General features: G+C 39.4%; 1 protein-coding gene across 2 annotated transcripts; it reads right to left on the bottom strand.

Moving 5' to 3' along the window:
- Positions 1–14,853: 14,853 nt before the first annotated feature.
- On the bottom strand, positions 14,854–30,857 carry SC5D (sterol-C5-desaturase). Of its 2 annotated transcripts, none has more exons than XM_001167285.6 (5): positions 30,667–30,857; positions 19,904–20,123; positions 18,995–19,127; positions 17,000–17,100; positions 14,854–16,430 (listed from the first exon to the last, which is right to left on the bottom strand). In XM_001167285.6, the coding sequence occupies exons 2-5, from the start codon at positions 20,111–20,113 to the stop codon at positions 15,975–15,977; spliced, it is 900 nt and encodes a 299-aa protein (XP_001167285.1). In that variant the 5' UTR covers positions 20,114–20,123; positions 30,667–30,857; the 3' UTR covers positions 14,854–15,974. The 2 variants fall into 2 exon arrangements, with proteins under 2 accessions (XP_001167285.1, XP_508825.1); XM_508825.7 differs by having other exon boundaries at positions 30,405–30,668.
- Positions 30,858–72,089: the final 41,232 nt, after the last annotated feature.

The raw sequence follows: 72,089 nt of genomic DNA, 5'->3' as shown, positions 1-72,089 counted from the left end.
TTCTGTAGAATCCTAGGCAGCACATTCCCATTTTTCTCTCTCTGCTGGAAAGAGAGAAAATTGCAGCTTGAGTTATAACAAAGAGAACATTGGTTCCCGCTGCCGAGGAGCCTTCCTAACGCTCTACGGGTCCTTTTCTAGAGGACAAGGGCTCCCTCCTGTCAAAAACACTACAAAAAAGATGGCTTCAGTGAGGAGGATTAACTCTTTGTAGTTCGAAACATTGGCTTCCGCATAATGACTCTGAGACAAGGAAATGACAAGCTTTCCTGTGCCCACCCCACCGCCAGGGTGGCATGAATATGAGTATGATTTATTTACTCTGTCTCATTTCTTCAAACATCATTAACTCTATTTGTGTCTATTTTTACTGGACCATGCTGTGATATTTAGTATGCACTTAAAGTGGACATCAAAGACAGCACTTGCTTATTGCCAGCATTTAATATGAGCATCTAATTAAATTCAGGTTATTGTGTTAATTATTGTTCAGATCCATAGAGTTTATTAAACTACCTGATTTTCATATAATTCTACTGCAATTAGTGGTTGTGTATTCATTCAACTGCTCAGATGAAAAACATTAAATCTGGATATGGAAGGTGAATTGTTGTCATTCACCTAACCATTAGACTTGATCATAAATGTTTATTAGAGTAAGATACACAGTTTTTGTTTGAATTCATATATTTAGTGCACTCACCATCGATTGCTGTAGGCAGAATTTGCATGGTGAGTGTCTACTTTCATAAGTGTCTTGGCCATCAATTACTTTTGCCTAAATTTGTTTTTTTGAAACACATTTCAGGAATTCTCTATCCTTCTCCCAATTTCATGAATACTTTTTTAAAACTTTCTCTTTGGGCCGGGTGCGGTGGCTCATGCCTGTAATCCCAGCACTTTGGGAGGCCGAGGTGTGTGGATCACCTGAGGTCAGAAGTTTGAGACCAGTCTGGCCAATATGGCGAAACCCCATCTCTATTAAAAATACAAAATATTAGCCAGGCATGGTGGCGGGCACCTATAATCCCAGCTACTCAGGAGACTGAGGCAGGAGAATCACTTGAACCTGGGACGCAAAGGTTGCAGTGAGCCAAGATCTTGCCACTGCACTCCAGCCTGGGCAACAAGAGCGAAACTCCACCTCAAAAAAACAAACAACAATAACAACAACAAAAAACAAAAACAAAAAACAAAACAACCTTCTCTTTGAGAAGGATTTTAAACTTTTGCAATGGGTATGTAGAAAAATGTAGTCCGTAGTACCTTTTATCCTCACAGAGAGAATGAGAGTTGCCAGACAGGAACACTCTCAAACCATTGCCACTGAACCCAGAAATGCACAGAAATGCAGAAGCCCATCCCTCTTCCCAGCCAAAGCCACTGCTCTGTGTGCTCTGAATCACAGCCTCTCCAGCCTTCTTGATAACCTTCATCTGAGACTTCCTCCATTCTCCCACTCAACTTGCCACTTCCTTCAGTACTTAAATATCCCCCAAATTTCTCGTATTTATATAACACCTCCCACCTTGACCCAATCCCCTTTTATCGACTATTGGCTCTATCTGTCCCCACATTTGGAACTGTACTTCCAGAAGAGCCATCTCCATCCCTCCCCAACCAGTCATCGTTATTTCTTCACTGTAGTCTGGCCTCTGCTGCCACCACTCTACCGAAGCTGGTTTTATCAAGCTTACCCATCGCCTCCCTGTGTTAAATGCATGAGATGCTCCTCAGTCCTTAGTTTCCTTGACTTCTCGGTGACATTTGTCACCACTGACAGTTTCCTTCTTTTGGAAACAGTCTCCCCCTTGGTTCCTGCAAAGCAACCTTCTCCTGGTTAGTCTCATTTCTCTGGCTCCTTCTCAGTTTATTACTTGCTCTTCTTCTTCTTGACTTTTCCATATTCCTTAGGATTCCATCTTTGTCCCTTTTCTCACTCGGCACACACTCTCTGGGCCATGTCTTCTGGCTTTTATTCACATCTATACCGGCTAATTCCCAAATCTATATCCCCCTGGCACCCATCCATTCACACGGCAGTCAGTGTGATACTTCTCATATACAAACCTGATTCCATCACCTCACAGAATATCCTTTTCAGTGTCTTCCCATTGCGTTTATGATAAAACCAACTCTCTTTGCAGGAACAACAAAGCCTTCCAGGATCTGGCTCATCTTGCTGTCCAGCCTCTATCTCTTTCCAGTCTTCTAGAATTCTACATTCCAGTCATGCTGGACCTCCTTCAGTGTCTTGAATGGTCCATGCTCTTCCCACTCTTAACCTTCCTTCAACCAATTATTTCTACCCAGAACCCTCTTCTACTGGCCTTCCTGCCTGTCACCTTCAGACCTCTGGTTAAGCGTTGCATCCTTTTGGGAGAATTTTCCCTAGGGTATGTTACCTCCTGCTAACTTACTATCTCGTAGCACGTCCATAGATTTCCTATCCAAATTTCCACTATACTTTATTGATATTCCTTCTTAACTATTTACTGCTTTATCCTACCTTCTAGCACAACACCTGATACACACCAGGTAATCAAAATTATTTGTTGAAAGAATGTACCTAAATGATAATAACATTATCTGAGGATTCATGTTTTGAGAATTTTCACATCCCTTCAGGAGGGTCGCCCTTGGGTAGTCTCCCATTTGCTTATCAACTGCTGCTTCCAAACCAGCCTGCTCATTCATAGCAACTGGGTTCTTCCATAAAGTTGTGGAGGAAAAGGCTGCAACATCCAGGCAGCTGTGTTGATCTCCAGGTGTAGGATGCAGTGTGAGTTTCATTGAAAAGGTGTCTAACATCCGATTCAAACAACTCCTGGCTGTTTTGTCTTCAGACCGGCTGAGTAGTTTGTACATATACTCTGAAACCTGCTTTGAATATTATGATTAATAGATGATCACAAACATTGTCCTTTTTTTTCTTTTTTCTTTTTCTTTTTTTTTTTTTTTTTTTGAGATGGAGTTTCACTCTGTCCTCCAGGCTGGAGTACAATGGCATGATCTCGACTCACTACAACCTCCACCTCCCAAGTAGCTGGGATTACAGGCATGCGCCACCACACCCAGCTAATTTTTGTATTTTTAGTAGAGAGACGGGGTTTCACCATGTTGGCCAGGCTGGTCTCAAACTTCTGACCTCAAGTGATCCACCCACCTGGGCCTCCCAAAGTGCTGGGATTATAGGCGTGAGCCACCATGCCTGGCCAACATTGTCCTTTAAACCTCTAAAACATATTTATTAAACCCTAAACGTGGGCTCATTAGCTCCTATATCTAGGTTTTTCCCAAAGGAAAACAAACAAACTGTGATTTTGAATGGGAAAGAAAGGATTAGATATGCAGACAACACCTTCATAGGAAAACTTCCAGGGCAACCAGCTTCACATACTTGAGAAAAATCTTTCCATAATCGTCCTTCTGGGTGAGACATAAGTCATGGGGCATGGGTCTTCCTGGGGCCTATGGAGGTGTTGTATCTAAATCTTGCCCTACTGACTTTCAATCCTGCCTTTTTGTAAAGATATTTACCCGGTGTTTCTCCCCCTCTGTATCAGGGCCTAAAACACAAGGAAATCTTAACCTAAGGTAAACAAAATGTTTGACGAGAATCCATAGATAACATTTACTAAAGCATCAGAATGTAAAGAACTATCCAGACCCTGCAGTACCCAGGGTGATATTTTGTCCCACGGGGAAGGCATGTGTGTGCACACACATACTTGATTATATTTGAAGTCTGTTATTTTGTGTTTTGTTGTTGTTGTTGAGCCTAAAATAAATGTCCAGGAATGGAATGGTGGAGCTTTAAATGCAGTTGAAAGGAACATAGCAGGGAGGATGCATCACCACCAGGCTGGTTTAGGAGCACAGTTTTCTAAAGACAAGGGAGGGAGTAGATGACCTTTCTGGATCCTTCCAGTCTGAAGATTTTATGATTCCATGCACGTCCTCTGTCTAGACATGAAATGCGGATGCTTCTGCTTTTATTGCTGCAGCACGGGTGAAAAGCATAACTGCTCCACCTACAGTCTGATCCTAGGAACTGCTCAGCCTGAGCCGGGAAAAACAACAAAACAAAACCAACAGAACAGGGGAGGAAAAAGCCCACCGAAAAGATGCAGTTTCAGAGTCCACAACAGTGAATATTCCCCAGGAATCTAGACTTACTGTTCATCTAGCCTTTCAAAGTGACTATAATTTTAATAACAGTGTCTTATAGAGTTATCAATAATTATTCATTCAAATATTTAATGTCTAATAGGAAATGCCACTCCATGAGAAAAGGAGGAGACAGAAAATTTGGCCTTTCCTTTGTCACGTGGGGAACAAAGACTGGAAGAGGATGTTAGCTGTGCACAGTTAACACAGTGACCACCAAGATCAGGCGCTCTGACTACCATAAGATATAGATCAGAAGGTTTCTCTACTTCCAGGAATTACCCAACCTTGCAGTGCCGTGCTGTCTTCAACTTTTACACCTCACATTCTTTCTCCCTCACTCACAGCCCCTCTGCTCACTCTTCTGTGTCCCAAGACACCTGAACACACCTTGTCCCTTCTGGCCTCCTGACATTTCTCACCTTTGTCCTCATTATCATCTCCCTCCCATTCCTATAACCTTCCAGTTTCTATGAGGTAGCCCCTTTGTTCCTTCTCAGACATACCAAAAATCTGCCCTGAATGCTCTTCTCTCAGATGCCATGTGGCCTGTTCCTCCTCTTCATTCAAGTCTCTGCTCAGATGTTAGCTTCTGAGAGGGCTTCCTAGACCACCTTATCTGAAACGGCACCCCATGAGTTCTTCCTTCATTATTTCTAAAGATCAGTTAGATCTGTATTTTAGACCTGTACTTATCTTGAAATGTAACATGTATATACTAAACAGTGTGCAAAGCACAAAAGTCCTCCTCAACCTGCTGGGGCTCCTCCACTTGGCCATCACCAATGTGGACGTCTTACTTGCCTGACCCAACCTGATGGCTTTAGGACTGAATGACTGAGAAAGGAAAACAGGAAGATGAAGAGAGAAAACACTTCCATGCCGCTTTAAGTCCCCATTCTTAGTCCTAAGTTCTAAGGTTGGGCCCTTACAGAGGCCTTTCCGTATCTAAAAACACCCAATTTCTTTTTTCTTTCTTTTTTTTTTTTTTTTTTTTTTTTTTTTTTTGAGACGGAGTTTTGCTCTTGTTGCCAAGGCTGGAGTGCAATGATGCGATCTCAGCTCACTGCAACCTCTGCCTCCCGGGTTCAAGCGATTCTTCTGCCTCAGCCTCCCGAGTAGCTGGGATTACAGGCATGTGCCATCAAGCCCAGCTAATTTTGTATTTTTAGTAGAGATGGGGTTTCTCCATGTTGGTCAGGCTAGTCTTGAACTCCTGACCTCAGGTTATCCACTTGCCTCGGCCTCACAAAGTGCTGGGATTATAGGCATGAGCCACTGCGTCTGGCCCCAATTTCTAATTGCTACTCAAGTAGCTGGAAGCCTGGCACCCCTAAGGGAATGGGAACTTCCCATGCTAGCTCCTCACTCAGAAGTCTGATAAACAGATTCCTTAATTTCCTGTAGGATGGGACTTAGAACAATGGAATTTTGTAAGGATTATCCATAACTATCCAGTGAAATCCTTGATGATTTCACACTCATCAAGGGGTTACTTTTTACAACTCCAGCACTGCAACAGAGTTTACAATTGAAGTTGCCCTGGATGATATCATTAGCACAGTTCCTTTAGGGGGAATGGGAACACCTGCTTTAGTGTTTTGTCCTTCTCTTAACCTTCTCAACAGAGTTATTATTCCAGCCTATTCATAGGAGTAATTCAACTTATCTCTTTGAACTTGTTTCTTCCTCTGCAAGTAAAAGGTCAAACTCATGATCCTTGATATCCTAGATAGGTCTAACCTTTTGTGATTCCATAAAATGTTCTTGAAGAGTTAATATGTTAGTTCTTCACCCCTACCTATAAATGAATTATACAGGCTTCAACCTAGGGAAAGAGGTTTAGAGTACTGAGAGTTGAACAGATTTTGAAGATCCTCATCACCTGAGGGAAGTAAAATATGAAATAGGGCTTTAGTTACCAGGGTTAGAATGAATAAAAACAGTGGCAACCACAGCTTTGCAAATATTATTTCAGTTCATCTTTACATTATAGGAGTGTACCCCAGTGCATAATCACAGGCTGTGAAATGAAACACACCTGAGTTTGAGACCCGAGTTCAAATTCTGATTTTGCCAAATTCTAATTTGCTCTGTAATTTGGGGCAAATTACCTTAACCTTTCCAGTCTCAGGTGTATTCATCTGTAATGTAAAGAATTTGCCCATGATTTTTGGGGGAAGATTAAATGAAACAATGCATGTAAACGTCTCTGCAAAATACATTACATGAAACAGGTATTCAATAATGGCAGCTATTTACAATATTGGAAATGCTTAATCCCTAAACATAAGAACCAGTATCTGAACCCATGTTAATTTTATGCCATATTTCTTTCTGCTAAACAGTGCTCCCCCAATACACCTTGCCTACTACGGAATTTTCTCTTGACAAGGAAGGCTCAACAGAATTTATAGGTTCAAGCTCCCCAGTTTCATAGAAATTTACCTTCATATCCCTAGCTCATTTTCTGAGTCTCACTCCTTCCCAATCATTGACATAACTTTAACATGCAAAACTCAGTAAATTTGGGAGGCTCAATTTTCTGCCGGCAGAATTAAACTTTGAGGTGGCTTTCAGAAATCTCGGCATTACAACTATAGGAGTTCAGGGTTTATTATAGGGCAGTAATAGAAGCTTTGGAGTTCCTTAATGGGACCCTAATCTGGGAATTTAGTCATAAGCTCATCATTTTCTTTGTCCAAGCTCCTCAGGACACTTAGAAGCAATCAACGAAACTTACCATACACCTTATTTCCACTAAAACAGTCTATGCAGCAAACACCTGTTCTTCTCAAGCCTTGCCTTCTATTGGCACATGATTACAAGTATCTATAGGTGATAGTTTAAGTAACTGTTTTGCTGTTTTTGTGCACATGGTGGACTTCCAATACCCCCTTTACCATTGCAAACAAGATCATTGACTTAAAATGTAATCATATAAGAAAACCAATTGCAGATAACACAGGACCAACAGAGAACACATTTGTAAGTTTCTAATCACTGGAACCACTTTCAGTGCCAAATTCTTTATCGGTGTTCCATCAGTGAAAGAGATCTGACCACAGGCAACTGTGGAGGCTACTTACATGGTCTACGTGAGATGACTTTTCCTGTGTCTGGTGTTGGAATCAGGAGTCTGAAGAGCAGGATGTCAGGAAGGAAAGATAATGATTGTGAGGTGGGGGAGGCAAGAACAAACCAGAACTTGGAAGGTTGAGCAGGACAACTCAGGATGGTAGACTGGCCCGTTGGTCATTCTTTCACCATCTCCAAGCCTCAACTTTGAGGTGGCGTTGTCCTGTATCAGAGGTTGCAGCCCTTCATCATGAAGTTAAACACATATCAGGCCTGGAATTTGGAGAAGCTGAAGGAGGATCAGAAAGGAGCTGCAGCTGCTGCCTCAGGCCAATGAAGTGACAACACTTGGGTGGATTGCAAGTGTTTTTGTGGACCGCTCCGTCTTCCCAAGCATAGAAAGATGGCTACTGCTCCACTTCCACCTTCTAAATCTTAGTCTCGTGTAGCCTGTATACCCCCATCCCATTGTAGCCATGCTAACCTGTAACTATGCATAAAAGTAATTCTGGGAAACAGAGCTCTGGCTCAGGTAAGGTAACACAATACAAGCCCACCATACCACTAGTCAAAGAAGAAATCCCATCAGAAATAAAAAATGCTTTGAACTAATAATGAAAACATAACAAAATTTGTGGGATACAGCTGCAGCAGTCCTTATAAGAAATGCTGTGGCTTTAAATGTTTACATTTATAAAGAAAAAAATAAATGATCTGAGCTTCCATCTTAAGAAGCTAGGGGAAAAAAGGGCAACTTAAATACACAATAAGTAGAAAGATACAGGAGCAGAAATTAGTGAAATTGAGGCTGGGCGCAGTGGCTCACGCCTGTAATCCCAGCACTTTCAAGGCCGAGGCAAACAGATCGCCTGAAGTCAGGAGTTCGAGACCCGCCTGGCCAATAAATATGGTGAAACCCCGTCTCTACTAAAAATACAAAAATTAGGTGGGCATGGTGGTGCGTCCCTGTAATCCCAGCTATTCAGGAAGCTGAAGTGGGAGAAATCACTTGAACCTGGGAGGCGGAGGTTTCAGTGAGCCAAGATAGTGCCCCTGCACTCCAGCCTGGGCGACAGAGTGAGACTCCATCTCAAAAAAAAAAAAAAATGAAAAAAATATGAAATTGAAGACAAGCAATAGAGAAAAATCAACAGAGCCACAAGTTGGTGTCTTAGTCTGCTTGTACTGCTAAAACAAAACAGCTGAGACTGGGTTATTTATAAACAACAGAAATTTATTCCTCACAGTTCTGAAGGCTGGGTAGTCCAAGATCAAGGCACCAGCTGGTTGGGTGTCTGGCAAGGGCCCAGTACCTACTTCCAAGATGGCACCTTAAATGCTGTATCCCCTGGGGATGGGGTTGAGGGATGAACGCTGTGCCTTCATGTGGCAGAAGGAACAGGAAAACTGGAGTGTCAGCTCTCTATAGCTTCTTTTATAAGGACATTAATCCCATTTACAAGGGCGGAGCTCTCATGATCTAATCACTTCCTAAATGTCACATCTCTTAATACTATCACATTGGCAATTAAGTTTTAACATACTAATTTTGTGGGACACATTCAGCCCATAGCAATTGGTTCTTTAAAAGATTAATATTGGGCTGGGCGCAGTGGCTCACGCCTGTAATCCCAGCACTTTGGGAGGCTGAGGTGGGAGAATTGCTTGAGTCCTGGAGTTCAAGACCAACCCTGGCAACATAGTGAGAACTCATCTCTACAAAAAAAAAAAAAAAAAATAGCTGGGTGTGCTGGCAGGTGCCTGTAGTCCCAGCTATTCGGGAGGCTGAGGAGGGAGGATTGTTTGAGCCCGGGAGGTTGAGGCTGTAATGAGCTGTGGTCAAACCACTGTACTCCAGCCTGGATGACAGAGTGAGACCCTGTCTCAAAAAAAAAAAAAAAAAAAATCAATAAAATTAATTTCATCTCAGACTAATCAAGAAAAAGAGCAAACACAAATCATCAATATCAGGAATTAGATAGGAAATATAACTACTGATCCTATAGGCATTAAAAGGGAAATAGGGAATGTTACAACTTTATGGCAAAAAAATTTTATTACTTAAATGTAGTAAACAATTTCTTGGAAAATAATGTATCAGAATTGACAAAGGAAGAGAGGAAAACATGAAGTCTTTATCTTCTAAGAAATGAACTCATTATCAAAAACCTTGTCACAAAGGAAATTCCAGGCTTGCTTTGGGATTGGCAAAGATTTCCTAGGTTGGACAGAAAATGCAATAGTTATGAAAGATAAAAATTGATAAAGTGGTCTGAATAAAAATTAAACATTTTTTCCTTATCAAAAGATAGTAAGGAAATGAAAAGACAAGCTAAATTGGAGTAAATATTGGTAATACATACATCTAACAAAGAATTTTTGTCAATATATACAAAATCTTATAAGTCAATAACACCAAAACAACCTAATTTTTAAAATGGCCAAAGATTTAAACAGATACTTTACAAAAGATATAAAAAGTTTGAAAAAGAAAAAAAAAAGCAGGAGAAAAGGTGCTTAACATCATTAGTCACAGGAAAATGCAAATTAAGCCACAGTGGGACACTACCTCACACCCACTAGAATGGTTACAAATAAGGACTGACGATACTAAGTGTTAGTGAACATGCGGGAAAAATGGAATTCTCATCATTGGGAGCAGGAGGGTAAAATGGTACAACCACTTTGGAAAATAGTTTCACAGTGTTTTATAAAATTAAACGTATACATATATATCTCTTCCCTATGACCCAGCAAATCTAATAGATATTTACCAACGAGAAATAACAACATATAGCCACACAAAGACTTGTACACAAATGTTTGTAGCAACTTTATTCATAATAATCCCACACTGGAAATAACACAAATATTCATCAGCAAATACGTAAACCAACTGTGGTATATTACAATGAAATACTATTCAGCAATGAAAACAAAAAGCTACAGACACAGGCAACAGCAAGTATCTCTAAACATGTTAAGCTAAAGAAACTAAACACAAGAGTATATACTATCTGATTTAATTTATATGAAATTCTAAATCAGGGAAGAAAACTAACCTTCCAGTAACAGAAGGTGGATCAGTGGTGACCTAGGGCTGGGGAGAATGACTGCAAAGGGAGAGGAAATTTATTCTGGTAGGAAAATGTTCTTTACTTTGATTGGGGGTGGTGGTTACATGGGTGTACACGTTCATCAAAGATCATTGAACTCTACAGTAAAAATGGCTACACTTAATTATAGTAAATTACAATTTCATTAAGTTGATCAGAAAGAAAAAACGTCCCAATGAAGCGACAGACAAAAGTCACCACACCAGTGTCTGTCTTAATATTTGAATATGCACTAAATTTCTAGGTTTCTATTTGTTTCATAGCACATGTCAGGGGGGCAAGTTTCCATCTAAATAAATGGCTTAATGAGTTAAACTATAATAGAGGAAGATATTTTTATATATATATACTTTTTTTATTTTTAGAGATAGGGTCTTGCTCTGTCACCCAGCGTGGAGTGCAGTAGTGCAATTATAGCTCATTGCAGCCTAAAAGAGGAAGACATAACAAAATTATTCAAGAAATGAATAAAAGCCTATGGTATGAATGCTTTCCAACTGAGTGATTAACTTTTGATATGCTATTTTGTCTTTATGTTTGAATCGTGAGTTGTGAAGTGTTTAGAAAAATCTGTCAAGTACACAAGTCTGCTTTTTTGGTAGTTGGATCAAAATATTAAATCTCTTATCAAATGTTTAAGAAAATGTGATTAATAAAATATGTAAATGGTATTAAATGTTCAGGATAATTGGAATTTACAAATTGTTAAAGAAATGGGAATGTAATTTCTCATTTTTATCAAATTTACTGTTCTTATATCTTCAAGTTGAGCTTAGAGATTTAAAAATGCTGTATTTTAAATGTATTTTAATAAAGCAAATATTAAAACAAGTATTTATAAGTATTTTTCTTTCCATATCAAAAGCCTGCTTTGACAGTACAGCTTGTTGACACATGGTTCAAACACTTCCTTCCTGCCTTTAAAAAATTTATTCTGCTTTTCAAGGAAGGTATGTTCCTATTTTATCTACAAACCTTGTAGACTGGCCTTATGGTTTTAGCAATATAAAAACACACAAAGTGATGCATTTTTTAAATGAAATTATTTAACAACACATAATGTATTTTACCACTCTTACAAAGATAACTTACAGTAAATAATGTTAACGATGTTAGTTTTACTTATACGATTTTTCTGTGTACCCTCTATCTCTACTTCACCTCAATGTCTTTCGCCCTCCAATTTTAAGGTGAAAATATCTAGGCTTCTGCCCTCTGCAACTGATTTCTATTGAGGGCCTATCGAGGTAAAATGACAATAATCATTGAATCTAGAAAGAAAAAGCGTCAAGCCCAATTTACATGAACAATAGTTTCAGTTGACATTTAACCGAATGCTTCTAACTTATTTAATCTTATTAGATAGGCAGTGTTTTAATCAATTTACAGATGGAGAAACCAGGATGGTGCAACTTGCAAGTGGCAGAGCCCTGTTTATCTCCAAAGTTCCTGTTCCTCTGAGATGAAGTTATAGATTAACCTAAGTTTGTCCTTTCTTGATGTAACCAACTAATATCTTTGAGGGTCTTTTTTCTTTTACCCAGAGTGCTGTGTTAAGTGCTGAGTATACAGATTCATTCAACCCTCTAACCAGTCCTTGTAGTACTGATTCATCTGTGGTCAAAATCTGGGGTACTGGTGGGTTTTGTTTCCAAAGGGTTATGACTTTGAGTGACTAAAAAAAGATAGTTTATCCTTGATGTAGGGACCATCTTTGATTTCTCATTACTTCCCCTTTTGACCCCTCCAAAGCACTTAGCAAATGTCAGCTAATGAATAAATGATAAAAAAAATGGTTGGCCAAAAAGACAGCATCAGAAGAGAATTTTTACCTAGTGCAGTGCTTAGCACCTATCAGGGATTTATTAAACATATATGGAAGAGAATGACATTTCTGCCATTTTATTAATAAATTCAACAAAGTATTTATTGAACTTTAACCATGGCTTGGGCATTTGTTAAGGATGAGTGGTTTAATACAATGATGATTCAGACACGGTCTCTACTTCCAAGGAATCTGGCATCTCAAATAGGTAAGACACACATAAAAGTAATAGGTGATAGCAGTAGGTGCTGAAATAAGACTGTCATTCAAGTGTTGTGAATTTGAAGAAGTTGGGAAGATCAGGAATGCAAATTTCTTCCCCCTTGTCTTAGTCCATTTGTACTGCCTTAACAAAGTATCTTCAACTGGGTAATCTATAAATAATAGAAATTTATTTTCTTACAGCTCTGGAGGCTGGGAAGTCACGGTTAAGCACCAGTTGGTTTGGTGTCTGCTGAGTCCCCAGTTGCTGCTTTCAAGATGGTACCTTGTTGCTGGGTCCTCACGTTAGAAGGGACAGAAGGGGCTGGGCATGGTGGCTCACACCTATAATCCCAGCACTTTGGGAGGCCGAGGCAGGCAGATCACGAGGTCAGGAGATGAAGACCATCCTGGCTAACACGGTGAAACCCCGTCTCTACTAAAAATACAAAAAATTAGCCGGGCTTGGTGGTGGCGGGCACCTGTAGTCCCAGCTACTCGGGAGGCTGAGGCAGGAGAATGGCGTGAACCCGGGAGGTGGAGCTTGCAGTGAACCAAGATCACGCCACTGCACTCCAGCCTGGGGCGACAGAGCAAGACTCCATCTCAAAAAAAAAAAAAAAAAAAAAAAAGGGACAGGAGACAGAAGGGCTGAACAGCTGCCTCACACCTCTTTTTAAGTCATTAATCCCAGAGCCCTCATGACTTAATCACTTCCTCAAGGCCCCACCTCTACATACTATCTCACTGGCAAATACATTTCCACATTTGAATTTTGGAGGACACATTCAGACCACTGCACCCCTCAAGTTGGTTAGTGTCTTTGAATATCTTTTTTCATGCTGTGACAATCTCATGGTTTCAAACTTTTCTTCTATCTGTGTTAATCCCAAATATCTTTGTTCTCAGTCATCTCCCTAGTTTCCAGCTTTCTCCCAGACCTCCTCTCTACATAAATAACCTGCATGCACTGTAAAATCCATGTATCAAAAAACTGAACTTGTGCAATTCTCTTCCAAATCTGTCCCCAGCTTCTAGAAGATGGGAGGAAAACATGATACAAGGGTATAAGGAAATTCACTCAGTACTGCAGAGACAGCATGGAAGACAAAGACTCAGTCTCTGTGTTTCTGAAAGGTCTTCTCGAACCATATCCACCCACTTCTCAATTTCTACCACAAAAGTAGAAAACATAACCTTGATTTTCACTTTCTGTCCTGTAACTATAAAAGGTTTCAAAGTCATCTGTAGAAGGTAATTTGGGTCCTCACTTCCATATTCTCTGACTTCCTCTAATAGAAAGTAGGAGAATGTGGCAGTACTGTATATTACAATGTTAGGACTACTTAACATAACGCTGCTTTAAAAGACCAGAATTTGAGATGGGTGAAAGGGCAGGGGCAAGTTTGATTATTCCTAACATCTACGAGGAAGCCTCTGTCTTCCCCATAGGAAGCTGTCCTTTCTTCTCTATTAGTTATATAGGAATAAGAATCTAGAGGAAGCTTTAAACATTCATATTGGAGTTAAGAATTAAAGACACTGAGATGATTAGTGTGTGGATAACCTGAAATACTTTATGGCTCATTCACCATTTCAACATCAACAAGAGGAGAACAACACAAATACGGCAAACTGTCTAGCTGCTCAAGAAAATGGTGCCCCCTTCCTCCCAGGCACACAGCTGGACACATTTCCCAAAATCTCTCTAGGTGGGCCATGTGACGGAGTTCTGTCCAAAGGAACATGGGCGGAAGAGATATGCACCACTTCCAGGCCTGACCCAGAAACATTTTCCATGCAGACTTTTCCTTCTTTTCCTATGTGCTCTTTCAACAAAGAGGGCTCTATGGACTGAGAGAAAGGCAGAGCCCCAAGAGGAAGGAGCCTGGGTCGCAGAAAGACTAGGTGGAAAGCTGTCCACTGACCACAAACATCCACATGGGACATTATATGAGAGAGAAATAAACCTGGGAATAGTTACTTAACTTCTTTGGGTCCTAGTCTCTGGGCAAAGAGGAAAAGCTCAATAAATATCAGCTGACATTATATTAGGAAATAAAGTTTACTTCTCCTTAATTTCTTTTTCTTAGGCAAGGCGGAGCACCGGGGGCGAGTGGGATTGGTGAAAAGCACTAAATGACATTTGCCTATTACAAAATGCTAATTGGTACATTTAAATAAGATGACATTGTGACAATAACTCACAGATTAAAGACATTTTCTTCTGGATCCCAGACATTAGATTTTAAGACTGATTTCTTGCTAAAAACACTCAAATCTAGTTAAAATGTGAAATATAAATAAACAGAATGTGGTACCCACTTCTTTCCCCCTGTGACACTGAGTGTCCGGGGATGTTCTAAAACACAATTAACAATCCACATCATTTCTGTGGCTTCAAATTGGCACAAAATCTGTACAAAGAATACTTTGTGCTGCTATAATATTCAACTGATACAGTTTAATTATGATCAACTTTTATTGATTTTACATAAATAGCTTATAGAATGCCTTTACAAACTATGTTTTTGCAATATATTTGTTACAACACACATTTCCTTATGAATGTATTTGTTAAATCTTTTTGCAGAGGAAGTAGGGAAAAGTGAGGGGAGAAGAGGAGGAATAAGATTTTCGAACTAATTGTCAGCAATGGGCCTAGGTATTTGGCAATTATTTCCTTTACAAAAAAATTACAGGTTTGTAACTTCAAACATCAAAAGTGTAGTGCATCAATTTAACTAAAAAATCAGCAGTGCCTAATATATTATCTGGGCATCAAATTTCTTTTTTTAAATATATCCAGATTCACATATTTTTACTCTTATTAAATAATGGTTTTAAATAATAATCATCACAATGTTTAGTTACATAATCCCAGATCTGGATTAAATCATGGTGATATCAATATTTTTAAATTCCAATTTATTTGTTAATCAGTAAAATGTAATAGGTGATAGTGTGTCCAGAGAATGAGCCTCCTATGTGTAGGAAGACGATAGTCTTATTACACCTGCTATCAATTAGGTCATTTACATAGCTGCTAATGTATCAGAATTTTTTTCCACACTGATGTTTTGACTTGAATAAAGTACTACAAGTTATCATTATCATACCAACGTTGAAGAATTAACCATTCCGGAAACAAGAAACAATCTTTACATTAGTATTTCTTGGTTATGGTGCTTAGTCTTGGTATTATTAAGCACAATGATTCTTAATAAACATGGGTGGATGAAGGCAAATGCATATAGCCTAGTCCCCTCAATAATTTATTCTCCATCTTATTTAAAATTGTTGTTGAGGCTATACAAACTACAGATCTGCTGCTAGAAAGATACAAGTTGTCCCCCGAACAACATCTGGCATTTTAAGCATAAGATTAAAGTCCTGGTGTTCACAGCATCTTCTTCTGACCTACCACTAGGATCATTCCTCAGCAGTGCCCACGATGCTGATTTCTAAATGATACCATTTACTATGTATCTTGACTGTACGGAGATTATTTTTTCCTTATTAAAAAAAAGAAATACAATGATATTTCCTTCTTTGTCCTTACTTAAGAATAACTGGGCAATAATCTATTTAGTCTTTGTAAACTCTCCATTGAATAATTTTTCATTCTTACAGCCATTTCCTGAATGGCTGCTGCGCTTTCCCTCTGTCATCTCCTTCACATAACTGAGCGGTCCCTTCCCCTCAAAGGACGAAGGATTTTTGAATGAGCCGCCAATCCTATCCCACAAAGTGAAATATTGTCCATAATTATAGTCAAAGAACATATGGTGGTCTGTATGATGAGCTGAGCCATTAATAAATGGCTGTAAGATTTGGGGGACACGAAAATCACCGTCATGAATGGAAATTGTCCAGATATTAACCAAGATGTACAGACTTAAATAAACCACCTTGTGTAATGGAAAGATAAAAGGGTATATATGGTAAGGTAGACTCTGAAGAAAGCCATCAATAGGGTGAAAAGCATGACTGGCAAATGGAGTAGGAATCTTCCAAACATGGTGAGGTTTATGTAGGCGCTGCAGGAGAAAAGGACACAATTAGCACTGCAAACTTTACCCTGTGCAACATTCAACTTAGCTTCTCAGACTCATGTTGGAAACGACCTAACAAATCCTGTAGAGATCAGCAAAATTATTTATTCTATAAAATGTCCTTCTTCGCCCTAAAACAGTATAATTTTATATGGATTTATGAGTACAAGTGCAGTGGTGTTCCATGGATATACTGCACAGTGGTGAAGTCTGGCTTTTAGTGTACCTAGCACCTGAAGAGTGCACATTGTACCCAATAGGGAGTGTCTCATCCCTCACTCCTCTCCCATCCTCCCACCTTCTGGAGTCTCTAATGTCTATTGTTCCCTCTGTAAGTCCATGTGTACCTGTTACCGGAACAGAAGATTTTAAGACAGCCCCTTAGACCCATAAAGAAGAATATGAACAAAATGCACCCTGTACCTGTTATGATTATGGCTACTTAGACATTTAATATGGGTAGAGGAAATTCTTGGAAATAGAGAACAGAATTTATAATCATACATTGCTGAAATGTGTAACCTTTTCTCTCTTTTCACCACAAATGACTTTACCTTATATACCAGTCTATGATGAAGGCCTCTGTGAATCCAGTAGATGAACATGTCAGTGAAAAAGAGGAAAGATATTACACTAACGACAAGTTCAAACAATCCTAGAAAAGAAAACGGGAAACAGAAGAATCAAAACTCAGCTCCTGGGATTAGAGTTCACTTTTCACATGTCCATCTGAGTGCAAAATGGGATCCTAGACTCAAACATTATAAATGATCTGTTCTGGCTAATTCAATATATTATAAACTAATCTCTCTTGGCTTCTTGGAATCTGGTCATTTCCTCATTTCCCTCGCATAAGTACTTGAAATGTTCTACCTAAAGTACTTCTTAATTAAACTATAAAGATATTTGTGAGACAGGATACTCCGAAGACATCTTTATTATTTAAATCTCTGGGAATCATCACTTCCTTCATATTAATCTTCCTAAAACCCATCTTTACACATTATCTCCCTGCTTAAAATATACTTTCCACTAAATACTTTAAATTTAGCATTTATTCCATACTCCACCCCTTTCGGATCTTTCCAACCTCATCACTCCTGTATTTCTACTCTAACCAGGCAGGTTTACTCAATGTCCTCCCACTGTCTTGGAAGTTTTACCTCTGTATCTTTCATCATAGGGGTTCAAGAACCTAAAATGTCCTCTCTCCCTTTATTTTAACTCATAATCATATCCATTTTTCAAAGCCCAGCCAATTCATTACTCCAGTATATAATTTTTTGTTCCCTCTTCTGAATAACTGACTTTTTTTTTCTTTTTTTTTTTTTTTGAGACAGAGTCTCGCTCTGTCGCCCAGGCTGGAGTGCAGTGGCGCAATCTCTGCCTCCCAGGTTCAAGGGATTCTCCTGCCTCGCCCTCCTGAGTAGCTGGGACTACAGGTGTGCACCACCACACCCCGCTAATTTTTTGTATTTTAGTAGAGATGGGGTTTCACCATGTTGGCCAGGATGGTCTCATACTCCTGACCTCGTGATCCTCCTACCTCGGTCTCCCAAAGTGCTGGGATTACAGGATTGAGCCACCGCGCCCGGCAATAACTAACTTCTTACTTAAAGTGTGGGGGTGCTGGTGCCTGCAAGCCTCAGTCCAAGTCTCAGATCTACCACCAACTCGTTACTGAAACTCTCTGTACACCTCATTGACTCACCTATAAAAGGAGCACAGTGATAGTACCTATCTCATAGAATTGTAGGAAAACAATGGACTGATTCTTGTGAAGAGCTGAGAACTGTCACTGACACATATCAGCCTTCAATAAATACTATGATTCTTGCTTTTTACATACTAGATCCTAGAAATGTATCTTGAAAAAGTTTCAGAATTTCACAAAAGTTTACTCACTACAGGACTGTTTATAATACAAAAAAGAGTAACAATCCGAAGGTCTAACAATTAGGTATCATTTACATAACTTATGAATATCCGCACAGTACTGTGACTAATATATTACATAATCTCAAGATTTTTTTGACATGAAAATACAACCATGTAAGTTGCTAAGAGAAACAAAATTCAGAGCCCAAACCACTATGCACCTCAGGACTTCATTTGTGTAACGTAAACAATGAAGTATACAGGCACAGAAAAGTGGGTGGTTGTATGCCAGAAGAGTTACAGTTTCTAAGAAGCAGAATAATGGATTTTAAAAATCTGTTTTTAACTTTCAGCAATGACATAAGCTACTCAAGTTTTTTTTAGAAGGTTGAATTCAATAATTAATAGAAAACAAATGCAAGGACCCATCTCTGATCACTCCAATCTTCCGCCAGACACAATCTCATCTACAGCAGACTTTCAGATTGATAGAAAAACTAAAGAAATGCACATGTGGCAAGACATGAACACATGAAAATAGAACATTAAAAAACAACTGAATAATTTGTAATTATTTTAAAAGATGAAAAAAAAAGGGCAGACTTGTTTTTTTAAGGAAACTAACCTGTGCTTAGACTACTCTCTTCCTGACACTCGTGTTATTTACTTACCATATGGAAACTCTCCTAGGTCATCATGTAATTTGCTGTAACCTCTTATCTCCAGCAAGAACAGTGCAACAGTAAGAATACTTATCCATGGCAATGCCTGGACAGTAAACTTAATCTCTCGACGGACTTGATTCTGAAAGTGAAATTTCCAATACTTAAAAATCACAAAATCCATGTTAAACAAAACTAGCATAAAACTGTTCTGGACTGGATTTTTAAAATCTCCTTTACATGAAGGGGCTTACCTCCAAACTGTTTCTATTAAAATTTTAAATACATGAAAATAGGTATGTAAGAAAATCATTCCTTTTGTACTGAGAAAATGCAATAAGCATTTCAAATTCTGAAACCTTTTTTCCTTCCTCCAAAATCTGCATTCTAAACTTCTATTTATGGAATAACCATTTCTTTCCTAATTAACTTCCATCCCCAATCCTCTCTATTTTTTCTTTTTGCTGTTCAGTCCTTGGAGTCACTGACAAGTACAAACAACTGAAATTTAAAAATGATTGTAAACAACTTTAAAACTACTGAGTTTGAATCCCCTATCTAGCCAAAAAACAAAACATGGTAAAAAAAACACATTTCAGTTTGTGAAAATCATATATTAAAATAATTACATAAATGTATGCATTTATTTACTCATCAATATCAGCATAAAAATGCTCCAATATGCATCTAGCAAGATACGATACTAGACTTATAGTTTTATTAAAAAGTTAGATTTGCTTAAACTAAGGGAAGGAGAGCGGGGATTAACCCTCATGAAAATATCTAACCCATTTGTGGTTGGTCTCCAAAATTTTATTTAATGGTTACATATAATCAGCTTAATCTAAAAATCTCAGAAATATATCATATTGTTATTTTTACTTTAATTGTTAGAAAATAGGTAAAAAAATTTCTTACCTTTAAAAATTGTGGATGTTTCATTAATGCATGATCGAAGACAAAATAATAGCTCAGTGTTGCACAGAAGAAATAAAGGATGTAAGCACCAACATTTGTTACAATCAGAAGACTAATAGCTTGTCGGAAGATGTCATCTTCTGGCCATGTGGCTGGATACATGTATGGTGTAAAAAAATAGTAATCTGCAACACTGAGTACAAGATCCATCACTTAGCCCCTAAAAGATAAGCATGTGTGACAATTAGTTACCATGTCTATATTCTTCCAGGCAAAAATTTTTCAGAAACACTATATCTCAAGTTCCTGATTTAAGAACAGTCATATGTAGTACATCTGCTGCTATCAGAATCCCCTACATGCCATCTTTAGAGCCAGAAGGGATCTTAGATATCATCTCTAGTCCAATCTCTTCATACTATGTATGGGGATGCTAAAGCTCAGTTAGAGAAACTGAGGCCCAGGAAAGGTCATCAAGCTGCTAAGTGGCACAAGCCCAGATGGAATTCCATTTCAGTGTCGTTCCCTACCGCGTCCTATGGCAGCATGGCAAGTGGTAAAGATGGGAATGCAGGGGACTAGGTACTCAGACAAATAGTTTCCTCTTTCAGCTACAAGTTTCAGCTCATCTCTCTCCTTCAAGGATTCATACTTCAGAGATTTTTGCTTCAGCACTGACACCTAAGATAAATTCCCTAAAAGATATCCATGCTGCCACCACAACCATAGAACTGGGACTATCTGTTCTTCTGACACTCCCATTGACAGAACAAAGGAAGATGTATCCTTGGTGTTAAGAACTGGAATACATTTATTTCTCTACCTCTAATCAATATTCCAGATTGGGAGTTGGTAAATTGCAGCCCATGGGCCAAACTCAGAGCCTGCTTTGTAAAAATCTTTATGGAACACAGCGACACCCAGATGTTTACATACTGTCTGTGGCTGCTTTTCTGCTACAAAGGTGGGCTTATAGTATCACTGCAACAGAGACAGTATGGCCCGTTGAACCGAAGGCATTTACTACCTGGCCATTTACAGATAGTTTGCCAACTCCTGTTTCAGATGCTTAAACTCTAAAAAACATTAGTCAGTTCAGTACATATTTAAGTCCATTCTATACTCATGGTCCTGTTACAATACAGTTCGGTGATATTGTGGTCAGCTTTTGTGATCTGACTATGGAATCTATCATTTATGATCGACTCACTCATCCTTCATTGCATTGTTCGCACAAGAAAACGTGTTCAGCATCTAAAATGTCTCTCACTTGAACTGAAATTTTTGAACAAGAAGCCAATCTGCAAATTGCCTACCCACAATAGATTTCAGGTGTTCAAACGGCCTTTATCTCCTACATATTGGGCCACGTTAATAAACATCAATTCATGAAACAAAATAGCCCACAGGTAAGGAAAATTCTGAAAATACTTATTTACTTCTTTGTAGCCTATTTCCTTCACTAGATTCCCTATGAGATTTCTCCACTAAATTCCCACAGGGATTTAAGAAAATGAGAAACTGACAGGAAAAGACATACAATGCAAAGCCTTGCTTCCATCCATGTCACTGTAAACCACACCGTCATTTCATTTCCACCTCTCTGGGTGACCATATCTATTAGTTTCCTGAGAATCCTTACGGTGTTTGTTAATGTAAGATGGAACGATGACAAATTTTTCTCTCCCTCCTTACAAAACGTGGCATACTATATACACCATGAAGTTCCTTTTTCTTAATTGAATATATATCTTGGAGATCTTTCCATCCCTACGTAAATATCATGCTCCTCCTTTTTTTGTTTTTAAAGAAACAGGTTTATTGAGATATAATTCACATACCACAAAATTCACCAAAGTATATGATTGACTAGTTTTTTAGCATATTCTCAGAGCTGTGCAATCATTACCACTATCAAGTTTCAGAACATTTTCAGCACCCCAAAAATAAACCCCAACCCTATACTGTTGAGCTTCTAGGATGTGTAAAGTTTTTCATCAAATTTGGTGAGTCTGGGGCCACTCTTTCTTAAACTTTCTATGCCTTTCTCTCTTCTCCTTTTAGGACTCTCATTATGCTTATGTGGAAATGCATGACAGTGTCCCCAAGTCTCTGTTTGTATTTCTTCATTTTCTTTCTCTTCCCAGCTGTTTAATCTCAATTGACCTATCTTCCAGTTCTGTGTTCTGTTGGCTCAAATCTGCTGTTAAGCAAGACAGTTTCAGTCACTGTACTTTTCAACACCTGCGTTTCCATTTGGTTCTTTAAAAAAAAAAAAAATTTTTTTTTATCACTTTATTGATATTCTCTACTTGGGAAGAAACTGTTCTAATACTTCCTTTTAGTTAGTTAAACATGGTGTTCCTTAGTTCTTTTATATTTGTAGTAGCTGATTTAGAGTCTTTGCCTTGTAAGTCCAACATCTGGGCTTTCTGAGAGAGAGTTTCTACTGACTGATTGCCTTTTTGTGTGTACAGGCCATACTTTCCTGTTTGTGTTTTTTAATTTTTTATGGAAAATGGGATATTTTAAGTAATATGATGGGGTAACTCTTGAAATCAGATTGTATGCACCACCACCCACCCTGCCCCAGGGCTTTAAGTTGCTTTTGTTGTTGCTGTGCGTTAAGTAATTCTCTGAACTAATTACATACCTGTTTTATTTGTTGTGTGCAGCTACAAGTCTCTTACTAATGACTGGAGCGATTTTCTTAAGTGCTTTGAACCAGTAAGTCCCCCAGCCTTGGCCAAGGTGCTGTGTTGGGCCATGCTTTCAATACTTTAGTTGTCACTCTAAAATTGACTGGCCTGAACTTACTGCTTGCGTAAACCCTCAAGGTCAGCCAAAGGGGAAATTAGGGCCTTCTCCCCTTTCTTGGGTATGTGCAACAGCCCTGCTCATGGGAATCATTCTAGATTCTCAGGAAAATAGAGCTTTTCAAAGCCCCCTAGGGATATCTCATTTCTCAGTATTCCCTTTTAAGTATTTTTGGTCAGGCTTTTGTTAGTGCCAGCTGATAATAGTGCCTCTAAGACCTGTTATGTGTAAATAATGACTCTCCTTGACAAAACACCCTGGGACAGGATGATATTGAGCAAGCTCTAAGACAGGTCATATAAACACAAGCCTTGAGAATTGCCAGAGAGATCAAGTGGTGATGATTTTCTGGGTTGCGGCCTTTGGCGAGGCTGCAAACCTATTCTGTACCTTCCATCCAGGCTGCTGTTTTTCATAGTTACTGTGTTGTAAGGCTTAGTTTTCAAGGCTACCATGAAGTCAGCAAAAGGGAGATGGTAAAGGACGGAAAATGTCCAAAGCTCATTGTTCTTACTGAGATTCAACTACTTTTCTCAAATAAAGGCTGCTAAGATTATTGTAAAGCTTTAACTTATAAAGTTTTAATTCCTAGAGCTCTAAAAAAGCTGATTCTGACAACTTCTGTCAGTGTTTTGTTGCTTTTTATAAAGAAGAGATTTTCAGAGATTCTTACTCTGCTGTTTTGGAAGTCACCATCTCCTTTTTTATAGCACAGGTCTACTACCATTCTTACTTAAAACATTTGGCATCAGATGTTATTTCGGAATTCAAAATTCCTATAAATACATTTTGCAAAGGTCAAAACTTCACCCTGTCATTAAACAAATCAAATATTTGGGGGTTTTGGTTCTTTTTTATTATTTATTTATTCATTTAGAGACAAGGTCTTGCTCTGTCATTCAAGCTGGAGTGCAGTAGTGTAATCTCAGCTCACTGCAACCTCTGCCTCCCGGGCTCAAGTGATCCTTCTGACTCAGCCTCCGGAGGAGCTGGTACTACAGGTGGGCACCACCATGCCCAGTCAATTAAGAAAAATTTTTTTTGTATGGACGAGGGCTCATTATATTGCCCAGGCTGGTCTCAAACTCCTGGACTCAAGCAATCCGCCCACCTCAGCCTCCCAAAGTGCTAGGATTACAGGCATGAGTCACCATGACCAGCTCATATCAAATATTTGTTTAGAAAATGTGAATATTCACATTAAGTGGGATAAGTACATACTGTAAATGGTATATAATTCATTTGTATATTAACAATTTATGTAATTATGTATGGAGTAACAAATGATAAATGGAAAATAGACTGGTACAGACAATAAACAATGTATTCTCTTTTTAAAGGAAAAATTCAGTAAACTTTCAAATACATATAAAATCAAAGTTAAATACTTGTGCATGTATATGTATACATACATGCAATAAATGTTCATTACATCTGATTGCTTGAGAATCTTAAAGAGAAGGGCCTATCAGGTTGGAATTAGACATTGGTGATGAGCCAGGATCAGGATTCTCAAGTGATAAAGCAACAATATCCAAGATAACCTTTTCAAAAGATTTCTACCAATGTCATCTGTCTTATTAATATATTTCTGCTTAAGCAATGATTATTTACGTAATGCCTTCAGTGATCTTCCCATCTGTGTTCACAATATAGTCATCATTTAATCATTCATGTAGTTATTACTATCTTCCCGCTACTGTCAGGCCTCTGAGCCCAAGTCTGCACGTATACATCCAGATGGCCTGAAGCAACTGAAGAATTACAAAAGAAGTGAAAATGGCCGGTTCCTGCCTTAACTGATGACATTACCTTGTAACATTTCTTCTCCTGGCTCAGAAGCTCCCCTACTGAGCACCTTGTGACCCGCAAGAGAACAACCCCCTTTGACTATAATTTTCCACTACCTACTTAAATCCTTCAAAACTGCCCCACCCCTAACTCCTTTTGCTGACTCTCTTTTCGGACTCAGCCTGCCTGCATCCAGGTGATTAAAAAAGCTTTATTGCTCACACAAAGGCTGTTTGGTGGTCTCTTCACATGGACGTGCGTGACAATTATGTGCATTTAGAAACCTTTCAGCAATGTCCCCATCACCCAAAAAGTGCCGAACAGAAGCATCAGGATTAATGTTCAGCATTTCTTCAACATCAGCTTCTGACGTATTTATGGTTTGGGCCATTAAATGTATGGTATAATTAAAGAGATTAGGTATCATCACCTCATTGGTGATAGAAAATCTTCCAAAATATCTACAGGTTCATTTTCAAACCTCATTGTCAGCTAAAATGTTAAACATTTATTATTGCTGATTTATCAACATCATTTCAAGCATTAAGTAATTTTGACAACAGGATCTTTACAACTGAACTCTTAAAGGAAGTTTTGATTCCTAGGCCTCCCTTAACTGTGCAAGCAATATACTTGCTTTTTCCCAGAGTGTAGCACTCCTTGGAGAAAAAGATTGTATTCTGGTCAGGCATGGTGGCTCATGACTGTAATACCAGCGCTTTGGGAGGCAGGCTTATTCCTTGAGCTCAGAGGTTGGAGAACAGCCTGGGCAATATAGTGAAATCCCATCTCTACAAAATATACAAAAATTAGCCGGGCGTGGTAGCACAGCCCTGTGGTCCCAGCTACCCTCAGGAGGCTAAGGTGGGAGGATTGCTTAAGGAGTTCAAGGCTACAGTGAGCCATATTCGTGCCACTGAACTCCAGGCTGGGCAACAGAGCAAGACCCAAAGGAAAAGGCTGTATTCTGGTCACAGTGAAGTAAAAGTAAATGATTAAAAACTATAACCTACAGTTGAGGAGAATGCATAAAAGAGCTGTCTAGAAAGTAAATTTTCAATTAACTCTTGCCATACTTTTAGATATTTTTCACCACACTGCTTCCTAAGTTTCTGAATTCTTCCTTGTTAATACTAAATACATCCTTCAGTAGCAGGTCTTCATATATGCCAGCTTTTTCCATCATCAACAAAGCAATGAGTGGCATCTGTTTACTTCCTATTGTGAAATCCACTTAACCGAAACATGGTTAGAATCTTCATTTTCAGTCCTGTGCAATGTCTCCCTATTTTTCATCAATTCTTAGTCCTTGCTACCACTATAAAACGTCCACGATCTGTTTTTCTATTCTTTAAGTCACATGTGGTGGTAGTTCCCACACTGCCACGTTAAACCCAAATTAACAAAACAATAAAAAACACCAGGAATACCTGGTAGGTGTGCCAAGACACAATGGGCACCTCGGTCAGATGGAGTGAGAATTTGTCATCAAATGAGTTTGAGAGCTGAACTTAAAGCAAAAAGAAAACAACTTTTTGGTTTTACAGGGCTTTCCAGAGTTCCAAATTGTGACTAGGGACTATGGACCTGTGTCCCTTTCTGTGAGTTCAACTGAATTATGTCTAATTCACTGTTATATAGGTGTTTACTTAACACATATCTAGATATTTGGATAGGTTCCAATTTTTTGCTATTACAAATAATGCTACAATGACAGGCCCTCACTAGGCAGATTTCTAAAAGAAGAGCTGAGTGAAAGAGTTATACACTCATAACTTTGGCAGATATTGCTACATCGCTCTCCATAAGAGTTTAACTACTTTGTAGTCCTCAAACGATGTAGGACAGTACCTTACCTATTTCTCTGCAATCTTACTAGCAGGGGATATCATCAAACTTTCACATATTCATCAAGAAAGAAGGGCTATCTCGGGTATACTTAATTTGCATTTACCTTATTATGAGTAAAGTTGAGCATCATTCCATATATTTAGAATAATTTATATTTTTTTCTGTGTTTATCTGTTTTTATCCTTTGCCCGTTTTCCCACTGAGTTTTTAGTATCTTTATAAAAGTCAAATTCTAGAAGCTCCTTATATATTAGGGAGTTTGGCCCTTTGTTTATGATATGAATTATGAACATTTCCTCACTTTGTCAGGAAAAGAAAAATTTAATTAGCACCAAATGCCAGATATTAACATATATTCCTCATCATACATGCCATTGTTAATTCATTCAAATAAGAACTTATTGTTAAGCACCACACTAGGTAATGAGCATACAAACATTAAAAAGACACAGTCTAAATCAGTCTTAAAGGTAGGGCAACTACAAAAACAATTCTAGCAATAGGACACGTGCTGCAATACAGATATATATGCAAATTCTATGAAATCAGAAAAGACAACACAACTACCTCAGCTTATGGTAAAAGGCTTCCTAGTGAATATGATATTAGATTTGGACTTTGAAGGACATCACCAGAAAGAAAAGGTTAGGGATAGCCATTCCAAAGAGAAGTCACAACTGCAAAGCAAGGGAAGAGCATGATGCATTCATGGCTCACTGCGTGTGGTTGGTGGGTGTTAGACAGGGTGATGGGGTGGAGCAGAGGGAAAAACATGTTAGGGGATGGACTTGTAAAGGAGATTTGTTAGACTACGCATGGAGGGATCTGCTGTCTTGCTGAGGAATTTGGACTTTCTCTCACACGCTATGGGGAGACACTAAAGATTTCTAGGTAGGAAAAAGATACAATCAGACCCACATTTCACAAAAACCATTCCATTAGAAATCTGGACTACTAGGCTAGGTGAAGTGGCTAATGCTTATTCCCAGCACTTTGGGAGGCTGAGGTAGGAGGACCGCTTGAAGCCAGGAGGTTGAGACCAGCCTGGGCAACACGGCAAGACTCCGTCACTATAAAAAAGGAAAGAAAAGAAATATGGGTTATCGGTGAGAAGCAGGGAGACTAGTTTGGTTGTTCCTGTGGTAGAATAACCCAGAGAAAATGATAGCCTGACCTCGGGCAGTGGCTGTTAAGACTAGCCAGCAGAGATTTCGCGCAAGTAAAAACACCCACAGGATTTGGATAACCCACGTTTGCTAGGAAGTGAAAGAGAGAGAAATCTAGGATGACTGTGAGGCTTTAGCTGGTCTAAGTAGATGGTGATGTCATTGTAATTGAAATAGGGAATACTGGCAGAGCTAGCAGATTTGGGTAGGGTAGGAATAGGGGGTGGGTAAGGAATGATGGTGTGAACAGAAAATAAATCTTGGGACTCCAAAATCACTAAGCTAAGAGAAAAGTCAGGCTGGGAACTATGTTAGGCAAACCTGCCTCCCGCTTTATTCCTAAATAAGACAGCTACAAGGATGAGAAGCTACATCCCTCCCTCACAATTTGCCCTCAGAAAATTCCTTTGTGGATAAAGGACAGACAGGACTCAAAGTCATCCCTCTGAGGCTCACCTGAGACAAATGGATTTCTGATTGCTTCCTCTGCCCTATTGTTTATGTAAAAATGCAGATTCACTGAGCCAGACTAAATGTGTGCATTCAGTGGAAGGCTAATCAAGGACTCAAAAGAATGCAACCTTTGTCTCTTATCTGCTTCTAACCTGGAAGCCCCCACTGTGAGTTGTCCCGCCTTACCAGACCCAACCAATGTACTTCTTACACATATTGATTGATGTCTCATGTCTCCCTAAAATGTATAAAAGCAAACTGTGTCCCCGACCACCTTGGGCACATGTTGTCAGGGCTTCCTGAGGCTGTGTCACGGGTGAATCCTTAACCTTGGCAAAATAAACTTCCTAAATTGACTGAGACCTGTCTCAGATATCTGGGGTTCAAAACGGGTTCAATGTAGATCTTAAAACCTAATTATCTGTGGCTCATCTTCTATCTTAGATATAAGCAATAGGCCACATGTAAATATAAATGTGAAGTTCAAAAGCGAGCCTGGTTAGTATACAGGTAATAGTTGAAGTTATAGGGGTGAAGACTGCCAAGGGAGGTGGTGTGGCAGGGACAGGGTACTACGTAATATCAGAGAACATAAACATTTAATAATTGAAAAGGATATTGCTATATCACTAAAGGTTGGTAACAGCTGATGAACCAATCTACATGTTCCCCACAGTGCCATGTAGCCCTACTTCAATACGATACCTAGAATAGTATCGTGCAACCAAAAAGAACACAAACATGTTTGATTGCTGTGAGGTTTAGAGACTAAGTAGACTTTTGACATTTGACCCAAGAAAGGTACTCCATAAAATAGCATCTATATGATTATCACTGTTAAGGCCGTCAAAAATGCGTCAAAATTACTTCAATAGAAGATAAAATAGGTGCCACTTGATTTTTGTTTGAAAAATAACTGACAGCAGTTGATAGTAATATTTAATATATACTAGGTAATATAAATATTTTAAATATATTAACTAATTTTCCCCTTCAAGAAGCCTCAAAAGTTAGGTACTAGTATTATTTTATAGATGAAGAAGCTGGGCACAGAAATTTTAAGTAACTTGCATAGGGTCATAAGAGTAAATAAATGCTGGAGCTAGGATTCGAATACACACAATCTAGTTGCAAAGTACGTGAACTTCTGCCAAGTTCTATAGCCTCTTCACCACTACTTCAAGTCGTCAACTCCTGAATTTTTAAAAATTTTCAGTGCCTCTACAAGCTCATTTAATTTTAAGGGGTTATAAGCCCTGAAGTTAGGGGTCCCAAGGACCCTAAATTAAGTACCACTGCTTCAAACAGAAACTTACTTTGTCCTTGCAGGATTAAAGAAACTTCTTCTTAAAACTCAGTTATAATAACAATATTAGGCTTAGAACAACTCAGTCTACCATTAACTTTTTGCCCTACTTAAAAAGTATAGAAAATAATAGCTAATATTTATTGAGAACCAGGTATTATTTTTGTATAACCTCATCTAATCCCTATAGCTCTATGAGATAGGTACTTCTATGCTCCCCACTTTATGGATAGGGAAACTGAGGTCAGAGTAAATAACTTGTTCAGTAGCAAGCAACAATAACAAAAAAACCCAGCTGGGATGTACATTCCACAACCTTTCTCTTTGCCACCACATTATGTTCTCTCTCAAGATGTTTTATATGCAGATGAGGAATTCTGAGTACCACCCCATGCTAATTAATTACATTACATAACGAATGGAAAAGCACTCTGTAAATGATCAAGGATCAGTTATTATTTATTAGGTATCAATCATTAGAAACTTTAAAAAATGATAGTGATATAAAGACAAATAACTTCCAGAGGGTTTCCTCTAGAAGTACCGAGCTGCCACAAACTTTCCAGTTTGGAAACTCTATGTAGTGAGGTCTTGTTTTCTTCACTTACACCACCTCTAAATCTACTCTGCTGTAACACAGGGATGTCAGTATACATTATTTTTCCTTTTATGATGCAAAAGTAACAGAGTATTTCCCTTTTCCTTTCAGTCTCCTCAGCCCCCGATTGCTGTCCCTTCATTCTAATTACGCCGCAGCAACAGAGGCTTGCAATGGTCAGGAGTTCTGATACCGACCAGTTCTTCAGCCTGATTCTTTTGGCCCTTAAAAGAAAAAAAAACCCTCCCAGAACGAAGGGAAAAGTAAAGCATTCGTGTTCAGCAGCCAGACCAGACTTCCCTTGAGTAAGGGATCTGCAACACCCAACATCAAACACTGCATTTTCTTTAAGCCCGTCCACAGTCGGCTCTTTCAAGTCCAGGCCTCCCTATCGGCCCCGCGATCCCTCCCAGCGCGAGCGGAAGGCCCCTCCGCCCGGACTCCCAGGAGGCGCAGCCCTCCACGCCCCGAGGTCCCCCGGCCCAGCCCTCGCCGCCAGTCCTCGGGATGCCAGGCTACCTGCCAGCCTCTCCTCTCACTCGGCGCAGGACTCGGATCCGTATGCTACCGCGATCCTAGCACCCGCCCAACGCCTAGCACCCAGAGGGCACTCGCTAACCAACCGCGGCGCGGAGAGAAGCCGTGCTGCGGCCACACCTTCCGCCTCGCCCACCCGAGTCCCAGGCGCTGAAGTCTCTCCATCTTCTTTTATTCCATCGCCCCCCGGCCCAGCCCGCTCAGGTGTATTCCGCTTCCTTCCCCGCCCACCCACCGTCCCCACCTGGAGGTGGTCCGCCGCCGCTCCGCACGCCACTGCTCTGCAAAATGCCCTAGCAGCTGGGCAGCCAGCAAGCGGGCCGGGAGGCTGGAGCTGCCAGCCAATCAGCGACCGGCGCCATAAGCTGATATGACGGCAGATCGCGCGAAGGGCCTGCGCGCAGCTCTCCGCGGTCACGTGGGCGCCGCGCGCTCGGCCACGCCCCCTTTGTCCTCTGACTAAGGGGAGGGCGGGCGCCCCATCCGAGTACCTTTGCGGTGGAGGATGGGGTTTCGGGTTTTGCGTTTGTTTCTTTGCTTTCTTTTTAAACTAGCTCTTGTGAGTGTCATTCATGGTGGTACCAGGCAGGTTTACGGTGTTTATACAAACATTCCTAGAACCGGTGCCCTACGTTGAGGGAAATAGACGACACTTCCTTTGACGCGAATGTCTGGGGCGTTTTCTCCCTCAAGGGAGGAGGTGCAGATGTTCCCTAACAGGTGCTCAAGGTTTTAAGACGTAGTCCCCCCGATTTTCTAGCGCTGAATGGCTGGAGGCTCCGCGAGCCGGTGTATGTAGGGGTCTAAATGGTGACAAGAAGAGGGTAAACATGGACAGAAACCTTTTCACGATACAAGTTGTTGAAAACCAAGGTTAACGCAGATCTAATTGGCTTTGATTTGCTACACATGAATCGAGCAGCTCCGATTTCCTGAAACAGAGCTGAGCAGAGGAGGGTGGCTTCACAGGCAGAAGAGGACGGAGGAAAGCAGAGATAAGGAACCAAAAGATCTGTCGTTTCAGAGTGACTTTCCTTAAACAGAGGTTAAAACAGAGGGGACTGACTTGTGATACCAGCTCAGCAACTTCAAAGTGGCAAACTGGGCCGCTTTACCTATTACATAAATAATATGGGGAATACATGACAGAAATGAGGGATTTTTAAGGGAAAAAAATAACATGATTCGATCTGCCTTCAAAAGACTTTTCCGGTAGTTAAACTTCAAATGTACATAGGATACTGGACAAAGTTCAAATGAATTTAAAATAGTGTAGGTGGTTTTTTTAAAAAAGACTCATTATATAAATAAAAATAAATTTTAAAAAGTTTTGAGTGTCTACTTCGTTTAACACATCGTACTGAACACCGGGAATGGAAAGAGATGTTACAATAATGACAAAGACATGGTTCCCAACCTTAAAAAGCTTATGTGCTGTGGGAGAAATGGGCATGTAAAAATAACTATGTTGCTTATTACAAGGACAGGAAATAAACAATAATTGGTGGTATAGGCTGAGCACAGAGACAAAATGGCTATTCTGATGAGGGAAATTAGGGAAGGAACATTGTTTTGCCCAATGAAATGATTTGAATGGACACTTTTAAATGTTATTGAGCATAGATGATAAAACATTTATTAAACGAATAAAAGCTCAAAAGTGAAATGTTATAAGCAACCATCAAATATCCTGAATCTCTAGAATTTTATTGTTGAATATGCCTTAGCTGTTACAAGTGGTCTTTGTTCTTGGTGACTTAGGGATTCCCAAGAAATTTGCAATCACTCCTGACAACTCAAAGTAGTAATAAGTTAACCTCAAGAGAACAATCTTGTTTAAAAATAAATTTAAGTGTATTTTTTAATTATTATTTTTTATTTTAAGTTCTGGGATACATGTACAGAACGTGCAGGTTTGTTACATAGGTATACATGTGCCATGGTGGCTTGCTGCACCTTCCAACCCGTCATCTAGGTTTTAAGCCCTGCGTGCATTAGTTATTTGTCCTAATGTTCTCCCTCCCCTTGCCCTCCACCCCCTGACAGGCCCCGGTGTGTGATGTTTCCCTCCCTGTGTCCATGTGTTCTCATTGTTCAACTCCCACAGTTGAACAACTCCCACATACTCAATGAGAATATGTGGTGTTTGGTTTTCTGTTCTGTGTTATTTTGCTGAGAATGATGGCTTCCAGCTTCATCCATGTCCCTGCAAAAGACATGAACTCATTCTTTTTTTTATGGCTGCATAGTATTCCGTGGTGTATAAGTGTATTAATAGCACATCCTGGGGTGCAGCATTCCTACATGTCTTTTCTATCCAGGCACACTGATGGATCAGGGTAATTTATTTATTCATTGTTTGCAAGGGTCTATGGTACCAACCAGCCAGTACCAAGGAATTCAGAGATAAGCCACAATACCTGCCTATGTGTCTGGCTGGAACATGAACATGGAAACAAACCATTTAATCATTAAATTACTCAATTTATTTACTCAATAAATCATTATGTAATGGTGATAAGTGTCAGGCACTGTCGTATGCACAGGAGATATACTGATAATCAAAAGAAAGTCTGCTCTAATGAAGCTTACATACTAGTAAGGAGACAGAAAACTGATAATAAATAAATAGATATATAATACAATGTCGGACAGTGCTATGAAGAAAAAGAAAACGGGGTAAGAGAATCAAAATGAACGGAAGCTGTTAACTTCAGACAGCATGGTCAGTCAGTTTCTCTGAGAGCGCTACATTTGACCTGAACAGAGTTAGAAGTCCTCATTCACTTGGAAGATTCTAAACTGAGATTGAGTTTGAATTTTTTTCGATGAAATGTTGCCTTTCAATGCATCAATAATTTATCAGCCCACATTCATTGTATAACATTATACTTTAATGAGAACACTAAGCACTAAACTGTTTAAAGACCTTTGTCTTTACAAAGGTACTACAAAGGAAACTACAAAGACTGTAGTTTCTGAAGTTAGGAAATGGAGACCCTTTCTTTCTGCATTCGTCCGTTTGCATTGCTATAAAGGAATACCTGACACTGGGTAATTTACAAAGAAAAGAGGTTTATTTTGGCTCACAGTTTTGCAGGCTGTACAGGAAGTGTGGTGCTGGTATCTGGTTCTGGTGAGAGGACCTCAGGAAGCTTACAATCCTGGTGGAAGGCAAAGGGGGAGCAGGCCTATCGCATGAAGAGAGGGAGCAAGAGAGAGGGAGGAGGCTCTCTCTTTTAAACTCAGGCTCTTTTAAACAACCAGATCTCATGTGAACTCATAGAGTGAGAACTCACTCTACTGTGAGGACAGCACCAGGACATTCATGAGGGATCTGCCCCCAACACCCAAACACCTCCCACTCAGTCCACCTCCAACATTGGAGGTCGCATTTCACCACGTGATTTGGAGGGGAGGAAACATCCAAATCATGTCACTTTCTAACTGGTTTTCAGATGTGTAAAACAGAACAGCCTTCTTAATGAAATGTTGTCACTGAATGCATCAGTAATGTATCAACATGTCTTCATTACATCACACTGGACTGTACTAAGAACACTAGGCACCAAGCAATTTAGAGTGAATGTTTCTAATGAACTGGTTGGGCCACTGGCTCACAAGCATCTGTTTGCATGAATTTATTTTTTAGGGAGAAGAGAATCTTCATGAAAAAGGTGGATGCACAAGTGTCCAAAAGTAGATTACAGGAAGAGAACGTGTTTATTCCTTAACCTGGCCCCATGGATTCTATTTTAATTTATAGTATGATACTTTAAACTACAAATAAAATCTTAAACCCCCCCGCAGACTGAAGAGACCACCTCTTGGCCAAAGGGATTCCAGAAAAGCCTTAAAAACTTAGTTCCCAGCCATGATGAGATGAGGTCAGACAGGCCTCATTATACCCCCTCCCTTTTTAGACACGACTGACCGGCATTGATGTTAAAACAGAAATCATAAAACTGGCAGAACAGATTCTTTGTGGCGATACAATACCAAATTATAAATAGGACCTAAGGTTGTGCCAGGCGAGGGTTAAGTCATGTGCCCTACACTTAAAGAATAAACTATGTTCTAACTGTCACAAGATTTTTCTTTTTCTCTAGCAGCTAAACAAACACTGGCCTTCAGATAAGCAATATTAAAACAATTTGCAGCTCCACCAGATGCTAACTGACCCCCTATTCCACAAGCCACAACTACGGCTTTCATTGGATAAAGACTGGTTTTAATAACTTTCTCCTGATAAGAATACCACTGACCCATGGGCTGGTTCTGATCAGTTTACAGAAGTTGCACATCTATATGCCTTCATGTCCTGAAAAAACATTTTGACATATAGGGCCTAATTGTAATATATTTAAATGTTAAATCTCCATCCTAAAGTGAACATGGTCATATGTTACATGCATGTTTGTTCAATATGCATGTCAGGATCAGCTTCATGAATATTCATAGCTCCTCCTGTAAAACATGCATGTTTAGCCAACCTGTTCAGCATAAAGCTCCTACTCCAGCCCCTCCTTCTTCAAAGTGCCTATCTCTGGTCTCGGCTGGAGGCACACTTCCCAGCCTGTGGGTTGGTCACCTTGCAGGCTGCAACACTTTATAAGAAATAAATTCTTCTCTCCTTTCTTAAATTTATAAATTGTATAATTTTTAAGTTAACAGTACTTAACATTTTAGTGATCATAGATCCCTCCAAAAATTAAATGACATCTATGGACTCTGTCCCCAGAAAATACATATGTGCATACAGTAGTTTTTCTAACCATCTACTTAATATTCTTGATTCCCTTTCTGAAATATGCCAACTGATTCTCATAAAATACTGAAGACTCATAGCTAGTAGCCTTCACTTTAGTTTACTCCTCCATATCTGCTTCCACTAGCTGAGTGGAATACTCCCCAAGAGTCAGTTATGTTTGTTCCCAAACTTCATTTCCATTGTATGCCTCATACGTATATAATTTAATTGAATTGCATGAACTGATAAAATTTGAGTCTGCAAAGAAATAATTTTCTATGAAAATCAAGAAAATGAGTGCTAATAAAAATAGCCATTGTCAGACACTTAGGTGGTTTCCATATCTTGGCTACTATGAATATGCTGCAATAAACATGGAAGCACAGAGTATCTTTTCAGCATACTGATTTCATTTCCTGCGGATATAATACCCAGTATTGGGATTGCCGGATCATATTGTAGTTCTATTTTTAATTTTTTTAGGAACCTCCATATTGTTTTCCATAATGGTTGTACTAATTAACATTCCCACCAACAGTATACAAGGGCTTCCTTTTCTCCACACCCTCCCCAACACTTGTCATCTTTCACCTATTCTATCATAGCCATCTAAATAGGTGTGAAGTAATGTCTCACTATGGCTTTGATTTGCATTTCCCTAATGATTAATGATGCTGAGCACCTTTTCATATACCTGTTGGCCATTTGTACCATTTGCATGTCTTCTCTGGGAAAATGTTCACATCCTTTGCCCATTTCTCACCTGGGCTATTTGGCTGCTTTTAGTTTGTTTTGCTATTGAATTGTACGAGTTCTACAATGAACTGAATGTTTATGTCTCCACCAAATTCATATATTGAAATCTAAGCTGCCAAAGTGATGTTACTAGGAGGTGGGCCTTTGGGGAGTGTTGAGGTTATGAAGATGAAGCAGTCATAAGTTGTAGTAGTGCCCTTATAAAAGAGACCCCACAGAGATCCCTTGCCCTGCTGCCATGTGAGTTTACAGTGAGAAGACAGCCATCTGTAAGGATGCAAGCCCTTACCAGACACCAAATCTGGTGGCATCTTAGACACCTTATAGCAGCCCAGAGGGGCTAAGACAGTTCCTTATATATTTTGGATATTAAGCCTTTATCAGACATACAGTTTGCAAATATTTTCTCCCATTCTGTAGGTTGCCATTTCATTTTGTTAACTGCTTCCTTTGATGTGAAGAAGCTTTTTAGTTTGATGTAGTCCCACTTTTTTTTTCATTTTGTTGCCTGTGTTTTTGGTGTCATATCCAAAAATCATTTACAAGACCAATGTCAAACGGCTTTTCCCTATGCTTTCTGCTAGGAGATTTATGATATTAGGTCTTACATCTAAGTCTTTATTCTGTGTTACTTTTTGTGTGGTGGATAAGGGTCCAGTTTCATTCTTTTGCATGTGGATATCCAGTCTTCCCAGCACCATTTATTAAGGAGGCTGTCCTTTCCCCATTGTTTTCTTAGCACCCTTGTCAAAGGTAAGTTGCTGGCAAGGTGCGGTGGCTCACGCCTGTAATCCTAGCACTTTGGGAGGCTGAGGTGGGTGGATCACTTGAGGTCAGGAGTTTGAGACCAGCCTGGTCAACATGGTGAAACCCTGTCTCTACTAAAAATATAAAAAAATTAGCTGGGCTTGGTGGTGCATGCCTGTAGTCCCAGCTACTCAAGAGGCTAAGGTGGGAGAATTGCTTGAGCCTGGGCAGCAGAGGTTGCAGTGAGCCGAGATTGCACCACTGCACTCCAGCCTGGGTGACAGATCAAGACTCTGTCTCCAAAAAAATAAATAAATAAATAAGTCAACTATTTATGTATGTGTTTGTTTATGGGTTCTCTTCTGTTCCATTGGTCTATATGTCTGTTTTTATGCCAGTACCATGCAGTTTTGACTACTATAACTTTGTAATATACAGCCATATGCCCATATGACAGACCACATATATGATTGAAATGGAGCTGAAAAATTCCTATCACCTAGTGATGTTATAGCTGTTATTAACGTCATAGCACAACACGTTACTCATGTGCTTATGATGCTTATATAAACAAACCTACTGTGCTGCCAGTCCTATAATAAAAGTCTAGAGTACATACAATTATGTACAGTAAATAATACTTGATAAATTACTATTAACTGGTTTATGTATTTACTATAGTATACTTTTTACTGCTATTGTAGAATGTACTCCTATTTTTTTTTTTTAAGTTAACTGTAAAAAAGTTTCAGGCAGGTCCTTCAGGAGGCATTCCAGAAGAAGACAATGTTATCATAGATGACAGCTCCATGTATGTTACTGCCTCTGAAGATCTTACAGAGGGACAAAATGTGGAGGTGGAAGACAGTGATATTGATGATCCTGCATGGCTGACTGCCACTGCTACTACTTGAGACTGTCATTACAGCAGTCACTACTGTTACTGCTTGGGATCATCATTACAGCAGTTACTACTGTTACTACTTGAGACTATTATTACGAAGGAAGGGATAAACATAAAAATAGTAACAGAAAGAAAAGAAACTGTTTTAAGGAAAGGGCCAGGGGAACAAGAGAGCGCCCTGCTTCTAGTGAGCAAAGGCAGCCCACGACCTTCTACACCCCTTCGTATTTATTGGGTAACAAGAGCAGGGAGGAGGAGGTAATGATTAGTCAGCTGCTTAATTGATCACAGGTTCATATTGTTACTGACAGGCTTCAATTATGCCTAATCACAAGAAACATTTGTGCCTGGACGGTGACTACCCTCAGCAGTCCCTTCTGGGTGGCATACACAGTTTGTCAGTTTGTCAACATTCTGCATTTATGAAAAACAGTTTGCTGCTCACTCATTTAGCCTCCAGTGGTATACTGAGTTGATCACAACCCTCATTCTTTTGGCCTGCTATATCTCCTGCTTTTTGTTTTTAAATTAATTGAGCAACGCAATTGCAGGCTGTGCAGCCCTCAATTGCAGGTTGGTGATCTGGCTTCATTTTTCTTAGCCCTTATTCAAAATGGAGTTGCTCTGGTTTGAATATTCCTTACATATTTCCCTCTTCCTTTTTACAAGAGGACCTTAATCCTAAGGGTTGCAGAAGGATGAAGGTCCATCTTCTGCAACTTCTTCATGCTTAATAGGGGTGTGCCTAACTATTCCTGCCTAACTATTAGGGTCTCTTGTATTCAGGGTAGAGAGCTCAGTCAGAAAGCATTCGTCCATTAAGCATCAATTGTACCTCTGAGTTCCAGTAAAAGGTGAAATCCTGGCCCTCCAGCAGTTTCTCAGCTTCTTGTGTGGTTTTCTAGATCTGTCCCTATATTATGGGGGTTAATGTAAGCGTGACTCTGGTCGGTCCTCGTTCCATCTTTGCATTCAGATTCAACTGGCTCATGGCTCGTACTGGGGGAACCAGGCCTGTAGTTGGAATCCATGGGTCCCCTCCAGTCTCCCGTTCCATGGTCGCACACACCTTGAGGGCACCCACATGGCTTGTTCATCTCCTGCAGAAACACAAGCATACCCTCGTCCCCATGTTAGTAAATCTACCAAAACAGAAGCCAGAGTTTTTGTGGTTGTAGCTGCGAGGCATGCCACTGCCGAAGCATCTGCTCTACAAGCTGCAACTCAGCCTCTGCCTCTTTGGTTAACTGCTGCAGGGTAAAACTTTCCACTGAAAATGAAAAACAGGCTCTTTCTGATTAACAGAAGGACAGAGAAAGCAAATGGAGGCTTATCCTTCTCGTAAACAATCCTCAAGATCTATTACCACGAGAAACCAGTTTCTTGCTCCCGTTTCCATAAGCCCACAAATCTTCTTTTCTACAATTTACACTGCACAAGTGGGTCTGTGAGATGCTATGGGTCGTGATAGATAAATTTCCCATGTAGTTGTACTCCCAAATCCCTGATTCCTTCATCTCTCCTTTCATAGAGAGAGGTGCAATTTACAGGGAATAAGCAACAGTTGAGGAATACATTCTCCTGTTTCAAAAACCCAAAGATTTTGTGACATTACCACTACCCGAATTTCTCCTTCACAATCAAAATCAACTCCTAGGATTACAGTAATGCCCTCTAAGTTAACACGACTTTTACCCGAAATGAATCCTATGTATCCTGTTGGCAAAGGTCCCCAAATACCAGTGGGAATCTTAGTGAGTTTGTTTCTTTCAATTAATGTAATTTGCTCTCTAGGAGATCTAATCCTGTTTCCAGGTGTTCCTGGGAGAGGGAATCAATGTGCCTCTGTAAACCCACCCCTGAGACAGAGTGGTGGCCTGGATGGGGAATGCCCTCATAGTTTGAGGTGCCCAGGTCCAGGCCCCCTTCTTGTTTCCCGACAGCGAGGTGCCGTTCTGATGAAATTTTGAGCGGCATTCATTAGCCCAATGATTTCCTTTATTACAACGAGGGCAAAGTCCTGGCATTTTTTTCTCTTGAGGGGGAACTGCATTATAAAATCCCTTCTGCCCAGAAGTCTGGCGGTGTTCTTTTCCAAAACGTCCAATTTTTCTACACTTATAACACTTTCCCACTTTAGGGCTTGACCCTTGGCTTCCTTTAGATCTGTCAGCTACCAAATTAGCCATTGCCCGAGCCAACACTGCAGAGCAATGAAGCTCAGTTCCCACATCCTGACAAGCTCCGAGAAAACCTCCTAAGTCCTGGGCACACCTCACAGGTGCCAATGCATGTTTACAACCCACAAAAGCCAAAGCTAAAGTTAGCCTTTCTGTAGCCACAGAAGATGGTACAAGCCAATTTTCATTCTCCCTCTCCTGTTCACCACTTTTGATAGGTGCTGTAGGTGGGGCAAAAATTTTTCTCAAACCCTGAAATAATATGGTACGTACCAAACTCCCAACAAAAAAAAGAGAAAAAACATTACCAAATTCTTCCCCATGTTACCCTGATTCAAAAACTTCCCATTCTTTGTACCTCTAGGGCACTGACCAGTACCTTTTCAGAGTACTGATCTTATGTTGCTTCCAGCAGACTTGTTAACAGGGTTTCTCATTTGTCTGGTTGGTTTTAGTTTCTGTTCCAGCAGACCTTCCTTGTTCAAGTCCCTATAGGACCCCATCTGTCCCTGAAAGTTTTTGCTGGCTTCTGCTAGCTTCTACTTTTGTACCTCTTTAGGGCACCGACCTTATATTGCTAGTCTTTATCTATCCCTATCTGTCCCTATGGTACCTGTTAGTTCCTGCAAGTAACTGTCTTCCCCTACCTATCTCTACTTACTTTTCTCTACTTATCTCTACTTAATTTACTTATCTCTATTTACTTATTTCTACTTATCTCTACTTGTCCCTGCAGGCCTCTTCAGGCCCCTTCAGGTCTCTAGGTCTCTTTTTGTCCCTGATAGTCCCTTCAGTGGCTGACTATCACTGCTACTACTTGAGACCGTCATTATAGCAGTTACTACTGTTACTGCTTGAAACCATCTTTACAGCAGTTACTACTGTTACTACTTGAAACCGTATGAAGGGATGAACGTAGAAATGGTAACAAAAAAAACAAAAGAAACCGTTTTAAGGAAGGGGACAGGGGAAGAAGAAGAGAGCGCCCTGCTTCCAGTGAGCAAAGGCAGCCCGCCAACTTCTATAGCCCTTCGTATTTATAGGGTAACAAGGGCAGGGAGGAGGAGGTAATGATTGGTCAGCTGCTTAACTGATCACAGGTTCATATTGTTACTGACAGGCTTCAGTTATGCCTAATCATAAGAAACATTTGAGCCTGGATCGTGACTGCCCTCAGCAGTCCTTCTGGGTGGCATACAGTTTGTCCGTTTGCAACATTCTGCTTTTATGAAAAACAGTTTGCTGCTCACTCATATGGCCTCCAGTGGTACACTGAGTTGATCACTACCCTCATTACTTCAGCCTCCAACAATCCTGACCCTGCATAGGTCTAGGCTAATGTTTATGTTTGTTTCTTCGTTTTTAACAAAAGTTTTAAAATAAAAAATGAAAAAATAAAAATGGTTTTAGATTGAGAATATAAATAAAGGATTGTTAGACAGTTATACAATGCGTTGATGTTTTAAGCTAAGTGTTATTACAAAAGTCAAAACATAAAAACAAAACAAAAAACAAACAAAAAAACCAGTGCTGTGAGTGCCCAGCAGACTGAGGAAGAGAGAGAGAGAAAGAGGAAAGGAAGAGGAGGATGATTCAGGGAATAGGCGCTGGGGAGCCCTTCTGTGCCACAGCTTTAAATCGACTGCATGAACAAACCAGCAATTCTGAGAGGACCCACAGACCCTCTGAAGGAAGCAGACTGCTCCTGCAGTACCCAGGAGACACCCCAAATACTGAGTGCCCCAACCGTGGAAGTGGGAAAGGGAGACCCTCCTCTCCGGAACACACACCCCTACTGAAGAAGCTGAAGCTGGGAGTCAGAAAGCCTTGGGCAAGCTTTCAAGCCCATCTTGCCCTCTGCCTGCAAACAGACTCAGGGCTGTTTGAAGTGGGAGACCAGCCCTTCAATTTGCATGGGAGCTGGGTGAGGCCTGTGACTGCTGGCTTTCCCCCACTTCCCTGACAACCTGCGTGACTCAGCAGAGACAGCCATAATCCTCCTAGGTACACAACTCCAGTGACATGGGAATCTCACCCCTAGCCCGCACAGCAGCCGTAGCAAGATCCACCCAAGGAGAGTCTGAGCTCAGACACACCTAGACCCACCCGCACCTGTTGGTTCCTCCCTACCCACCCTGGTAGGGGAAGACAAAGGCATACAAACTTGGGAGTTCTAGCACCCCACCTGTTGGGGCGGCCAGACCCAACACCAGGCCGTGGGGGCTACAAAGTCTGGCATAGTCAAAGGAATGAGACAAGACAAGTTAAGAGTACATAAAGTGGCTCCAGGGAGTGAACGCTACTATGGAGGCTGCGAAGTCCCCGAGCTCTGGGAACACACACTATTTATTGGTGATCAAACAAAGAAGCAGGTGGTGAAGATGTGGGGGTTGAAAGGTAGCAGTGCATCAAGCGTATGAGCTATAGCTGTGACGGTTTAGCATTCCCTTTGAAGCATATGGAACATGTTCTGCTACTTGAGATAATGGGGAACTTGTCCTTCTAGTTTGAGATACAATCCATCCATGAGCCTGGGATTGCTAGAAGCAAGGAGCCAGCAAGCCTAGACACATTCCAGAGGCCACGAGGGCTTTCATGCCCTGAGCCCTGGATTCCATCCAAGCTACGAGGGGTTTTATGCCCTGGGCTTAGATTTTGGTACGGCAGGGCAGCCTTCCACCCTTTAGCACAGAGCCTGATGTTCCAAAGGCCACGAGGGGTTTTAGACCCTGGACCCAGGACATGTTCCAAGACTCTTTTACATTATGTCAGACATACAAGCCCTGCCTCAGCTTTTCCCAACACCACCCACTGCCAGTCCCTTGCCACACTACTACAGCTGATGCTTTCTGGGAAGTGCCACCTTCTGGCAGGAGGCCAACCAGCACAAAAACAGAGCATTAAACCACTAAAGCTAAGGACCTCATGGAGTCCATCGCACTCTCCACCACCTCCATTGGAAGAGGCACTGGTATTCATGGCTGAGAGGCCCATAGACACTTCACATCACAGGACTCTGTGCAGACAACATGCAGTACAAGACTGGAGCTGGGTAGACTCACTGAGTGGCTAGACCCAGAAGAGAGATAACAATCACTGCAGTTTGGCTCACAGGAAGCCACATCCACAGGAAAAGGGGGAGAGTACTACATCAAGAGAACACCCTATGGAACAAAAAAAATCTGAACAGCCTTCAGTGCTAGACCTTCCCTCTGACAGAGCCTACCCAAATGAGAAGGAACCAGAAAACAAACCCTGGTAATATGACAGAACAAGGCTCATCAACACCCCACAATAATCACACTAGTTCACCAGCAATGGATCCAAACCAAGAAGAAATCCCTGATTTACCTGAAAAAGAATCCAGGAGGTTAGTTATTAAGCTAATCAGGGACAGACTAGAGAAAAGTGTAGCCCGATCCAAAGAAATACAAAAAATGATACAAGAAGTGAAGGGGGAAATATTCAAGGAAATAGATAGCTTAAAGAAGAAACAATTAGTGGCTTATGCCTGTAATCTCAGCAGTTTGGGAGATTGAGGAGGGCAGATCATCTGAGGACAGGAGTTCAAAACCAGCCTGGCCAACTTGGTGAAACCCCATCTCTACTAAAAATACAAAAATTAGCCAGGCATGGTGATGAATACCTGTAGTCCCAGCTACTCAGAAGGCTGAGGCAAGAGAATTGCTTGAACCCGGGAGGTAGAGTTTGCAATGAGGTGAGATTGCACCATTGCACCCCAGCCTGGGCAACAAAGAGAGACTCCATCAAAACCAAAACAAAACAAAACAAAAAAACAAAAACAAAAAACAGAAAGAAGAAAAATAATAAAAAATTTAGGAAACTTTGGACACACTTTTAGAAATGTGAATGCTCTGGAAAGTCTCAGCAATAGAATTGAGCAAGTAGAAGAAAGAAATTCAGGGCTCAAAGACAAGGTCTTTGACTTAATCCAATCCAACAAAGACAAAGAAAAAAGAATAATAAAAAAAGAACAAAGCCTCCAAGAAGTCTGGGATTATGTTAAATGACCAATCTAAGGGTAGTTGGTGTTACTGAGGAAGAAGACAATTCTAAAAGCTTGGAAAATGTATTTGGAGGAATAATCGAGGAAAACTTCCCCCACCTTGCTAGAGACCTAGACATGCAAATACAAGAAACACAAAGAACAGCTGGGAAATTCATCACAAAAAGATCTTCACCTAAGCATATTGTCATCAGGTTATCCAAAGTTAAAATGAAGGAAAGAATCTTAAGAGCTGTGAGACAGAAGCACCAGGTGACCTATAAAGGAAAACCTATCAGATTAATGCAGATTTATCAGCAGAAACCCTACGAGCTAGAAGGGATTGGGGCCCTATCTTCAGCCTCCTCAATCAAAACAATTATTATCCAAGAAGTTTGTATCCAATGAAACTAAGCATCATATATGAAGGAAAGACACTGTCGTTTTCAGACAAACAAATGCTGAGATCTCACCACTACAAGAACTGCTAAAAGGAGCTCTAAATCTTGAAACAAATCCTGGAAATACATCAAAACAGAACTTCTTTAAAGCATAAATCACACAGGACCTATACAACAAAAATACAAGTTAAAAAGCAAAAACAAAAAACAAAAAAACAAAACAAAGTACACAGGCAACAGAGACCATGATGAATGCAATGGTACCTCACATCTCAACACTAACATTGAATGTAAATGGCCTAAATGCTTCACTTAAAAGTTACAGAACCACAGAATAGATAAGAACTCACCAACCATCTGCTGCCTTCAGGAGACTCACCTAACACATAAGGACCCAGGTAAACTTAAAGTAAAGGGGTGGAAAAAGGCATTTCATGCAAATGGACACCAAAAGTGAGCAGAGATAGCTATTCTTACACCAGACAAAACAAACTTTAAAGCAATAGTGGTTAAAAGAGACAAAGAAGGAGGAAGGAGATTATCTAATGGTAAAAGGCCTTGTCCAACAGGAAAATATCACAATCCTAAACATATATACACCTAACACTGGAGCTCCCAAATTTGTAAAACAGTTACTAATAGACCTAAGAAATGAGATAGATGGCAACACAGTAATAGTAGGGGACTTCAGTACTCCACTGACAGCGTTAGACAAGTCATCAAGACAGAAAGTCAACAAAGAAACAATGGATTTAAACTATACCTTGGAACAAATGGACATAACAGATATACACAGAACATTTCATCCAACAACTGCAAAATACACATTATATTCAACAGCACATGGAACTTTCTCCAAGATATACCATATGATAAACCATAAAATGAGCCTCAATAAATTTAAGAAAATTGAAATTGTATCAAGCACTTTCTGAGACCACAGTGGAATAAAACTGGAAGTCAACTCAAAAAGGAACCTTCAAAACCATGCAAATACATGGAAATTAAATAACCTGCTCCCAAATGAGCATTGGGTCAAAAACAAAATCAGGATGGAAATTTAAAAATTCTTCAAAGTGATTGACAATAATAACACAACCTATCAAAACCTCTGGGATATAGCTAAGGCAGTGCTAAGAGGAAAGTTCATAGCCCTAAATGCCTACATCAAAAAGTCTGAAAGAGCGCAAACAGACAATCTAAGGTCACCCTTCAAGGAACTAGAGAAACAAGAACAAACCAAACCCAAACCCAGCAGAATAAAGGAAATAGCCAAGATCAGAGCAGAACTAAATGAAATTGAAACAAACAAAAAAAAAAAAAACAAAAGGTAAATGAAACAAAAAGCTGGTTCTTTGAAAAGATAAATAAAATTGATAGACCATTAGCAAGATTAACCAAGAAGAGAGAAAATCCAAATAACCTCACCAAGAAACAAAACAGGAGATATTACAACTGACACAACTGAAATACAAAAGACCATTCAAGGCTACTATGAACACATTTGCACACATAAACTGGAAAACCAGAAGAGATGGATAAATTCTTGGAAAAATACGACCCTCCTTGCTTAAATCAGGAAGAATTAGATGCCCTGAACAGACCAATAACAAGCAGTGAGATTGAAATTATACTTTAAAAATTACCAACAAAAAAAGTCCAGAACTGGATGGGTTCACAGCAGAATTCTACCAGACATTAAAAGAAGAATTGGTACCAATCCTTTTGACCCTATTCCACAAGACAGAGAAAGAAGGAACCCTCCCCTAATTCCTTTTATGAAGCCAGCATCACCCTAATACCAGAACCAGGAAAGGACACAACTGAAAAAGAAAACTGCAGACTGATACCCTTGATGAACATAGGTGCTAAAATCCTTAAGAAAATACTAGCTAACTGAATCCAACAACATATCAAAAAGATAATTCACTACAATCAAGTGGGTTTCATACTAGGGATGCAGGGATGGTTTAACATATGCAAGTCAATAAATGTGATACACCACATAAACTGACTTCAAAACAAAAATTACATGGTCATCTCAATAGATGCAGAAAAAGCATCTGACAAAATCCAGCATTGCTTTTGATTAAAACCCTCAACAAAATCGGCATACAAGGGACATAACTTAATGTAATAAAAGCCATCTATGACAAACCCACAGCCAACATAATACTGAATGGGGAAAAGTTGAAAGCATTCCCTCTGAGAACAGGAACAAGACAAGGATGCCCACTCCTCCTCAACATAGTACTGCCAGTCCTAGCCAGAGCAATCAGACAACAGAAAGAAATAAAGGGCATCCAAATCGACAAAGAGGAAGTCAAACTGTCCCTGTTTACTGACGGTATGATCATTTACCTTGAAAACCCTAAGGACTCCTCCAGAAAGCTCCTAGAACTGATAAAAGAATTCAGCAACGTTTCCAGATACAAGATTAATATACATAAATCAGTAGCTCTTCTATACACCAACAGCGACCAAGCAGAGAATCAAATCAAGAACTCAACCCCTTTTACAATAGCTGCAAGAAAATAAAATACTTAGGAATGTACCTAACAAAGGAGTCGAAAGCCCTCTGCAAGGAAAACTACAAAACAATGCTGAAAGAAATCATAGGATGACATAAACAAATTGAAACACATCCCATGCTCATGGATGGGTAGAATCAATATTGAGAAAATGACCGTACTGCCAAAAGCAATCTACAAATTCAATGCAATCTCCATCAAAATACCACCATCATTCTTCACAGAGTTAGAAAAAACAATTCTAAAATTAATATGGAACCAAAAAAGAGCCCGCATAGCCAAAGGAAGACTAAGCAAAAAGAACAAATCTGGAGGCATCACACTACCTGATTTCAAACTATGTTATAAGGCCAGAGTCACCAAAACAGCATGGTACTGGTATAAAAATAGGCACATAGACCAATGGAACAGAATAGAGAAGCCAGAAATAAACCCAAATAGTTACAGCCAACTGATCTTTGACAAAGCAAACAAAAACATAAAGTGGGGAAAGGACACCCTTTTCAACAAATGGTGATGGGATAATTGGCAAGCAATATGTAGAAGAATGAAATTGGATCCTCATCTCTTACCTTATACAAAAATCAACTCAAGATGGATTAAGGACTTAAACCGAAGACCTGAAACTATAAGCATTCTAGAAGAAAACATTGGAAAAACTCTTTTAGACATTGGCTTAGGCAAGGATTTCATGACCAACAACCCAAAAGCAAATGCAATAAAAACAAAGATAACTAGCTGGGACCTAATTAAATTGAAGAGCTTTTGCAAGTCAGAAGGAGCAGTCAGCAGAGTAAACAGACAACCCACAGAGTGGGAGAAAATCTTCACAATCTATACATCTGACAAAGGATTAATATCCAGATTCTACAACAAACTCAAACAAATCAGCAAGAAAAAAAACAAACAATCCCATCAAAAAGTGGGCTAAGGACATGAATAGGCAATTCTCAAAAGAAGATATGCAAATGGCCAACAAACATATGAAAAAATGCTCAACATCACTAATGATCAGGGAAATGCAAATCCAAACCACAATGCGATACCACCTTACTCCTGCAAGAATGGCCATAATAAAAAAAAATCAAAAAATAGTAGATGTTGGCATGGATGCAGTGATCAGGGAACATTTCTACAGTGCTGGTGGGAATGTAAACGAATGCAGCCACTATGGAAAACAGTGTGGAGATTCCTTAAAGAACTAAAAGTAGAACTACCATTTGATTCAGCAATCCCACTACTGGGTATCTACACAGAGGAAAAGAAGTCATTATTCAAAAAAGATACCTGCACACGCATGTTTATAGCAGCACAATTCACAATTGCAAAATCGTGGAACCAACCCAAATGCCCATCAATCAATGAATGGATAAAGAAACTGTGATATACATATATATATATGTATATACACACATACATATATACACACACATATATATCACAGTTTATATATACGTGTGTATATATATGATCATATATATTCATATATATGATGGAATACTACTAAGCCAGAAAAAGGAATGAATTAACAGCATTTGCAGTGACCTGGATGAGATTGGAGACTATTATTTTAAGTGAAGTAACTCAGGAATGGAAAACCAAATATCCTATGTTCTCACTGATATGTGTTAGCTAACCTACGAAGACTCAAAGGCATAAGAATGACACAACAGACTTTGGGGACTTAACAGGTAGGGTGGGAGGGGGCGAGAGGTAAAGGACTATGAATATGGTGCAGTGTATACTGCTCAGGTGATGGATGCACCGAAATCTCACAAATCACCACTAAAGAACTTACTCATGTAACCAAATACCACCTGTACCCCAATAACTTATGGAAAATTTTTTTTAAGTTGACAGGAGCTATTTGAAAAAAAAAGTTAAAAAAATTGAAAGTTTGTGAAGTAAAAATGTTACAATAAGCTAAAGTTAATTTATTATTGGAGAAATAAAATTTTTAAAAATTTAGTGTAGCCTAAGTACACAGTGTTTATAAAGACTACAGTGGTGTACAGTAATATCCTAGGCCTTCACATTCACTCACCACTCACTCACTGACTCACTCAGAGCAACTTCCAGTTTTGCAAATTTCATTCGTGGTAAGTGCCCTAGACAGTGGTAGAGATGTATCTTTTTTTTTTTAATCATTTATACTGTATTTTTACTCTACGTATTCTAGTTTAGATATGTTTAGACACACAAATACCATTGTGTTACAGTTGCCTCCAGTATTCGATACTGTGTATATGGTGTACAGGTTTGTAGCCTTGGAGCAATGGGTTATACCTTATAGCCTAGACAGGATACACCATCTAGGTTTAAGTACATTCTATGATGTTTACACAATGACAAAATCACCTAATGACACATTTCTCAGAACTTATCGCCATTGTTATGGATGCATGACTATAGTTTGAAATCAGAAAGTATAATGCTTCCAGCTTTGTTCTTTGTCAAGATTGCTTTCACTGTTCTGGGTCTTTTGTGGTTCCATACAAATTTTAGGATTTTTTTTCTAATTTTGTTAAAAAAAATCATTGGAATTTTAATAGGGATTACATTAAATCTGTAGATTGTTCTGGGTAATATAAACATTTTAACAATATCTATTCCTCCAATCCACCACACAGGATACTTTCCTTGTATTTGTGTCTTCTTCAGTTTCTTTCATCAATAGCCTATGGTTTCCCATGTACAGATTCTTCATCTTCTTGGTTAGATTTATTCCTCAGTATTTTATTCTTTGTGATGCTATTATATATGGGATTGTTTTCTTAACTTCTTCTTTAAATAGTTCTTTACTGGTGTATAGAAATGCAACTGAGGCCAGGCACAGTGGCTCACTCCTGAAAGCATTTTGTGAGGCCAAGGTGGGCTAATTGCTTGAGCTCGGGAGTTCAAGACCAGCCTGGGCAGCATGGCAAAACCTCATCTCTACAAAAAATACAAAAATTAGCCAGATGTGGTGGTGCATGCCTGTAGTCCCAGCTACTTGGGAGGCTGAGGTGGGAGGATAACTTAAACCCAGGAGGCAGAGGTTGCAGTGAGCTGAGATCATCCCACTGTACTCCAGCCTGGGTAACAGAGCAAGACCCCCTCTCAGAAAGAAAGAGAGAGAGACAGGAAGGAAGGAATGAAGGAATGAAGGAAGGAAGGAAGGAAGAAAGAAAGAAAAAGAAAGAAAGAAAAGGAGGGAGGGAGGGAAGGAAAGAAGGAAGGAAGAGTTCAACTGAATTTTGTGTGTTGATAGTGTGTTCTGCAACTTTACTGAATGTGTTTTATTAGTTCTAACAGTTTTTTGGTGGAGTCTTTAGAGTTTTCTATATATGAGATTATATCATCTGCAAACACAGACAGTTCAATTTCTTCGTTTCTGATGTGGATGTCTTTTATTTCTCTTTCTCACCTGATTGCTCTGGCTAGACTTCTCCAATGTTGAAAAGAAACAAAGCACACTTATCTTGTTCCTGATCTTAGAGGGAAACTTCAGCTTTTCATTGTTGAGTATGATGTTAACTGTAGCGTTGTCATATATGCCTTTTATTATGTTAAGTTACATTCTTTCTATGCCTAATTTGTTGAGGAGTTTTATCATGAAAGGGTGTTGAATTTTGTCCAATTATTTTTCTGCATTTATTGAAATTATCATATGATTTTTATTCTTCATTCTGTTAATGTGGTGTATCACATTTATTGATATGTGTGTGTTGAACCATCCTTGCACCCTAGGGATAAATCCTGCTTAATTATGGTGTATGATCTTTTTAATGTGCTGTTGAATTTGGTTTGCTAGTATTTTATTAAGGATTTTTGGGTTATTGGTTGTAATTTTCTTGATGTGTCATTATCTGGCTTTGGTAAGAGGGTAATGCTGGCGTCATAAAATGAGTTTGGAGGTGTTCCTTCCTCTACAATCTTTTTGGAAGAGTTTGAGAAGGATTGGCATTAGGTTCTTTAAATGTTTGGCAAAATTCACCTGTGAAGACACCTATCCTGGGCTTTTCTTTGTTAGGAGGTTATTTTTTATATATCTTTTCATTTATTTTTTTTTCTTGAGATGGAAGTTCGCTCTTGTCTCCCAGACTGGAGTGCAATGGTGCGGTCACGGCCCACTGCAAACTCTGCCTCCCGGGTTCAACAGATTCTTGTGCCTCAGCCTCCCGAGTAGCTGGGATTACAGGTGCCCGCCACCACACCTGGCTAATTTTTGTATTTTTAGTAGAGATGGGGTTTCAAATGTTGTCCAGGCTGGTCTCGAACTCCTGACCTCAGATGATCCTCCCCCCGCTTGGCCTCCCAGAATGCTGGGATTACAGATGTGAGCCACCGCACCCAGCCTTTATTATATACTTACTTGTTGCTTGTCTGTTAAGATTTTCTATTTCATCATGATTCAGTCTTGGTTGGTTGTATGTTTCTAGGAATGTATCCACTACTACTAGGTTATTCAATTCATTGGCATATAACTCTTCATAGTCGATTCTTGTGATCCTTTATATTTCTGTAATATCAGTTGTAATGTCTTCTTGTTCACTTATAATTTTATTTATTGAATCCTCTCTTTTTTTCCGGGTTAATCTAGCTAAAGATTTGTCTCTTTTTTAAAGCTCTTAGTTTGGTTGATCTCTTCCATTGTCTTTCTAGTCTCTATTTCATTTATTGACGCTCGAATCCTTATTTCCTTCTGTCTGAACCACAGAGAATGTAAATAACTTGCCGAAGGGCACACAGCTTGTAAGAGTTTGCTAGGTTGCTATGGTCTGAATGTTTGTGTCGTCTAAAAATTCATACACTGAAACCTGATCACCAACGTGATAGTATTAGGAGATAGGGCCTTTGGGGTTGATTACATTATGAGGGCATAGTCCTCATTAATGGGATTAGTGTCCCTATGAAAGGCCCCTGAGAGCTGTCTTGTCCCTTTTACCATGTGAGAACACAGCAAAAAGATGGCCATTCATAAATTATAAAGCAGTCCCTCACCAGACACCATATCTGCCTGCACCTTGGTCTTGGACATGCTGGCCTTCCAGAACTGTGAGAGATTAAAATTATGTTGTTTATAAGCTATTCAGCCTATGGCATTTTTCATATCAGGCTGAAAAGACTAAGAGGTAGAGCCAGAATGATTTTTTCCTATCTAGCTGGTGAGTAGATTGGCCCCATAGGAGTGTTGGGCCCTGTTCCCTCTAATTCTCTTAGAAGTTTTTTCCCCCAGCCTTAGGTAGTTTCCTTAAATGCATCTGCTGATAGATCCTCAAGGAGACCTACAGATCTCTGGAATTCTCTCTCTGTACAGCTCTCTCCTCTCTGGTGCTCTGTCCAATGAACCCTAGCTGCCTTGGCCTCTCCATACTCTCAGCTCTGTCTCCTCATTTTAGGAACTCCATCATGCTCCACCTTAGTTCTCTGTTCCTGCATTACAGCCTAGAAACTCTCTCAGGGCAGTAAACTGGCAATTTGAGGGCTCATTTGTTTCTCATTTCTTAAGCAATGCTATTCTTCATTGCCTGATATCTGGTATCTTAAAAGCCATTTTTAAATGTATTCTGGTTGTGTTAGTTGTTGCTGTTGTTTCAGGCAGGAGGGTAAATCTCAACCCTTTGTTCCATCTTGTCCAACAGCTGAAGTCGGAGCTCATGCTCTAAGCACTTATCTATACTATCGTCTACAGTGTGTAAAAAAGTGCATATGTTTTTCAAGAAATATGTGGTCATCCTTATTGCGTTATGTGGAACCATGATCCTATGTTACGGAGTTGCAAGCAGAGGCTGAAGGAGAAGTTTTCAAAAAGACCTCTGTGGATTACAGAGGTAGAATCAATTGGCTTCAGGGCCAGGTGGTGACAAAATGAGACACACAGTGAGAAGAGGCAGTCTCCTCACTTCCTCACAGAAGACAGTCTGACTGCAATGCAGTGAAGAATGAAAGGCGTGCTGAGCCATTTAAAAAGTTTTTGGTCTATTTTTACCAAAGATATAGATGTATATCATTTAAAAATACAAATAATATGCTTATAAAGAGAGCAAAGAAAAGCAGTGCCTATCTCCTGATGCTGCTCTGCAGAGCAACTATGCTTTACATTTCAGCTGCATATTCTGCCATTTACTTCTATTAAAACAAGCAAACAAAAAATGATCATGCTTGCTGTGGTGTTTGCATATCTTTGCACTTTTTCACTTTAGATTCCTGGGATTCGGAGTCTGGGCCAGGAACAATGCTCTTACAGAAAGCTGGTGATGTGGTTCTCTTAGCAACAGCCGAACACAGCATTGTTCGCTAGCACAATCAGGGCTCACCCATACGTCTCCAGAACTATCCAAGGGAGATGTTGTGTGGGACTCAGGGGAAAAGGGACAATTAATCTGTGACATCTGGGCTATTAATATTGATGTGTTGTCATTCATAACCACAGACTGGTGGGGCCCAGGGAAATTTGGGTTACAAATGCAATTTATGTGCTAAAACAGGACAGGAGCACAGAGAGGATACTGACTGTCAAAGGAAGTCAACAAAGCCTCACAGCTCAAGATAAGATTGGAGGGAGAAAAGAGAGTTCACAGGGTCTAGCGATAGAACTAAAAGGTGAAGAGAATTGCCTGTGCAGTGCCTGACAGATATGAAAGAGCAGCATGTTCTGCAATGCGAGAATGGTACTAGAAAGCTCAAGTGGAGAATCATTTTCTAAATGAGGCACAAGAGTGAATGATTTGTATTTGTTGGAATCCTTTGAGACCCGGGATGAGTTTCTCCACGGGGAAATTTAATTTGCTTCAGCCAGCCCTCTGAGGATACTTCTAATCCAAGATCACTGTAATTGAAATTCTCATTCTGAGGTTTTGAAGATGGCAAGAATTTGGTCTCTAGTATTTATAAGGGCTGGCTTTCAGTTTAAATTCTTCTCAGTGATTTCCTCTCTTTGCTTAACACCAATATTTGAGTTTATTTATTTATTTATTTACATTTGTAGCCCCTGGGGCCAGGGGCATTCTTTATATATTCTGCATATATAATTTATCAGTTGTATGTATTGCACATATATTCTCCCCAGTTGTAGCTTGAATTTTCTTTGTCTTGATGGCATCTTCTGGTGGATGTCTTTTGTTAGACTTATTCTTAGGTATTTGATTTTTATGCTATTTAAAACTATATGATTCTTACTTTTAATGTAGTGAAAATTTTAATCTTTTATATTAATTTGATGCTCTTTTGATCCTATTTAAGAAATCACTGCATGCCCCAGTCACAAAGACATTCTATATCATCTTCTAAAAACTTTGTCTTATTTTTGCGTTTATATCTACAATCTATCTGAAATTGATTTTTATGAACAGTGTGAGGCAAGGATCAAGATTAATCCCTTCATTGCTATTTAATCAACTCAACACCATTTACTGAAAAAATGTCTATTATTCACAGTGCCATCCCATCCCTATTTCTGGGCAAACGAACAGCTAAATGTACTGTTTATACTAGCCCCTTTTGTCCTTGTCATTCAGGATCATCCTGAATAAAACTATAATGCCATAGCCACTCAAATCTGGCTGATGGCAGCTTATCGTGCAGAATAATCTGTACAGAGTAATATTTGTACAGAATAATAATTGTACAGAACAATGTGTAAACTAGTCCCAAATATTTTCTTCCCCCATCAACTAGTGATAGGGATGAGATGAAAGAGAGGTGACAATTCATCAGGAGTAGTTGCCACTTCCAGCTGCTCAAACTAAACATTGGAAGCAGATTCTCTGGAATGCTTACCCTTATCAATAAATTCCTATCTGGTTTAGTGCTCTTATAATTCATTCCCAGATTTCTGTTTATGTAAATTGGCAAAATATTGTAATCCTTTGGTATATAAGGTATCTCTTCTTAGGTTAATACATCCCCTTACAGAAGGGGTTTGTAATCAAGCAGCTTAGCAGCGTAGCCTTCAATCATGTTCTAAAACTTTTATTTCTTTCCCCTTTTTCCTCCCTGCCCCCGCTTCCTCCTTAGGTTTCAAGATGCTGCTCTGAGATAAACTTGACAACCTCAGAATGTTTTCTTTCCTTCAGTCCCCTCCCTTTCCCACTCTATGTTCCCATGCCCTATGCATATTTATTCACCCAGATGCTTGTTAAGCACACCTCATACTCACTTCTCTGATTGTATGTTTCCTTAAAAGCTTCAGAGGTCGGATCCTGATAGGGACCAGACACCTCCAGAATTCTCTCTCCAACAAAAGATTACTTCAAGTCCAGAACCCACTCCCAGCTAGAGACTGACTACAAGAGTGACTGCAGTACATTTATAACCTGGTAGGACCCACGACGGTGCCAGCCCCTTCACCAGATGGAAAAATAATTCAAGATGAGCCATTGGAGCAGATCACACAGCCTAGCACCTCCTAGGCACAGCCCCTCCCAACCTCTTCTGCATTTCAAACCCTCCCTTTAAAAAACCCCCTGTGTTCCTCCATAAATTGAGGAGTGGAATTTTTTTCACCTGCTCTTCCTCTTGCTGACACAAATAATAACATCTTGCTCTCTTTTTATCACACCTTATTATGATTTTGGCTTCTTTCTACAAGCGGTGTGCAGCCGGAACCTTTTGCCGGTTACAGGCTGATGAACTATGGCCCATGAGCAAACCCATTTTTATAAATAAAATTTTCTCAGAATACAGCCACGCCCATTTGTGCACATTTTGCTTATATCAGCTTTGGCAATACAACAGTGCTGAGTAGTTGTGACAGAGACTATATAGCTTGGAAGCATAAAATATTTACAGTGTGTTCCTTTAGGAAAAAAATGTGTCAACTTTTGCCCTAGTTGTAGGTCAAGAAGCTATGAGAGATGTTCAGTGTGTGTCTGAGAGCATCCAAAGATGCTTCAAGTGAGAACATTACAGGGTCTGCAACACGGGAGGCTAATCTTAGATGGCAAGGATAAACTACTTCTACCAGAAGGGAGGACTTTGGAAGTTCAAGTCTCTAAGTTTCGTTGGAATCCACACAAATGCCATCATCTCAACATTCAGATTCTTCTCTTTTTCAATGTATGCCCTAATTTTTACATAAGAGACTTGACAAGGATGTGAACACAGTGTATGTTCTAATTATGTAATCCTCAGCATCTCATTTTAAATCTGTTTGTTTGGGACATGTCAACCCCTCAGAGTACAAGAGATAAGAGACTTACTCATGGAACTCTGAAGGGAACCAGAAGTTCTCTGGCTCTCTAAAGGTACTTTGAACCAAGATTTTAAACCCATGAGCTTGTCTTGTTTCTTCTACGAGGTCTCCCCCAGCATAGTCCGAAGCAGGTAGCCCACGCTTACAGTTAGTGTCATCCTCTTTTCCACCTTAAAGTGCTTCTGCGTCAACTACAGGTAAGAATTGTTAAGTAATTGTTTTTCACTGAATGCTATGGATTACTAGTATTCTGTTACCCACTAGTGTTGAAGTCATCACTGATTGCCTATGTAACCAGGCAGTACAACTAATTATAGTTTCCTTTAGAATCTCTTTACTGAAACCAATACTGATATCAAAGTCTCTATTAGTTAGGGTTCAGACAGGAAATCAGAAACTACTGTAGATATTTGGTCAGAAGAGATTTTATATATGTATTTAGATGCTTTTAAAACTACTGGAAGACCTGGAGGGAGTGAAAATCAGCAGGACTGCTGTGAGTTTCTAGAAGATAAAGGATGTCGAAATCACAGTAAGCTTCCATAGATATCAGCCATCTATGGTATGGAAGTAGGCAATTTCAGAAGCTTGTCTGGGAGCTGCAGCAAACTTCCTATCTGCCTTCTGTCCACAAGTCTACCTGCCACCAATAGTGAATAATGACTTCCACATCTCTTCTATTCCTCAAATATCATACAAGTGATATTTCTTGAATATCATTTAAGTGCCTTTCATCGGCAGATTCTAAACTAAACCTCTCCCCTCCCCTACCCCAAGAAGGGATTCTTTGCAACGTAATGCATATGCTTCTAAATTTTGGAGGAAAAATAATGACTCCTCCATAAATAAAGGGAAACCTCAGAGGCCTTGACTTGTTGAAGAACCTGCCCAGTAGTGGAGACACTGAAATATTCGAGTGGCCACTTGTCTACCACTATAGGTGACTGTTTATCAGTCCAGGGGCCTGGAAACTCCCAGTTCCGTTGACCAAGAGGCGCTTGAGCAAGGCAGTTGTAAGACAACACAAAGGAAGGGGCTAGCAACTGGCTATCAGAAAAATAATACTTGTAACTTTAGGGCAGAAGAAGGCAAGATCAATATTCCCCTAAGGGGAGGGCTAGAACCCACAACCCTAGGGGGAATGTCAACACCAAATATCCCAGAGCGTCTGAGGAGTAGAAAAAATACCAACGCTGAAAACTCAGAGTGCTCAAGTTTCAGCCAATGAGGATCCTCTCACCAAATGCTAGAAAGTCTGGGGCACTCAGGGGGCAGGTAACAGTGAAACCAAGACCAAGTAGGGGACCTCTCACAAGCAAGAATCCTACCTTAAACAATTGCCCACACAAAATTAACAGAAAGTTAAAAGCAAACATAAGACTGCACTTATTTGAGGACTGAAAATGAAATATGACTGATGTAACAATAAAATGGAGTGAGAAGATAGAGGACTAGGGGAAGAGGTGACAAGGACATGCTTTGGGGCACTCAAACAATGAGAGATTTCTAACTATCACCTAGGCAAAGGCTTTTATTTTATTCCCTAGTCCTCCCAATACCATAGGGGTGGAGGCAGAAGGAACACTCCCATCCACCAGAGCAGAAATGGCACCAACTGATCTTCCACATGGGACCCAGGGGAAGATCCCTCCAAGATCCCTCAGCATGGGTGGGCTCAGCTGCTGAGGTCAAAGGGGCCTGCATGGGGGCTGCTAACTCACCAGCCTGCCAGCGGAGCAGCAGCTATCACAAGAGGCAGGGGCACTATGGCCACCCCACCAGTGGGCTCAGCTTCCACAGTGGGAGGAGCCTGCATGGGGCTGGTAACTCACTCTTCTACCAGCTGGAGCAGTAGGTCCCACACAAACCGTAGCACTATGGCCACTTGCCCATCCGATCGGCTCCACTGCATGCCAGGAAAAATGATTGCTCTGAAAAGAGCCTTTGGCTAGCGTTAGAGGTTGGGTGTTACAGCTCTGCTTGACTGCGTCTCAGCTCATCATTCTGTCAACTACTGGTCCACAAACTGCCAGCCTGCTGACTGCCATCCCATCAATTACTGTCCTGCCAATCACTGTCCCACCAATCACTGTCCCACTAATCACCGGCTGCCACTGGCTGATCGCCGACTGCTGCCTCGCCGACTGCTGTTTGCTGACTGTCACCTTGCAGACTGCCACTTGCCAATTACTGACTGCCACTCAACGATCACTGGCTGCCACCTTGCAGACTGCTGCTCACTGACTGTGGACTATCACGATGCTGTCTTCTTTCTTCACCCCATGTTGAGCACCAAGCTGATGCAGGGCAGGTGAACCCCCAAGTGGGGCTTAGTCTGTGAGGGTTCTTGGCTTTGCCCAGGAAAGAATTCAAGGGCAAAACGGAGGTAAAAGAAAACAGCTTTATTGAAGCAGCAGTGTTATAGCTCCATGACTGCTCCTGCAGAGCAGGGCTACCCCATAGGTAGAGAGTAGCAGCTCAGCGCAGTTTTGCAGTCATATTTATACCAGCTTTTAATAACATTCAGATTAAGGGGCAGTTTATGCAGAAATTTCTAGGGAAGAAGTAGTAACTATTGGGACATCGGGTCATAGCCGTGGAAAGGGGTGGTAACTCCTGGATGTTGTCATGGCAATGGTAAATTGACATGGCACACTGGTGGGAATGTCTGGTGGAAAGCTGCTTCTGCCCTGGCCCTGTTTTAGCTAGTCCTCAATTTGTTCTTATGTTTGAGCCCTGCCTCTGGAGTCAAATCTTGCCTCCTACCTCACTGGCAATACCACTCCCTGAAACCCATGCTGCATAGTTCACAGCTCCAAAAGAGATCCCTTCCTTCCACTTGAGGAGAGGAGACAGAAAAGTAGGGAGGACTTTATCTTGCAGCTTGGATACCAGCTCAGCCACAGCAGGAAAGGGCACCAGTCAGAGTCATGGTATCCAAGGCCTGGTATCCAAGATGCAAGACATTTCTAGACACACGCTGGGCCAGAAGGAACATTTCTAGACATACTGTGGGCCAGAAGGGAACTCATTGCCTTGAAGGGAAGAAGCTGGTCCTGGCAGGATTTGTCACCTACTAACTGAAGAGCCCTTGGGTCTTATGGGAACATAAGCAGTAGTCTGTCAATACTCCTTGTCGGCCTGAGATGAGAGTGGCCATAGGGTGAGGATCCTCTGCCTTTGGAAAGGAGAGGGAAATATGGAAAGACTGTGTCTTATGGTTTGAGTACCAGCTCAGCTGCAGTATAATAGAATGCCAGGTAGGATTCTAAGGTTTTTTACTGTAGTCCCTGGCTTCTGGGTGGCATATTTGGACCTCCCCAGGGCCTGGGAGAACTTTCCACCCTAAAGGGAAGGATATAGACCTGGCTGGCTTTGCCACCTACTGATTGTAGAGCCCCAGGGCTGTGAGCAAATATAGACGTTAGCCAGAAAGAGGTTATAGCAGGCCCCAGATAAGACCCAGTGCTGTGCTGGCTTCAGGGCTCACCTAGAGCATTCCTAGAGGTGGTGGCCATAGGGGTGCTTGTGTCACTCTACTTCCCGCTATACATGACTCAAAACAAAGAGAGAAGGAGACTTTGTTTGTTTGAGAGAAGGTAAGGGAAAAGAACAAAAATCCAGATAATTCTTCCAGATCTTGTCCAAGACCGTCAAGGCAGTACCTCTATGAGTCTGCAAGAACCACAGTGCTACTAGGCTTGGAGTCCCTGCTAAAGCAGATGCAGCTTAAGTCACAACACTCAAATCCTTTTAAATATTTGGAAAGCCTTCCCGAGGAGGATGGGTACAAACAAGCCCAGACTGTAAAGGCTACAATAAATACCTAACTCTTCAATGCCCAGACACAGACAATCATCTGCAAGCATCAGGATAATCCAGAAAAACATGACATCAAATGAACTAAATAAGGCAACAGGGACCATTCCTATGACCTTTCAGACAGAAAATTCAAAATAGCTGTTTTGGGGAAACTCAAAGGAATTCAAGCTAGCACAGAGAAGGAATTCACAATTCTATCAGATACATTTAACAAAGAGATTGAAATAATTAAAGAATCAAGCAGGAATTCTGGAGTTGAATATTGCAATTGGCTATTGAAGAATGCATCCATCTTTTAATAGCAGAATTGATCAAACGGAAGAAAGAATTAGTAAGCTTGAAGACAGGCTATTTGAAAATAGACAGAGGGGACAAAAGAGAAAATAAAAAACAATGAAGCATCCCTACAGGATCTATAAAATAGCCTCAAAATGGCAAATCTAAGAGTTACTGGACCTAAAGTGGAGGTAGAGAAAATGATAGGGGTAGAAAGTTTACTCTAAAGGATAATAACATAGAATGTTTCAAACCCAGAGAAACATATAATATTCCAGTACAGGAAGGCTATAGAACAACAGGCAAATTTAACTCAAAGAAAACTAGCACAAGACATTTAATAATCAAACCCCCAAAGTCGAGGACAAAGAAAGAATCCTAAAAGCAGCAAGAGAAAAGAAACAAAAACATACAACGGAACTCCAATACATCTGACAGGAGACTTCAGTGGAAGCCTTACAGGCCAGGAGAGAGTGGCATGACACATTTAATGAAGGAAAAAACTTTTAACCTAGAGTAGTATATCCAGCAAAATTATCCCTCAAACATGAAGGAGAAATACTTTCACAGACAAAGAAAGTCTCAGGTATTTCATCAACACAAAAACGAAAAGTAAAGACAAAATTTAAAAAGTGGGGGACAGGCCAGGTGTGGTGGCTCACACCTGTAATCCCAGCACTTTGGGAGGCTGAGGTGGGCAGATCATGAAGTCAGGAGTTTGAGACCAGCCTGACCAATATGGTGAAACCCTGTCTCTACTAAACATACAAAAATTAGCCTGGCGTGGTGGCAGATGCCTGTAATCCCAGTTACCCAGGAGGCTGAGACAGGAGAATCACTTGAAACCAGAAGGCAAAGGTTGCAGTGAGCCAAGATCAGGCCACTGCACTCCAGCATGGGCAAAAGAGCAAAACTCCATCTTAAAAAAAGAAAAGGGAAAAAAGTGGGGGAACAAAATTAAGGTGTAGAGTCTTTTTTAGTTTTATTTTGCTTGTTTGTTTTTGTTTGTTTATGCAAATGGTGTTGTTATTAGCTTAAAATAATGGGTTATAAAATAGTATTGGCAAACCTCATGTAACTTCAAACCAAAAAATATACAACAGATACACAAAAAATAAAAAGCAAAAAACTAAATCATATCACCAGAGAAAATCTCCTTCACTAAAAAAAAGACTGGAAGGAAAGACCAGAAAACATAATAAAATAGCAACAGTTATTACTTATCAACAGTAACATTGAATGTAAATGGACTAAACTCTCCAATCAAAAGACAGAGTGGCTGAATGGCTAAAAGCTAAGACCCACTGGTCTGTTGCCTACAAGAAACACACTTCACCTATAAAGACACATACAGGCTGAAAATAAAGGGATAGAAAATAATATTCCATACCAATGAGAATGAAAAAAGAGCAGGAGTCGATATCCTTATTTCAAACAAAAGAGATTTCAAGAGAAAAACTATAAGAAACAAGGTCACTATATAATGATAAAGGGGTCAATTCATCAAGAGGATGTAACAGTTTTAAGCATAAATGCACCCAACAGTGGAGCATCCAATATATAAAGCAAATATTATTAGAGCTCAAGAGAGAGATACACTCTAATACAATAATAGCTGGAGGCTTCGACACCTCACTTTCACCATTGGACAGATCTTCCAGACAGAAAATCAACAAAAAAACATTGAACTTAACCTGTATTACAGGCCAAATAGATCTAATAGATATTTGCAGAGCATTTCATCCATAGCCAAAGAATTCACATTCTTTTCCTCAGCACATGGATCATTTTCATGGATAGACAATATGTTAGGTCAAGAAACAAGTCTTAAAAGATTCAAATAATTGAAATAATATCAAGCATTTTCTCTGACCATGATGGAATACAATTAGAAATCAATAACAAGAGGAATTTTGGAAACTATACAAATACATGGAAATTAAATAGTATGCTCCTGAATGACCAGTGAGTCAATGAGGAAACTAAGAAGAAAATTGAACAATGTCTTGAAACAAATGATAATGGAAACACAACATACCCAAACCTATAGAATACAGCAGAAGCAATACTAAGAGGGAAGTTTGAACTTCTAAGTGCCTGTATCCAAAAAGAAGAAAAACATCAAATTAACAATCTAATGATGCATCTTAAAGAACTAGAAAAGCAAGAGCAAACCAAACCCAAAAATGGTAGAAGAAAAGAAATAATAAAGATCAGAGCAGAAATAAATGAAATTGAAATGAATCAAACAATCCAAAAAAGTAATGAAATAAAAATTTGTTTTTTTTGAAAAGTTAAAATAGACATTTAGCCAGACTAAGAAAAAAGAAGATCCAATTAAATAAAGTCAGAGATGAAAAAGAAGACATTACAACTGATACCACAGAAATTCAAAGCATGATTAGTGGCTAGTATGAGGAACTGTGTGGCAATAAATTGGAAAATCTGGAAGAAATAGACAAGTTCCTAGACACAAACAACCTACCAAGATTGAACCATGAAGAAATTCAAAACCTGAACAGACCAACAACAAGTAACAAGATTGATGCCATAATACAAAGTCTTCCAGTAAAGGGAAGCCCAGGACCCAATGGCTTCACTACTAGATTCTACCAAACATTTAAAGAAGAACTAACACCAGTCCTCCTGAAACTATTCTGAAAAATAGAAGAGGAGAGAGTACTTCCAAACTCATTCTACAAGGCCAGTATTACCCTGATACCAAAACCAGATGAAGACACATTAAAAAAAAAAAGAAAAGAAAAAGAAAGAAAAAAGAGAGAAAAAGAAAAGAAAACTACAGGCCAATATCCTGAATGAACATTTATGCAAAAATTCTCAACAAAAGACTAACAACCTGAATTCAACAATACATTAAAAAGATCATTCATTATGACCAAGTGGGATTTATCCCTGGGATAAAAGGATGGTTTAACATACACAAAACAATCAATGTTATACATCATATCAACAGAATAACGGACAAAAACCATAGAATCATTTCAATTGATGCTGAAAAAGCATCTGATAAAATTCAACATCCCTTCACGATAAAAACCCTTAAAAAACTGGGTATAGAAGGAATGTACCTCAGCATAATAAAAGTCATATATGACAGACCCATAGTTAGTATCACACTGAATGGGGAAAACCCAAAGCCTTTCCTCTTAGATCTGGAACATGACAAGGATGACCACTTTCACCACTGTAATTCAACACAGTACTGGAAATCCTAGCTAGAGCAATTAGACAAGAGAAAGAAATAAAGGGAATCCACACTGGAAAGGAAGAAGTCAAATTATTTGCAGATGACATGATCTTATATTTGGAAAAACCTAAAGACTCCACCAAAAAACTGTTAGAATGAGACACTAAATCAGTAGAGTTGCAGGATACAAAATCAACACATAAAAATCAGTAGCATTTCTATATGCCAACAGTGAACAAACTGAAAAAGAAATAAAAAATTAGTTCCATTTACAATAGCCACAAATAAAATTAAATACACAGGAATTAACCAAAGAAATGAAAGATCTCTGTAATGAATACTATACAATACTGATGAAAAAACTTGAAGAGGCCACCAAAAAATGGAAAGATATTTCATGTTCATGGATAGGAAGAATCACTATTATTAAAATGTCTATACTACTCAAATCAATCTACAGATTCAATGCAATTGTTATCAAAATGTCGATGACATTCCTCATAGAAAAAAACCCTAAAATGTATATGGAACCACAAAAGACCCAGAATAGCTAAAGCTATCCTAAGTAAAATGAACAAAACTGGAGGAATCACATTACCTGACTTCAAATTATACTACACAGCTACAGTAAGCAACACAGCATGGTACTGGCATAAAAACAGACACATAGACCAATGGAACAGAATACAGAACCCAGAAACAATTCCACACACCTAGTGAACTCATTTTCGACAAAGGTGCCAAGAACACACACTGGAGAAAAGACGGTCTCTTCAATAAATGATGCTGGGAAAACTGGATATCCATATGCAGAAGAATGAAATTAGACTCCTATCACTCACCATATAAAAATCAAATCAAAATGGATTAAAGAATTACATCTAAGACCTCAAACTCTGAAACTACTATAAGAAAACATTGGTGAAACTCTCCAGGACATTGGTCTGGGCAAAGATTTGTTCAGTAATACCCCACAAGCACAGGCAACCAAAAGAAAAATGGACAAACGGGATCTTATCAAGTTAAGAAGCTTCTGTACAGTAAAGGAAACAATCAACAAAGTGAAGAGACAACCCACAGAATGGGAGAAAATAATATGTCTATAAGCGTTTTGTATCAAGAGTACATAAAAATTATTACAACTTAACAAGAAAGGAAAAAACAACCCAATTTTGAAAATAGGCAAATTATTTAAACCAAGATTTCTTTGAAGAAGATATATAAATGGATGATAAGCACATGAAAAACTGTTTAACTTAACAAGTCATAAGAGAAATGCTAAACAAAAGCTCAGTGAGATACCACTTCATACCCACTAAGTGGGCTGTAATCAAAAAGTCAAGTAATAACAAGTGTTGACAAGGATATGGATAAACTGGAACTCTCAAATATTGCTGATGGGAATGTAAAATGATGTCTTTGCTTTGGGAAATAGTTTGGCAGTTCCTTAAAATAATAAGCACAGAATTACTACGTTACCCAATAATTCTACTCCTAGAATATATCCAAGAGAACTGAAAATATGTCTCCACACATAAATTTGTTTATGAATATTCACAGCAATATTATTTATAATAGCCAAAAAGCAGAAGCAACCCCAAGTCTATCAGTCGATGACCGTATAAACATAGATAAATTCATCCATATAACAGAATATTATTTGGTCATTAAAAAGAATGAAGTATGGATCCCTACTACAATATGGATGAATTCTGAAAACATTATGAATCTAGGCCCAAAAGGCCACATATTACATGATTCTAATTATGTGAAATGTCCAGAATAGGAAAATCTACAGAAACAGAATATAGATAGTGTTTGCCAGGGGCTGGAGGCAGGGAGGTTGGGGGGGGGGGCGGTTTAGAGATTGTTTGCTAATGGATATGGGGGATTCTTTTTGAGGTGATGAAATGTTCTGAAATTAGATAATGATGATGGTTGTACAACTCTGAATAAACTGAAAACTGCTGAAGTGTACACTTTGAAAAGGTGAATTTTATGATAAGTTCTGTATACTTCAATGAAAGACATATGAAAAATTTAAACCATATAGTACATGCGATACATGTAATAACAGAAATATATCCAAAAAATAGAGGTATTACATGAGGTGAATAACTCCATAGGGAGGAAAATCTCAGATAAAATGAGGAGAGGAGGTCACACCTGAGCCAGATTTTGAATAATAAATTATCAGGCACAAGAAGAGAGTGTTTCAGGTATGGAACTATATGTACAAAAAAACTTACATAATGTGGAATTGTTGAGATATAATATATATGACAAAGAATTACAGGAGATGGGCTAGACAGATGGGTACAGTTAGGGAAACTGGTCTTCATTTTGTAAACAATGAGAAGCTATTAAAGACTTTTAAGAAAAGGAGAGAAGAAAAAAATGCATATTAGAAAGGTAATTTTAGAAGCAACGTGGAGGACAATTTTTAGGATGGCAAAAGTGCAAGTAGACAGACAAATTAAGACACTATTTAAATAATCTAGGTGAAAGGTCATGAGTACCTAAAATGAGGTTTTTACAAGGATGAAGCAGCACAGTTAAGGTCTGGACTTATTGCGGCATACATTTGACAAGATTGGATAACTCGTTATTGTTTCTTTATATCTTCTATCTAAAGTCAAGAATGACTCCAGGTTTAGGTATGTTTGCTTGAACTAACAATAAAATTTACCACTCAACTAAGGGACAATAACAGGAAGATCAGGTTTGTCAGGTAGGAGCATGAATTCAATTTTGGACATGTTCTTAAGGGCAGCAGCAGGTTAAAACATTTACTTGGTAATTGAATTTATAGACCCAAGGCTGAGAAAAGAAGACATCAGAACTAGATATGAAAATATAGGGAGTATAAACATATATGGAGTCATGGAGACTATGACAAACTAGACATTACAAATCCTATCTAAGGCATTAAATTAAAAAAACAACAACAATAAGACCTCTCTTTTCTGGGTACTGCATTTGGCCCATAGGCAACAGTTGGTGAGTTCTGTTAGAGGTGATAGTTAAAAACAAAAAAGTAGATGAAATATTCCTGAAGAGCACCTAGAGTAAAAACTAAAAGATATTTTTAAATAGAAATTTAGGAGGTATGGAAATTTAAGGGTTGAGCTGAGGAAAAGGAAAAAGATCCAGTGAAGGAGACTTAGAAGGTGAAATTGGAGGTTGGAAGCCCAGGAGAGTATGGTTTTACAGAGAGCAAGGCTGAAGAGTGTTTAAAAAGTGATGCTGTAATCAACAATGCCAAGTGTGGGCAGAAGTCAATTAAGATAAAGTCTGAAAAGTCATCATTAGCTTTGACTATGGCTATAGAAGCATGATTAATGGCTACAGAGGAAGGGGAGTGGAACTGCAGAAGTGAGATTAGAGTGTAATGAGGAATGCCTGAATGGCAAGGAAGAAGAATTAGGGTTAGTGAAGATAACTCATTAGTGGAGAGAGAGAGAGAGGCAGAGAGAGGAAAGGAAGGAGTGATATCTGGACTAAGTATATGTATGCTTGTGCATACAAGAAAGAAAATTAGGTAAAGAAAAAACTTAAAAGATGTTTAGAGCTCTCTGTCTACCACTTTCAGTAATATAGCAAAGTATATCCATGCCTGAATAAAATATGAAAAAATGCTTTAAAGCATAATAACTACAGCATAAAGTAGAGGACATAATCGGAAGTCAGATTTTTTCCCCAATTTTTCATTGTGGTAAAATACACATAAATAAAAATGTACCATTTTAACCATTTTAAAATAGAATTCAGTGGCATTAAGCATATTTACAATATTGTACAACCATCACCTCTGCATTTCCAGAGCTGTTTCATCAGCCTAAACATAAACTCTGTACTCATTAAACAATAACCTCCATTCCACGCCTGCTCCTAGCCTCTAGTAACCTCTATTTTACTTTCTGTCTCTATGAATTTGCCCTTTTAGATACCTTATATAGGTGGGATCATACAATAATCTGTCCTTTGGTGTTTGGATTATTTCACTTAGCATAGTAATTTTAAGATTTATCCATGTTAAGTAGCATGTATCAGCATTTTGTTCCTTTTTAAGGCTGAATAATATTTCATTGTATATATACACCACATTTTCTTTATGTTTACCTGTTGATGGGCCTTTTGGATTGTTCCTGCCTTTTGACTATTGTGAATAATGCTACTATGAACATTACTGTTCAAGTATGGGTTTGAGTTCTTGCTTTCAATTCTTTCAGGTATATATTAAGGCGTAGAATTGCTGGATCCTTTTGTAATTCTATATTTAGTTTTCTTCAGGAGCCAACAAACTGCAGAGTCTGCACCAGAGGAAATAATTTTTAAAAGCTATTCCCTCAAGAGAAAAGGAACCCTGGAGCTGGCATTTTCCCCTGAGCTGATGATTGCTATTTTAGAGCTTGGGTTTAGTCCATTAATATTTGACATAACTATTGATATTGTCAGATTGACATATACCATCTCAGAATTTGTTTTTATTTGTCCCTATTTGCAACTTTTCTGTTTCTCCTTTTCTACCTCCTTTTTAAAAATGTTAATAAAATATTTTAATAAATACAGCAGGGTTTAAGGTAATCATTGTTTGAACAAAGGAGAGTGGTTTGCTTTCTAATATACTAGTTTACATCCAAAATCTTTAAAAAAAAAGTTTATTATCTTACCATGAAGGATATGAAACACTAATTTGGCCAGTTTTTTTTTCCCATTCAACATATCTTTGTATTATCTTCCCCCTCCCATACATATTTAAAAATGGTATAAAATTTTTGATATATTGAGAAAAAGCAATTGATTATGTAAACAAAAATGTTCACTTTTTCAGAAAAAAAGCTTTCATTGAGTTACTCAGACAGCTAGCAATGTCACCTGCAAATACAGAAAGCTTCACCAGGAGGCTAAAAGCTCATTTGAATCGCAAAAACAGCTTTAAAATGTAGCAAGGAAGAGGATCAGTGAGATGCTAGTTTTAATACATCACAAACTTGAGCTCAGCTCATCCTACTGAACTTCTGCATGTACAACCCACTCCAGATATCACCATTCTCTCAACACGATGCTACGTGATGATGAGTTAAATGAGTTAAGCAGCCTACTGAGGACCTTGGGCATGTGGAGGAGTCAGTCCACCTGCAGCCCTCAAACCACTGTGGCCACTTTGCCCTAACCCCTGCTCATCACTCACTGATATGCTCATCACCCTGCAGCCAGAGGAGGCTTTTCACCTTCTTTTAAATGAATTGAGTTGTGTGGGGTTTTTAAAAATAATTTTATTTTGCTTTCTCTAGCTATACCTGTAAGATTAGTTTTTAGTGTTGTTCTAAAGATTACAATCTACATCTTCAACTTATCATAGTCTGTCTTAAAACAGCTTTATACTACTTTGTGAACAATATAAGAATCTTACAACAGTATGGTTCTATTTACCCCCTGCCCCCACATATGTTGTGTTTTTGTTGTGTATTTTACTTCTACAGAAGTTATAAACCCCACAATAATATAACTTATATTATATAAACATATTATTTCTGCTATAAGTAGTTCATAGTCTTTTGAAGAAATTTAGATATAAGTATGTATGTTTTTATCTCTTAAACATAATGAAACTTTTTTTTTTTATTTATTCACAAACCTTCCTTGTGTCCTTCCTTCAGTTCTGAGCTTCCATTTGGTATTATTTCTCTTCAGCCTGAGCAACCCTTTTAACATTTCTTATAGTGCAGATCTTTTGGAAATAAAATAGCTCCACTTTCATTCATCTGAAAATGTCTTCATTTTGTCTTTGCTTTTGAAGGATGTATTTTACTATATATAGAATTCTAGGTTGACATTCTTTCTTAAAGCATTTAAAAGTGGTCTTTCCATTGTCTTCTGGCTTATATTACTTCTGATGAGAAGTCAGCAATAATTCTTATTGTTTTTCTCTGTATATAATATGTAATGGTTGCTTTTAAGATTTTATCTTGGTTTTCAGCAGGCTGAGTCTGATGTTCTTAAGTGTGTTATCTAGGGGCATATGTGTGAACTTGCCTGAAGTTTGCTGACAGTTTTTTTAACTATTTTGGAAAATCTAAATTATCTCTCCAATAATTTCTTTTGCCCCATTTTCTCTTCTTTCCTCTGCTACTCTAATTACATACATGAGTCCTATAGACCTCAGATATTTTGTTGTATTTTCTGCTTTCTACTTGTGTGTTTCAGTTTTTATGACCTTTATCATCTTCAAGTTTACAGATATTTTCCTCCTGTGTGTCTAGGCTGCTATTGATACCATTGAATGAATTTTTTATTTATGATAGATATTTTTTATTTTTGGCACTTCTATTTGATCCATGTTTATAGTTGCCATATCTGCCAATATTCCTCATATGTTCATGAATGTTTTCTAGCTTTTCCATCTTAATACATTTTCATGGTTATTTTTAATCCTTGCCTGATAATTACATCTGATCTACCTCAAGGTCTGCTTCTTTCCTGTCATAATCATGGGTTCAATTTTCTTGCATTTTTATATGTCTCATCTTTGTTATTGTTGTTGTTGTTTGTTTGTTTTGCTTTGAGACAAGGTCTTACCTTTCACCCAGGCTGGAGTGCAAGTGGCATGATCATGATTCATGGCAGCTGCAACCTCTCAAGCTTAAGTGATCCTCCTACTTGAGGATCAAGTGAGCCACCTGAGTGTCTGGGAACACAAGCTTGCACAACCATGCCAAACTCATTTTTTTTTTTTTTTTGTAGAGGCAGGGTCTCATTATGTTGTCCAGGCTGGTCTCAAACTCCTGGGCTCAAGTGATTCACCTCAGGCTTCTTACAGTTTTGATTGTACATTGTGCTCAGACCTTTCCCAAATTAACATTGGCCCAGTGAAGCTGGGAGCAGTGCAGAAAGAGGAGAAAAATCTCTCTGAGGCACTCTGAGCTTTCATTGAATGCAAAGCAGCAATTGCCAAAGGTTGGAGGCACAGAAGGAGAGCTAAGAGAAGTCCCTTCAAGGCTCTATAAGCCATTTCCCAGAGCAAAGCAGTGATTCTCCAAAGACTGGAGGCAGGCTAGTAGGGCATAGAGAGATGGTGTACAGACATACCTCATTTTATTGTGCTTTGCAGTACATAAAAGAACAAAAGAGACTGAAGTAAATGATATTTTCCCCAGAAAATTACTCAGCCCTTATCCTGTCAGAATTCTAACAATCCCTAGCTCTGTAAAAGCACCAAGTAAGTACAAGTAAGACATCAGAAATTTCCTTGCTAATTTATAGCACAGACAATTTTTCTGGACCATGAGAGATTTCTCTCTGCTTCACAGTCTGGATTCCAGTTTTTTAGTCACTGAGAATTTCTCTTTGTTCTTCAGTTCCATCTCATTCTTTATATGGCTGATATGAATTGGCTGTGTCCCCACCCAAAGCTCATCTTGAATTGTAGTTCCTGTAATCCCCACGTGTCATGGGAGGAACCCAGTGCGAGGTAACTGAATCACGGGGTTGCTTACCTCCATGCTGTTCTCGTGATAGTGAGTGAGTTCTCATGAGATCTGACGGTTTCATAAGGGGCCTTTTCCCCTTTTGCTCAGCACTTCTCTCTCCTGCTGCCAAGTGAAGAAGGATGTGCTTGCTTCTCCTTCTGCCATGATTGCAAGTTTCCTGAGGCCTCCCCAGCCATGCATAACTGTGAGTCAGTTAAACCTCTTTCCTTTATAAATTACCTGGTCTTCGGGATGTCCTTATACCAGCATGAGAACAGACTAATACAATGGCCATACCTTGGACATATTGCAGGTTTGGTTACAGACCACCACAAAATAACAAATATCACAATAAAGTGAGTGACACCAATTTTTTGGTTTCCCAGTACACATAAAAGATACGTTTATACGATCCTGTAGTCTATTAAGCATGCAATAGCATTATGTTAAAAAGTACAATGTACATATCTTAATTAAAAAATACTGTTGCTAAAAAAAAAAAAAAAAAAGCTAATGAACATCTGAGCCTTCAGAAAGTCATAATCTTGCTGATGGAGAGCCTTGCCTTGATGTTACGGGCCTTGCTCTGGATTTTGCTTTGGCTTAAAGGAATGTTGTAGCTGGTTTAATCTTCTATTCAGACCATTAAACCTTTCTCCATGTCAGCAATAAGGCTGATCTTTCTTATCATTTGTGTGTTAACTGGACTAGCACTTTTAATTTCCTTCAAGAACTATTTATTTGCATTTACAAGTTGGCAAACTGTTTGGCACCAGAGGCTTCCCTTTCAGCTATCTTGGCTTTCCACATGCCTTCCTCACTAAGCTTAATCATTCTAGCTTTATATTTAAAGTGAGAGATGTGAAACTCTTCCTTTCACTTAAACACTTAGAGGCCATTGTAAGATTATTAATTGGCCTAATTTGTATGTTGTTGTGTCTCAGGGAATAGAGAGGTCCATGGAGAGAAACAGAATGATGGCTGCTTGTTAGAGCAGTCAGAACACAAATTTATTGATTAAGTTCAGTGTCTCGTATAGGTAGAGTTCCTGGTGTCCCAAAACAATTCAATAGTAACATCAAAGATCACTGATTACAGATCACCATAACAGATACAGTAATAATAATAAAGTTAAAAATACTGTAGAAAGTGTAACACAGAGATATGAAGTGAGTGAATGCTGTTGGAAAAATGGTGCTCCGTGTGGAGTTGCCACACATTTTCAATTTGTAAAAAACAAAACAAAACAAAAAAAATCCAAAAAAACCCCCACAATTGCAAAATTCAATAAAGCAAAGCACAATAAAATGAGGCTTGTCTGTACACCATCTCTATGCCCTACTGGCCTGCTTCCGGTCTTTGGAGGGTCACTGCTTTGCTCTCAGTAATGGGTTACAGTGCCTTGAAGGGATTTCTCTCAGCTCTCCTTCTCTGCCTCC

The sequence above is a fragment of the Pan troglodytes genome, chromosome 9 (assembly GCF_028858775.2).
Source record: "Pan troglodytes isolate AG18354 chromosome 9, NHGRI_mPanTro3-v2.0_pri, whole genome shotgun sequence".
NCBI classification, from domain to species: domain Eukaryota; kingdom Metazoa; phylum Chordata; class Mammalia; order Primates; family Hominidae; genus Pan; species Pan troglodytes.
The sequence above is the reverse complement of the archived record's forward strand: the minus strand, read 5'-3'. Positions and strand labels throughout refer to the sequence as shown.

Bases quoted from the DNA above. Each gene is read 5' to 3' on its own strand.
- SC5D (XM_001167285.6), bottom strand. From the start codon at position 20,113: ATGGATCTTGTACTCAGTGTTGCAGATTACTATTTTTTTACACCATAC. The intron at 19,128-19,903 runs GTAAGAAATTTT...TTTCACTTTCAG, and splicing joins AACATCCACAATTTTTAAAG to AATCAAGTCCGTCGAGAGAT. The intron at 16,431-16,999 runs GTAAAGTCATTT...TTTCTCCTGCAG, and splicing joins ATCATAGACTGGTATATAAG to CGCCTACATAAACCTCACCA.